Raw genomic sequence first — 72,089 nt, forward strand, 5'->3', positions numbered from 1 at the left:
AATTTCCCCACTTTTCTTGAAACCTTTTCAAAATTCAGTTTCCATCCGATTAACCTTTGACAAAATAACCCCGCAAAGCCTTTGATTTCAACTGACTTCAGTCTTCCATCAGGTTCATAAGTGGCAAACATCTTGCCAAAGGACTACGGATGAAGATTAGAGAGTGGCCTTAAGTTGGTTCAACAAGAACAATTACAATCAGATAGCGACCCTAGATAAAATATTTGATTTGTTTCCTTGTTGGAACTGACAATTTGGTACTAGTGTTTTGTACAGATTGTAGATGTAATACAATGTTATCATTACAAGCACAGTTGTCCATTGTTTGGTGAAGACCAAGTATAGCCTACTAGACTGACCGAAATATAGATTGATGAAATATTTTTGTCCAGCTTATAGGCGAGTACATTTAGGGTTTAACCCCAAAAAAATTGATACAAAAGGTTTTTTTATGGATTCTATTACTATTGGACCTGCTAAATGACATACTAAAAATCTAGTAAAATCTGACTTTGGGAAATGAGTTTTTTCACCATAGCTGCCATAGGCTTACTATAAGGGTCAAGAGACACTCCAGGTGAATAGGCCAAAAAATGTAGCTTGCCGATATCACCATGAAACTTAATCCGGTGATTACTCACATATTTGTGAGAAAAAAATGTATTGCAAGTTTTCTGAAATGTTATGTTTTAATATGATAATTGGACTATATCTAATTAAATATGCATTAAATTTCAAAATGCAAAAACTCAAAATCTGAAAAAGCCAAGCTCAAAATTACTCTTTTATTTTGTTTCTAGTAAGCCAGAAGATGTCTTCAGAAGAGATTATGGACATCTCTTTTTGTTTTGTAGTAAATCTAAAAGTCTTTGTGCAGACTCACCAGCAGACTCACCATCAAAACATAATTATTTAACATCTCTCTTAGATAAATAATTGAGTTTTATGTTTCTCAAGTTCTTCCAGACATTATTTGAGTCTGGTGGTATCATTCTTAGCATGTATCAAGGGCAAGGTCAGCTGTCCTCAAATCATAGCCTCTCCACAGAGGTGTCCTAAGGGCTGGTGCTGGGACTCCCATTTGCCATGTACACCACATCACTGGGCCATGTTATCTGTTCTCACAGCTTCTCATACTACTGTTACACCGATGAAGCACAGTTACTTTGTGCCAGATGACTCCACGGTCACACACATTTTCGCTTGCCTCTCTGAACTATCCACAAGTATGAAGGAATGCAACCTTCAGTTGAGCCTCACCCAAATGCACTGCTGGTGATCCCAGCCAAAGATTTAGGTTGCCATGATATCGAACTCAATATGGATTCTGCTACTGTTGCCTCAAATAAGGCCACAAGAAATCTAAGTGTCATTGTTGATGACCATCTATCATTCTCTGACCACATAGCCTCAGTTTCCCAGTCATGTCCTCTTTTTCATGCCCTAATTGAATACAAGGCCCTGACCCTTGCCTATGAAGCTACAACAGACCCTACTCTGACTTACCCGAAAGCTATGCTAAAGCCCTATGTCCTTTCAGGACATTGTCTGTCTCCAGTACCAACCGTTTCACCTTGCCCTCTACTTACACATGTAGTGGCTCCTGTCTATTCAGTTCAGCTGCTGAAAGACCCAAAATACCTAGTAACACCATGATTCATCACTGATGATGTGCCCTGACAAACAACACATGGATATTACCAGTAGTGTCTTTATCCACCCAAACAGCACTCCAAACAAACAGATCCTGAAAACATGTTAGTTCATGCCAATGTAATTATCATGTAGTAACCTTTATTTTAAAAAACTTTGATCTTGAAAATGACACCTTTCCCAAAGTCAGATTTTCCTAGATTTTTAGTATGTTAGTAAGGACAGCTGGATGTATTGAAATCAGTTGAAAAACCTTTTGTATCAATTTTTTTGGGGTTTGGTGCATTTTGGCCATAGATGTACTCGACTATTAAGCAATCACAGGCCAAATAAAGCTCATAATTTATACCAATGACATGTCCCTTTTGTTTTTTTCCGTACTGATTCCCAGAAGATATCTGTTGGAGACAGTAGCCTAATTAATGGATTGGACAATCAATTTCCTGAAATTTAGATCAGGGATTGCTTGCAGAGGGAATTGTTTATGTCCCTCTAATGGCTGAATGATGTTAAGTATTGATCTGGCTTGCCCGATGTCTTACAGTCTAATGAACTCACTTCTATTGTTTCTTTATTGTATTCTTTATTTTAGCTGCTTGCCACATGGTTGTAATTGATGTGACAAACTGACCTCAAATAAGACCATTAATTATCCCAAATCTCTCTCTCTCTCTCTCTCTCTCTCTCTCTCTCTCTCTCTCTCTCTCTCTCTCTCTCTCTCTCTCTCTCTCTCTCTCTCTCGCACGCACGCACGCGCGCGCGCACACACACACACACACACACACACACACACACACACACACACACACACACACACACACACACACACACTGTTTTAAATGTTTAACCCAGTAAGCCAGAGCCCTGTTATAAATGAGTTCTTACCAGAATGGCAATGACCAAGTCGAAATGTTTTACTAATTACCAAAGGCCTATGTGCACTATCGCCATTAAATCAGCAGAATAGGCCTAGTTCAGAGAACTGGGATTCTGAGAGGATTGACTGTTGGGCAAAAAAGACTACACGAAAATGATAATAAATTAGTTTACTGGATACGTACATGATGTTAAACAACCAATTATGCCCCATTCAACATCTGCCCAGCCAATGTCACGGTGACGGGTTCCCGATTTGCCTGGTCAGTGGTCACCTGACGCGACTCCTTTATTAGAGCGGGACTGGATGCGCTTGGAGCGCAGATCACTCCTGCGTCGGCTGGCGCTCACACGGCGTTGCAACAGCCTGGGAGACGGAGACAGCGAGACAACTTATTTTTCACAAATATGTCATCTTCAGTCCCTTTACGCCTCGCTTTCAGATGAATTAGTGATGAGTTTGAGTGGTGCTGCTGATGCGGACGGTTAGAGTGAGAGCACACAGAGGGAGGCGGGTATTCACATCGTGCAGCGCTTGAAAGTGAGACCCACGCTTCATCTAAGAGTAAACTATAGGTGGACCGATGACAACGGCAAATTCCACCACTCGTGACTTTCGGCAACAAGGTAAGCATGTTTTGTTTTGCAGGCTCAAACCTGGCTAAAAAAATTTTTTTTTGTATAGGGTCTATGTCTTAATGGACAGGCATCAATCTTGTTACCGAATAGTCCTTTCCCAGTCTGGAACCATCTACTGCTCCATGATGGCGAAGTAATTAAATGTCACTCAGATATACATGTTTTATGTAATGCTTCAACATTTCCCTCAGAATATATGTCAAGGAAGTATCTTGATTAAAATAGCCTATTAACACCAAACATCAATGACAAAGTGGCTCCGTCGATCGTTGCGATGTCTTCAGATGTATCATTGCACTATCGCAGGATGCGCATATATACCGGTCTACATATGATGCGTATGACGTTTGTCATAACATATTTCAACACGGTATTAATCGACTTGGAATCTCCTTGATTTCCTTCACTTTGTGGTACTGTTTTCTAAGATTTTCTCGTATGACAATAGCGCTGGGAAGGGTATAGACTATATTATGAGGGGTTTTTTTGGTTGGCTTACTGCCATTTTACATTTCACAACTTCATACACACAACAGACAGACGACAGTCTGGTGGCGTGATTGATTGAACCTGATTGTTTCCTTTACATTTAATCTCTCGTCAAGCACTCAAGTAGCCTACTTCTTACTGGATGAAAAATCTTTTCTTTTCATTTGCATACTGTGTCTTTGCAGTCAACACTACGTTTCAGTAAGAACACATTCTCTAAATATGTTGACACAGCCAAAGGCCAAAGGCATGGAAACCTTGTCCAGTTTGGGTAGAACGGACACCCCCAGCCCTCTGAAATAAAAGTGTTAAAAGCAAATGCCGGTATTATATCACCCTAGCTTTCAGGTACAGAGAGAAAAGCTCTTTGTAGGTATTGTAACAGTGCAAACACCTGGTGGCTGGGTGATATATGAGAAGCTATGGGTCATTTGTTTGTGTTGTGGTGGCGCGGCTTTGGACTCCAGTGCTTTGCCAGCAGCCTCATGACTCACCTTTAATTAAAAAAGATGCGTGCGGGTCGGGTCAGGTTGATGCAGTGGGGATTGTCTTTAGGGTACACACTGCTTTTATAGTCGTGGCAGCCAGGGAAACACTCTGCTTTTCCTCTCTCTCTCTTTTTTGTCACCTTGTAAAACCAAACACTCTTATGTTCTGGAGAGCCAGGGTTGTCCTCAATCCAATTTCGAGTCATGTATTCCCAGGGATTAGAGCAGCAGACATGAATAATGGAGATGGGGTGGTCTCTTATACGAGACTCAACTCAACACAGCTTGACACTGAGAGGATATGCTGTCATTGAATTTTCCTCAATGATCAGTGATCAATACGATCCTCTTATCCTCTTCATCAGAGGGAAGACAAAAGACACAGTTTATACACAGTTATTCCCAAATGACGTTTCATGTACGTGTATTACATAGATTGATACAATTAATGATTTGTGTAATTTTTGTCCCATGGATCGCATAGTGATTACACCATGGATAAATAATTAATGCATGTAATTATGGCTTTTTTAGTTGCATCGTCACACACCATTTCTCCCACCAAGTGCAAGAAACCAAGTGCTCTACTCAACACATGCAAAGCAGCAATAGCCTGCATTAACCAGCAGCCCATTACTGTAATTGGTGCTGGGTGTAGTGCCGTAAAACAGCACTATGTATGTATGATCCTCCTATGGAGACCTATAGGAGCTTTTCAGCCTCTGGCATAAACAGCCATGGCACAGCAGAGCACGGCACTGTGATCTCTCCACCAATGAGCACCAGTCATCTCACTAGCCAGCAACTCTTAACACGGTGCTGGAGGACATAGCCTATTACAGAACAATAAAGGTGAGGGCAGCCAAGTGTAGTGTAAAGAAAGGATACATACTCTGTGTGTGTGTGTGTGTGTGTGTGTGTGTGTGTGTGTGTGTGTGTGTGTGTGTGTGAATATCTATGTCCATGCTGGTGTATACGTGAATGTGGATGTGTGTAGTACACTGTACATGAATGTGTGGGTGTATTGGGGCTGGGGTGCTTGACACAGCTGCCCTCCTCTTACGCATACTGCAGAGTCTGGGAGGAGGGAGGAGGAAAAGTTGGAGGGGGGAAGGAGACATGGGGAAAGGTGAGAGGTTTGAAGAGGAGGAGGATAGAGTATTTAGGAGGGTATGAGACAAGGGGAAAGGTGGAAGGATGCAGGAGGAGGACGAAGAGAACAGCATGAGGGAGATGTGGGGAATGTAAGAGAACGAGGAAGAGGAGGAGGGTGGGAGAGGTGTGGAAAGGTGAGATCTAGGCAGGAGATGGAGATGCAACAGTCATAAAGGCAGCCGGCAGACAGTCAGACAAGCATGCAGGTAGACAGGTAAGCATACAGGCAGGCAGGCAGGCAAGCAGGTAGACAGGCAAGCAAGCAAGCAAGCAGTCCTACCTCATTATTTTCACACCTGAGCGACTAGCCTGAACGAATGGCTCATGGAGCCTAGACGAGCCACTCTATTTAGAGGGAGATTTGACTAGGGTGCAAAGAAGGAGGTGGGCAGGTAGAAAGTCGAAGAATTCAAGATTGTGCAACTAGTGAGAAGACCCACAACCACACACAGCAAGGCAAGAAACAAAACACCAGTCTAAAATTCTGTCAATAACTAAACGCCTGGCTGATACCTTAGCAGCAACGGCCTCATAATTTTTGAATACATTGGCAGAAAGATACGGTTAGGTACATTGTGTGAATTTTTCGACAACATTAACCAGATGCATGACTGATAGGCCTAGCATTAACAAAGTTGTTATATCTTCTTAAGCAGATGTATGTACCGTATTGTACACATATACACTGTACGTACATAGTGTACATTAAAAGAATAGTACAAAATCCATTCTGCAGTTCTACAGTGTTTGGCAGATACGTATTTGCCCATAGTTAGATGATCAAAACTGGCAGCAGTTTGTGTATTTCAAATTAGTAATGAGTTATTTAAGTATGCCTTTTGATTAAATATACTGTGCTGTGTAGATCTATAGGCTCTACATACATCTAAGAATCCTCTCTGATGTTTCTCAGATGTGACTCAGAATCAGTTGGGATTTCCCTTTAAACTAGTTTCCCATTTCATTCACAGACATTCCAGTAACAGGCAACATGGGGACAGTAGTGTGACTGTTTTCTGAGATGGTGTAAGAGGAAATGGTGGAGGAAAAGGCTAAAGAAAATAAATAGCCTAGAAAAGGGGAACGGGGAGGCCCACATTCTTTTAAATCATGTAAATATATTCAACCAATTCAAACTAAAAAAAATATTGAGATTTTCCCACTGGAGGAGGATGTGGAGTTATCATGAAAGCTCCCACACTTCCCCACGTACTGTAATGTGTGCCAGATTAAATTTTCTAGACGTTAATATTCTCCTGTTACAGCCGTGACTGAGATAGTAGCCATTAAAAATGAGCCCAAGTGTAAAAGACGCTGAGAGTCTGGAGGATTGTGATTCGTGAGATTTATTTACCAGGTGCTGAGTTGTGGTGAGGTGAGGGGGAGAGCAGCTTCAGGTGATGGTTACGAAGTTTGCTCAAATCCTCTGATCCATGAAGGTGTACTGTGTGTGCGTGCGTGCGTACGTATCATTTTCTTCATTTGTATATGCCTTCATGAGTAAACACACAATTACCTAATACCAGGAGTCAACAAGGCTTTGTTAGAAGAAAACACAGGTTATTTGAATACACTTTTCAAGCATCCAATTACTGTAATTAGATAAAGACAAGGAACACATTGACAACAGGCCAGTGCTTTATGCTTTATTTTAATATGCATATTTAAGTAAGAGTCTTCTATTGTATTGTATTGACTTGTATTACCTGCTGTGATTCAAGCGCTTGAATCCTCAGTTGACCTTTGTGATTTATGTCTGGCTGCGAGCTCCCTGATAATTAGTTACAATTTAATAAAGTCTGACCCTTCCTATAATTAAAGCTTGACCCCCTCATCTAAATTACTGTCATAGGTTATGAGTATTCAACACCAACATTAGGTCACGAATCAATTATTAATCTTGGCCCAGCGAAATCTTCTCTCCATCAGCGCCTGCAAGAACAAGTTGTACTATACTTTTGACACATCTGTGAAAAGCTTTGATGGTGGATGCGAGAAGTTGCCTTTGACATTGCAGTTTTATTCAAAGCAACTTAGGCTACATTATGTAGTTCAGGGCTATTCAAATGGCGGCCCTGGGGCCAGATGCGGCCCTTGGACACCAAGGTTCTGGCCCCCCACAAGCCCCTTGAAATACAGATTTTTTAAATTTAATTCAGAGATAAAAGTACGGGTTCCGTATCGAGCTGAAACGGGACACGGGACATTAAGATGCATGAAATTACACATAAGAAATGCAAAACCTTCTGGGGGAGGAACCCCAAACTCCCCACCTCAATAAAGTGGCCGTATATTTTTCACTGACAGTCGGCACCCATAATACATATGTGTAGTTCGGCCCCTTTACTGGGAGGAATTTTAAAAACGGGCCCTCGTTGACATTTAATTTAATACCCCTGATGTAGTTATTACATTATGCGTTTTGGGGTTACAGGCATGGCCGCTGACAGCTGTGACCGAGCAAAATCATTTGAAAAGGCACCAGTTACGTTAGGAACTAAAGTGCTTACCTGCGAGCCAGTCACATTCATACCGGCTCTGAACTTACTTTTACCTGGATGAACCTGTGACGTCCATGTTGTCATCGCGGTTCATGGAGCAAAGCCAAGTAGCCTATTTTTAGTTTCCAAACTCCGGTCGAGTTCTATTTTCCAAATGCAGCGCGGCTGCTACCGCCGACTAACGCTGTTTTGGTGTGGAAGGACAGATCTGTATTTTTGCCACCGCCGGTAAAAAACGCTTCTGTCCCACCCCGCTTCCCTGCTCTGCTCTGAAATAGGCCTAAAGGGTTCCCTAATAAGTCTGCCCCTGCAGCCTTTCTTCTCCTCCACGCTGCGCTGAAGAAGTGGGAGCTTTGAACTGATGAGTCTATGTGTGTGTGTCTGTTGTAGTCCTTCATGATTTAAAAGGCACTGATAATATAGTACGACGGCATGACAATGTGCAGATTTGCATATGAAGAGCTCTTTTCCAAAATGAGATATATCCATTTTATAGAATGTTGGGAAATTGACATTTTTGTATTGGGCATTCCATTGAAATGCATTGCAAAAGGCATTTTTATAGAGGTTTTAAAGTATGTTCTCAAAATATTTGAATGCCAAGAATTCACACATAGATGATAGGACATCTTAACAGCTAATTCCAATATTAAAATGCAAAAAGTCAAAAATGGTGTATATAGCGTTTTGGAAAAGAGCTCTTCATATGTGCACCCAAGTCCATAATTCATGAGCTGGCTGGGCTTTTCACTTCTTTTTGTTTCATTTCTTCTCTCTTCTATTCTCTTCTCTGGTCTCCGTTGACGTTCACCTTTGTAACTAAAGCTGCCTGAAGTATCACACACGTGCTCACATTCTGAAGCACAGATGCATGTACCCACACACACACACACACACACACACACACACACACTGGACAACAAACATTGCATGTTAGATGTGAAACCGTGAAAAATTGACAGAACAGAAAGAAAAGAACAGAGCAGAGCAGTCACCTGAAGGAGCTGCCTGCACGCATGTTAAACTGTGTGAGGGCCTGGGGAGAGAAAAAGAGAAAAAAACACGATACATTCTGTCACCTCTCATCTCTATCAACTCCAGCCACCCCCTATACACACACGCGCGCACACACACACGCGCGCATACACACACGCACGCGCTAACACAACTTTACCTCACCTCATCTTTCTAAGAAAACCTCCTCCAGTCCGTGTCACATCAAAGTAAAACAGGGTCTACCTGAAAGGTGTTTCTGTGTGCAAATGGACATTGTTCTGTAGACACTGGTCCTGATGAGTCATGCATGTCTTTATAGGCAAGAAGTCATGCTTTCTTTTTGACTAGGAAGTGGTGGTAGAATGTGAGAACGCTGACATCTAATTTGGGATATATGCCATGTTTCTCTCCTCATTTTTCAGCTGACATTGTAACATGCAAACCAGACAGCACAATTTCCCTGAATTACACAGGTTATTCATCATTCTGCTTGATGAGCCCAACATTATTTATAGGGGTTGTGTTGGATTTTTCACTGTGTGTGTGTGTGTGTGTGTGTGTGTGTGTGTGTGTGTGTGTGTGTGTGTGTGTGTGTGTGTGTGTGTGTGTGTGTGTGTGTGTGTGTGTGTGTGTGTGTGTGTGTGTGTGTGTGTGTGTGTATTTGTTGATATTTTGATGGATATTGTCTGTTCTCATCAGCAGTGTTCCCTTTTTATTTTTAAATGTTTTTGTACATGACATAGCTTATGTTACATTCATCATTTCCTTTGCCTGTCCAGTTTTTTTCCAATATTATTATTTAATTTTCCAATGGAACAAAAAAAGAGTGTGGTGTGAGTATATGTGAAGCAGTGGTGATTGAGTGAGGTATAGTGAATCTGTGAGAGAATGAAGGAGCAGATTAAGTAAGTAAATGAGTGAGTGAGTAGGTGTGTGAGTAAGTACAAACCCCAACTCCGATGAAGTTGGGACGTTTGGTAAACAGTGAATAAAATCAAAATGCTATCATTTTCAAAACATTCAATCTATTCATTAGATGGAGAATAGTGAAAAGACAACATATTAAGTGTTAAAACCGAGAAAAAATATTGTTTTGGGGGACATATGTACTCATTTCTAATTTGATAAATCCAACACGTCTCAAAAGAGTTGGGACAGGGACAATAAATGGCAGCAAATGTCGAGGAAGACTAAAAACAAAACAAAAGACAACACTTAACAGTTAAATACATTAACCGATGAGATGATTTTATATATAAAAAAACAGTGTTAATTCCTATCTTGGACATGATTTCACCAGCTTAAATGGTGGGTGTATTCCTTGTCATGTTTTGCAATGTTTTCCTTTCTGTAGGCCTAGTGCTTACAGTGTGACAGGTCTTGACCAAAAACCCACCATTTTATCACCTGCTGGTCCTTATGATGGAGCCAAACTGTTAAAACATAGTAGAGAATGCAATTTGACCTTACTATGTGGCAGTAATCGAAGATCTCCCTTCAAAATATAATGCATGAGTGGTTTTTCATGCTTTTTAAAACACATTTATACCATTCAGCACTGTATTTAACTCTAAAGATGAGTGAGAACATCTTAACCAATGCACTACTGCATCCGCATGCCATCATGGAGGCTGACTTTTGAAGCTAGCACTAACACAAGTTGGATGGTCCATTTTCACTGTAGCACAGGATGTGCAATGCTCTATTATTGTCAAAAAGAATGGACTTCTACAACTTCTGCTGACTTCTGTAAGCAAAGGACAGTTTCCCATGTCTTCTGGGTCTATTTCAAGTGAGCTCAGGTGCTTAGGAGAATGTTAAACCCCTGTATCATTTTCATGCATTAAGCATTCTTAATATGGTCAATTTTCAATAGCTCTAGCACTCCAGGAATTAGAGTGAGACTACAGCCAATATATATTTCATGATGTCATGAACCTATACAATGATTTTATTAACAAAAATATGTCTTATATACACTCAATCGTGGTAAATCAAAGGGAATTCAAAAATGTATGTAATAACTATGGTAATTATTCCCTTTGCATCTTTAATTCTGAGTGACTCAGCCTCTCTGTGGTGATCTTATACCTGGACACCTATATTGTCCGTCAGTACAATTCATTTTGAAATGTTCTTCTTTGTTGTTTTATCTTATTTGGATGTTTACTAAATTTCACTGATCCCCGTCCCAACTCTTTTGAGACGTGTTGGATTTATCAAATTAGAAATGAGTACATATGTCCCCCAAAACAATATTTTTTCTCGGTTTTAACACTTAATATGTTGTCTTTTCACTATTCTCCATCTAATGAATAGATTGAATGTTTTGAAAATGATAGCATTTTGATTTTATTCACTGTTTACCAAACGTCCCAACTTCATCGGAGTTGGGGTTTGTAAGTACAGTAAATGTGTAGGTTAAGTGAGTGTACTAGTGATTTTGGTCAAGGAACAGCATTTTCACGTTTAGCAACAGGGACTCGCCTTGGCCGTGGGAAAACTGCCTTCCGCAAGCCTGTCCACGTGACAAAACTGCTTTTCCACAGTGTTGTAGAGCACCAGTTAACATGCAAATTCACAACCCACGGAAGTCACTATCCTAAAATAGCACACCTTTTCATGAGGACAGTCTGAGGAGAGGGAGAGAGAAAGTCATAGAGAGTTGATCGAGTAAGTGATCGAGGAAGTGCACAAGAGATAGTGAGAGTACGTACCTATGAACGTGCCAAACTAAATTTTCACATATCCAAACCTCCTGAGTGCTGTTGACCTCCATCTGCACATACTGTAGGACTTATCTCTTGACCAAAATGACTTCACAAATGACGTTGGTGTGTCCCAGAAGGCATGGATAATCTCACACTGACATCTAAACCCATTTCACTCTTTTTTTTTAATTGTCTTTTGGTGCTCTCCCGACCCGCTAGGTTGGTGGGGGGAGTTAATCAACCAGTGCTCTCCCCTATCCTCCTCCATGACTGAGGTACCCTGAGCATGGTACCGGCCCGCCGCACTACTCTTACTACACTTACAATTTAACTTCTTTAATTTACTTACTGACAATTTTCCTTCCTCATTTTTAAGGAATCCCGCCCTTTTTCTTTCTAATGTGTCTTAATCCACAAGGTCCTGTCAGGACTGGGGATGTTGTATTTTAATTTAAATGCCCATCAATTTAATTAGTCCCCTATGCACAGGGCTCAGGATCCTTTTTTCACGCCATTATGTTTAGATAATGAGGGTATCAATTGGTTTTGACAAGGTGATAAGAAGAGAAAGAGTCAATGCATATTGCTCATCATTATGCACATCAGACAATGTCACTGTGGCACTTTGAACTTGCCATTAAATGAAGATTAGAGACTCATGATTCACCCTCGTGTTCAGCCCACGGCAAGGGAAAGGCTACTGCGCAGTCTTAACAGACCAACTGATTAAAGTGCTAGCTTTCAAATTCTTTTTGTGCTTTTGTCTGTGTTCTTCTTTGCTGTTCTGAGCAATGCTGCCTTTATCCTGAACCACCAGCTAAAGCCACCACAGATGTTGAAATCACATTATAATAAAGCAGGCTTTTGGGGGAGCGAAATAGATATCAACTTTTTTTGGTGAATAGGTTTATGGACATGGGGACAAAGCAACAGTGTTATTTCTGTCAGAGGAAGGAAAGTTTGGGTAATTAAGTGCCCAGCACAAACAGGGGTACTATGGTGACACTATCAAGATGAATGGTATATTCGAGGACAGTTTCAAAGTTTATAAGGTCTACAATATCTACAAAAAGCACTAACATGTATATTACGCTCATTGATTCAGATACGACCTACTGTAACAACATCTCCCTAACCATCCCAGGCAAGAACACCTCTCTACCCATTAGGCACAGCTACCTCAGTGTACTTTTAATATCATTGCTGTCCACCACCTGTGTTGCCCATGGTGTCTGGCAAGGGTGAGGCATTTCAGAACATATTCAACATTACACGGGCACACAAAGTTCTGGTGGTGCACCAACAAAAATATCATCAAAACTGCATGGAATTAGCAATTTTAATAAGAAAGTATGACCAACTAGAACAGTAAGTGCTGTAAAATCGACTGTGTGAATGACAGTTCTGCTGCTGCTGCTGTCCTGTCCCTGCTGCTGCGGCTGCTGCTGCTGCTGCGGCTGCTGCGGCTGCTGCGGCTGCTGCGGCTGCTGCGGCTGCTGCGGCTGCTGCGGCTGCTGCGGCTGCTGCCCTGTCCCTGCTGTGTCTGGGCTGATAAGTAACCTGGGCCTTCACCTCACACAGCCACCTCATTGCAGGGAAAATTAAACCATTACCTTCCTCAGCTACAGTTCAATATATGAAGAAATGAGTCAGTTAGTGTCCGATTAATGCTTAATACGCTCCAATATACATCAGGGCCAGTTGCTCATTCCCACATGTTAATTTCACTACCTCCTGCTGATAACGGACAACAGGGGGCCTATGCTGGAGATGAGACGTTGAGGCATTGGCAGTGAAAATGTGACAAGAAATCTGGAAGCCTGCTTTTTAAAAGAAAAGCAAGAAAGAAAAAAGAATGAGCACTGTGGTGAAGAAGACAGGCCTATTTTAGCTCATTATTTAAAAAGAAGCTCTCCTCCTTGTCTCTTGAAGCACTTTCATTACCCGCTTGCTTGTCATCCCACCGATAACGCTGCTCATTTACTTCTTGGCTCTCAATTCCAACAACCCCAGCTTAGCTCCACCCCCAACCCCCATGCCTAGCTGATATACATGGGTTCACCGCGTTTGTAAACACGATATTGTGAGGGGGGGCAAGACACTAAGGGCGTTCATGACAGCGTCTTTCCTGCGAGGTTGAAAATTTGCTAGGCAGCGAGCATGCTCAGTGTGTCCGCGTGAAGCATCATGGTTAGAATTTGCCGTTCACGACGCAGTTGAAGGGAGTGACCTCTGCGCGGCAGTCGTGTCACATGGCGTTGAACCATCGCGGGAACAAAAGTTTTGTCAAGCTGCCACGCAGTAACAAAAACCTACTGCGCTGGGCAGAAGACATCCTCCATGATGTGAGGAATCTGCCGTGATTGGTGTTCATAGCTCATGTGATTCATGTGTGTGTAGTTGAACGTGCTTCATTTTCTACATGCTGAAATGCATTTCATGCTCAAATGCAGCATACTCAGAGTGTTATCATCCATATGTATGGTCGCACAACCCACTTACAACAGTAAAAAAAGAAACAAACCACCCTGTCGTCAGATGCTCCATGTTCGCCACGTTAGGAGTGTATGCCGTAGGTTACAAAACCAGTATTATTCCTTGGGCCGCCTGCTCGACGGTTAGAGTAGTGGTTGCGCGCCTGACTTCCATTCATGAGGTCCCCGGTTCGAAACTGCACCGAAACACGGGGAGTCTTTAGTTGCTGATGGTTAATGTGGAAACAGACCCGTTGCGAGCGACTTATCTTGTCCTTTATGTATGAGAGTGCACGAAACAGAGTGGCCTTTGTGGTTGGCGCTCCATGGTAAAGCTACATATTGAACACCTTGGCGCTGTTAAGTGATTTTAAAACAGTCCTATCTGAATGACGACTTTGGTCCCAAAACACAAAATGAATAGCCTAAAGTGAGCACTAATTACCTGAATTCTTACATGGAAGTGAAGCCAAATCATCACAAATTTAACTAAGAGTTGTACCATGATTCACCGAGTGCTAATCTGTGTCTCTACCTCAAGACCATCCGATTTCTCTTCGAGAGGCAGAGAGAGTTTCGGATTTCAGAAGCATGTGCCGACATTGGTAAGGGCGTCATGGAATTAGCGCCATGATGACTTAATTCCATGAGAGGGCGCCCTGGTACACCCGCTGTCAAAAAAGGTAGATCCACCCACAGACCTATAGATCCACCTTCTTTGCCGCTGTTGAAATCTCGTCGTCCTGATGTGTCCAGCTTGGTTGCGACGCAGTTATCCCCTCCTTTTTATGACCAAGCAAATCACGTTTTGATCAAATCTTTTGCTGCGTGGTTGCAAACGAGCCTAATGGCAGCCAACCACATGAGCAAATTTTTTGACCGACAGCAGTTTCCAACAATCAGAGGTTAAGTTGTGCGCAGTTAGTTTCTCGCAGTCAGGGGGAAACAAAAATTTAGAACCCATGTATTGCTTCATCTCACCGCTCTACTTGTCTTGCCTTGCCTGTGCAGTGCAGTAGGCTACATGAGCCATGCAGGCGACACATGGTGGTGTGGGCGGGCAGAGTAGGTTTGGTGGGGGACGGATGTCCCATTCTCTTGAGCTGTGTGCGGGATTACAAAGGTTAATCGTCAATTTGGGGCTTATCATGGCTAAACGCTGGCTGAGCCGTGGCGGCTGAACCCCTAATAGATAGAATCAGACTGGTAATGAACATTCCTTCATGTCTGGCTGAATCTCAGATTCATTTCCAGCTGAATTCATTTCTGCAGCCTGCTGATTCTGTTGCTGCTGGTACTGTGGATCTACTACAGGCGCAAAGAGGCAGATACTGTCACAAACTTTGCATATTGGAATCGGGCCGCCAGAGAATCTATTACTGTAACTTGTAAACAGAGTTAGTCACAGGAGTCATTTGAAAAATTGGACAAAATTGAAATCTATTGATTAAATCAGACAAATGGTGTTCTGACTGCCTGGATGTTCTGTGTCAGCTCTTTCTTTTGTTTGTTTATTTTTTCTTTATTCTCTGGGTTATGCTGGGTGTGGGAATTTGAAATGCACAACTTGTTTATGTCTTTTGTAGAAACTTTTCTACTGTAGCTGATGAGAAAAGTAACTTACATCACACTGTGCACTGATTGGATTTTAATTGCAGTGTAATTAGTCCAACCTGATCCGTGGCTTTGTTCGGATCTGCTTCCGACACTTTTCAAGCACCCCAACTGAGGTGCTATTCTGATGAACAAATACATAAACACTTCAACTGACGTCATCTGTTAAAAAAAAACAAGCGAAGGAACCAACACATGTCTAGCTTCAGTTGAGTTGTAGAGTTGTAGAATCTCTGAAGGATTCAAATTACTTTGATATTCTGTATTACATCACCGTGAGGCTTTATTAAAAGGCGTCTACTTAACCACAACGAGATGGCACAATGTAGACCATTAACCCTCAGTAGATTATCTGTGCAATGCAGATCGTCATCCCAAGAGCAGCTTGAGCGGAGTGACACTGTTACTGAGCAAAATGACTTTTGATCGTCTGAAATGCGTTGGCTGCCTACCATCTTTGTTGTTGTAGCTGTTCTTTTGCTGATTTTCGTGCATCATTCAGCATTTTATTTATTTTTGCCCTAACGGTACATGCACACACAGACGGCACGTTTCCTTAACGTCTCTGTGAGCAGTGCGAGTCCGAGAGGTTCGCGGGCTGCCTTTCACACTGCACAGTTAACGGCCACGTTCTATCCGCGGGCAGCAGCCATTCATTTTCAATGGGAGCCGTGCATTGAACGCGGACGTCCGCACAGGAAAATAGACTCAAGTTGTATTTTCAAGGAGCAATGCGGGGACATGCACCGCGCTTCCTGTGTGCAAGGCATGATTTGTTTTCATGCATTCTAACCACTTCGGACTAATAACGGGCACGTGAAGTGGACGCACTGTGGACGTCCGCGCCGTTGGTGTGTATGCACCGTAATACTATACTTACTGTCCTTGGATTTCCACTTGGCAAATAACATGAAGTGACACCTAGCCCCACATTGCTCCAGGTTGTAAACAATACCCTTTAATAATTATGAGTCGCTTTGGATAAAAGCATCAGCCAAGTTTTATGTAATGTAATGCAATGACTCCCAATTGCTTTTTCTTAATGTGCTGGAGACTTTAGGCAGCCTGTTTTCACTATTTACATTTACATTACATTACACTTAGTTGACACTTCCTGAAAGCAACTTACGGTACAGTTATTTCGAATGCAGGGCATTGGTCACAGTCCCTGCTGCAGTGTGGGGTTAGGTGCCTAGCTCATGGGCACCTTAGCCATGGAGTCATCTGATCTAAAGCCCACCACGATGCCATGGCTCTCTTGCTTGCTTGCTTGCATCCATCTACCTCAGCTGTGGAAACCTACCAGCTATAGACTCCTGTGAACTGGACTGTGTGTGTGTGTGTGTGTGTGTGTGTGTGCGTGCGCACGTGTGCGTGTGTACGTACGTGCACGTGTGTGTGTGTGTGTGCATATGTTCTGCCAAAAGGCTTCATCCTGTCCTCTCATCCGCTAGCTCCCTGTCACTCACTAACCCTGGTGAGCCAGAAGCTCTGCTCCTCTCCTCTCCTCTCCTCTCCTGTCTTGTCCTCTCTTCTCCTGTCTTGTCCTCTCCTCTCCTCTCCTGTCCTGTACTGTACTGTCCTGCTCCTCTCCTCTCCTCTCCTCTCCTCTCCTCTCCTCTCCTCTCCTCTCCTCTCCGCACTAGAGCCACATGGGAGCGCAGATGGGAATTGAGACACTTCTCCCACAAATGCCGCTTATGAGTGCTGGCAGATTACATATGCGCACATGGCAGTTTGGCATTACATCTCGAATGTAGACATTATTAGTAGGAAAAAAACATCTTGTTCTGTTTCTATCTCTCTCCATCTATCCAACTCTCTCTGACACTGCACTTTGTTTCTTACTTTCTGGCTTTGGTTCTCATATATGAAGTAGAGTACTGATTCCTTTGCCATCCTTTGCGTAGCACAGGTAGTTTCCTTCAGACTTGACATCAGCTTCGTAGGATGATATGATGTTTAAATGATCTGTAGGCAAAGTACTGTGCTGTGTGTAGGCAAAGTTCTGATTGGGAATTGATGGAACAGATAAATGTGTAAATTCTGATTGACTAAACTGAGGAGCCACAAGTGTCACAGAAAATGTGTCTCTTTTTTAGAACCTGCGGGTAACTGCATGGAAATCTGGATTGAATCATAAGGGTCATGTAGGAGGAATATGAATATAGTAAGAATACTTATACTAGTCATATTCTTCATCTTACATAATGCATGCTAATTTCTGTAGCCTACACAGTAACGCCTCCATTAAGCCTAGTGAATCATGTTACATGATTAAATATGCAGAGGCATACAGTCGGTCCCCCTACAATGCACACCCTTTACCGAGGTAATGCCACGTCATCCACCTCGGTACGTACCGGGCCTAGCTGCAGTGTACCCAAACAACCGCCGGGTGGCACTTGGGAGCGCTTGCTATACGCTTTACCACGTGGTAGTCTCTCTCTCTCTCTCTCTCTCTCTCTCTCTCTCTCTCTCTCCTCTCTCTCTCTCTCTCTCTCTCTCTCTCTCTCTCTCTCTCTCTCTCTCTCTCTCTCACTCACACACACACACACACACACTTTCTCTTGCATACACACAATACACATTCAAGCGCAAATGGGTAGGCAACATTTATTACCATATGGAATATTTTAGACGATGTTGACGGCATATTAATTATGCTCATATTCACCCGCACGCACCGATTCAGCGGATAACAACATGCCTAATTAAATTGTGTGAGAACACCTCCAGGAAGTAGGAAGAGTCATAAAAAGAATAAATAGCCTAATGAATTTTCTTTTTTTTTAATGATGATCGGATGAATTGCCATTAATGTGCAAGCTCTGACAAAATGTGTAAGCTTAGACCTAAATTGAGTGTAGCCACAAGCCCCTATACCGATTCTCGCATCGCAAGATTTGAAACGTCTAATATTGCAACTTCAAACTTGTTTTCTGGATGTGGATACTTTTTTCGTTTGGTAAAAATGACGGAGAGTGCAATAGGCGGCCTAAACCTCACCGCAGTAACCTACAGCGCCGCGTTTAAGCGTTTAAGCGTTGGCTATTTATCTTACATCGCCAACAGCTGGGGCGATAAAACCTACACTTCCCTAATGAATTTAATGTTGTCACATTGGCAAAAATTAGCAAGCGATTGATATTGCTGTTTTCGTGCTCAAATTAAGTGACACAACAAAGAGGTTTAGGGGACACCACAGTTAAGACAAAAAAGGTTGGGAAACACTGGCCTACAGCTTACCTATTGCAGCGCTCCCGTGTGAGCTTGGACGTCCAAAATGTTTATTACCATATGGAATATTTTAGACGATGCTGACGGCATATTAATATATGCTCATATTCACCAGCACGCACCGATTCAGCGGATAACAACATGCCTATAAATTGTGTGAGAACACCTCCAGGAAGTAGGAAGAGTCATAAAAAGAATAGCCTAAATAACGTAATGAATTTTCTTTTTTTTTTTTTTTTTAAATGATGATCGGATGAATTGCCATTAATGTGCAAGCTCTGACAAAATGTAAACTGAGTGTAGCCAGAAGCCATACCGATTCTCGCATCGCAAGATTTGAAACGTCTAATATTGCAACTTCAGACTTGTTTTCTGGATGTGGATACTTTTTTCGTTTGGTAAAAATTACTGAGAGTGCAATACACCTCACCGCAGTAACCTAACAGCGCTTCGTTTGAGCGTGTAAGCGTTGGCTATTTATCTCACATCGACAACAGCTGGGGCGATAACCTAACCTACACTTCCCTAATGAATTTAATGTTGTCACATTGGCAAAAATTAGCAAGCGACTGATATTGCTGTTTTCGTGCTAAAATTAAGTGTAACCAACTGTCGGGTTATGTGTCGCAGGTGAGAAAGTGCGCATTTTTCCAGCGACACCTCTCCTTGTTACCAAATACCCTGGAGAGTATACTGTACACCACAAATACGCCAAGACACAAATATTGAGTTTTAAAATAATATTTATTAACTAACAGAAATCTAAAAGAGTCCCGGGGCACCCCAAATCTATACAAGTCCGAAATTCCAAACCCAGTCCCATGTCCATTTCCTTGGAGATCCCCCCCACAGTCATCAGTTCCGAAGGAGGCGGAGGAGCGGTGGCCAGGTGTCCATCCATTGCGAGGCTGGGGAGACAGGAAGAGCTTGGTGACAGTAGGCTTGATTCCATAGGCAGTACAAATGACACTCACTTCCATAATTAAGTAGGCTACGCAGGTAATCGCTGCACTTATTCCACGTGATTTACAACACTGCACTCGCTAGTCTAGGTTAAACATTAGGGGTGAAGTTACACAGCACTCGCACACGGCACGGCTCACTGCAAACAATGTGTGCTGCGATTCACCTGGGTAGGCCAGCGGTGTTAAAAGTGAGTCCAAGTACAACTGGGTTTGGAGAGAGAGAGAGAGGGGAAATATATGCTGGGAAATATATGCAATGTCATCTCATAATCATGGAGTTCCTCATGCGATTTCATCTGGGTCAGTCAGAAATGCATGCACCCTGCGCACCGGGAAGTGTGTTTTTTCAAACAAGAAAACTGGTTCATCATATGCATGGCTTAAACTGACTTTAATGTTTGCCAACGTGCTATAGTTTTCCTCTCATAATAGCACCTGGCGACTGTGACCACAGTTAGATAACCTCTCGCGCGTAAACCCATTAAAATATAGCCTAGCCTTCTGTGGCTATTCAGAGCAATATGAACCAATCAGGTCGGCGTTGCTATTAAGCAAAATACATCCCTGATGTCTACTTAACTAAAATAAGATGCATTTGTCTAATATTTGGAGACATCGCCTTGCTCTTTCTGCGGGGAATTAAGCGCCTCTCTCCCTCGCTCTCTCTCTCTCCCTCTCTCGCCCACACACACACACACACACACACACACACACACACACACTGTTTGGAGAGGACGCATTTAAACGGTTGCAGTTTAGGCAGTAGGGGAGAGCAGGGACTAATGAAACACGGGACGAATGAAACACTGCGATTTACTCGAAAACTTTAACATATCCGAAAGTATGAAAAGTCAAAGTTGTCAGGTTTACAGGCAAAGGGGATTTAAGTGTCAGTAGACACTGTCGGGACGAATGAAACACCCGTTTCCGAAAGTATGAGTAGTATTCCGAAGTATTCCGAAAGTATGAAAAGTCAAAGTTGTCAGGTTTACAGGCAAAGGGGATTTAAGTGTCAGTAGACACTGTCGGGACGAATGAAACACCCGTTTCATCCGTCCCTCTCGCCCATTGACTTAAAGCAGGATCAAAATAAAACAAATAAAATTCTCTCTCTCCCTCTATCGCCCACACACACACGCGATGTAGCCTGTAACGAAACTCTTTCCACTCTTCGCAAGACCTAATTCCAATTGACTCGTCTTGTTGAATAGGCCTACCAGCCAAACTCACAAGCTAGATAGCCAATAGTTTCGATTGTGCTGCTTGGAGATGAGGCATTTAAACTGTTACAATTTAGGCAGCAAAGAGAAGACTGCGGTCTTCCCGGTGTGACACCCCAGTTTTTTAATGGGAGCGAGATGACTATGTTCCAACTTGTCTTGAGCACCGTCGTAGCGCAACAAATCATTATCGTAAACATAGACTAGATAATTGGAAATTACAAAAAATAGACTACATTTTATAGATTTTGGCTATAGGCTAAGCCGACTCCTCTACCTGTTTGAATTAGTGCAGCCTTACAGAGAGGACGTTAATTTGGCATAGGTCAACTGCAAGAGACTACTAATTTGTAGCGCTGATCTAAAACCCGGAGGATCCGGTTGGAGAGCCGGATCAAGACCTCATCCGAACAGACCGGATGGCTGTCGTGCATTGATCCGCCAAAGGCGAGTCAGACGGCATTTCATTAATATGTCAACAAAATGGCAGTTACAGCGTGAGAATTTGTGAAACCGTAATATATCCTCTTTAGTTGACTATAACAGCCATTCTCTAATCTCCCTAGTATGCTGTTCAGTCACGAACACTCACTGAGTAAAACTAAACCAACTCCCGCCTCGTCATTCATCGAGCCTGTTTGATCCGTCCAGCCTGTTGTGGCCAATTGAGTCGCGGAAACGAAAACCCCTGAAGATCCAAGTAATTGTAGTCTGTCAGTATTTTAGTGTGTGCCCAGGTAGTTGAATTCCTGGCATGGCCTGGTTATCTCAATAGTGCCAAGAAGATGTTTGCCCTCAGGCTAGTCTGTTCATAAAGCGCATGTTCGGTTTGCTGTAATAGGCTACGATCAGTAAGCCTCAACTTGTCTGTCGTGTCTTTTCCTTCTTTCGATATTTTGTAAAATAGGCCAACGTTAAAGCCTAAATACGATAATAGGCCTAAATAAGGCTAATAAAGTAAGCTAAATAAGTCAGGCCTAAATAAAGTTGTTTTAGCCTATGAACTCAGGCAATGCAGAAATTTGCGGAGGGATTTTGGATATCTTGGCCTATAGGCTACCGATGGCTTTATGAACTTCATGACTGGGCTACAAGATAGTCGGGTAAACAAGGATTGACTTGTAGACCACCAACATCTGATGCTGAAGTGGGGGAGGGTGGTTTTTTCACTTCAAATGTTCCCCGACACAGACACACACACACACACACACACACAGATACGCGCTAATCGCTCTCTCTCTCCGTCTCTCCCTCTCTTTCTCATTGTTGCTATACGTGCATCTGGATAGGCATAGGCAGTGTGGTCACCCAGCACATTTTCATAGAAATGCTGTGTTTTTTTTAAATGAAATCTTTATTCAGTTATTTGTGAACAGTCTCTGCGTTTCTCTTTCGATGTTGCGTCACCGTGGACAAGTGTCTGCTCGAAAACTTAATGCAAAGCGGCTAAAATTTTCAGAACGTGTTGAACTTTTCAGAACATGAATGTTTGTCTGTGGGGGAGGGGGTGGGTTACAGCAGGGACTGCACAGCCTTTTGTGACATGTCGTGGCGCGACAGGTTATCCAGCCTCCGAAGGAGTCATAGTTCCCCAGTCATACTGTTGGTTCGCATCTCCACCGAAGCAACTGAATTTGCAGTCCTAATCACAGATGATTAGCCACACCTGGTGTAACAGATGTCTTGTCATGTGTGCATCACATCCCCAGTTAACCGGAATCCCGTCGATCGCGCACAACAGCGCATTGAAAGGATGAAATGTTCACAAGCACCAATACAAAAAAACCGTCTTCAACCTATTAGTCCGTAGGCTATCCTGAGGATATCCGTTCCTGACTTGAATAGGTAGTGCAGAAATAATTAACAGACATCACTTAGCCTATAAGTTAGGAGCGGAATTTAGACAGTGAATGCAGGACAGAATAATGAAAACAAAACACCGTCGACTGGCGGTCTTGTTTAGGGATCACGCTTGTGTTATTATCAAATACCCAATGTTACGTGCAACGCGCAATTGGCTGACTCTTTCCACTTGTAGCCTAAAACTGAGGGAGGGATCAACGTACAATGAGCTACACTGAAGCAGATTACTCTGCTTCGCAAAAAAAAAAACAGTGCACCAATAATACCCCCGTCTTCAACCTACTATTTAGGCTACCAGATACAGTTGAGGACGATATTATTAGCCCCCCTCCTGAAATTAGACATTTCTCTTGATTTCTCAGTAAGAATTACCATTATTCACCGTTTCTGTTATTCTGGAAACAAATACACTGATGGAGATAATGTTCAATGAGTTGAATTTGGATTTTCTATTGTTACGATGAGTTTAAACAAAAAAGGGCAAAAATGACAAGGACAAAATTATTAGCCCCCTGATCATTAATAGTCAATATGGCGCCGTTTATGAACCAAAACTGACAACAGGCTCTGATAAGTTGCTACCTAGGTTGGCTCGTGCCCCACTAGGGATTTTGGCTCATATCTTCACTGCAAAGTGTTCTAGCTGGTCCAAATCGCATGGATGCTGAGCATAGACATTAACCACAGACTCTCAGTGGGATTGAGGACTGGACTATGAGCGGGTGATTCCAATATCATGGTTTTAGTGTCCTTGAAGAACCTCTGAACTAATCTAAATGTATGCTTTGGGTTACACTGTTGTTGAAAGATCCAGCAATCCAGATTCAGACCCAGACTCCCTGTGTCTGAGGCTGAATAACAGACTAAACTTGATGCCCTTCCACTATGTGTTACTGTGGAAACTGCTTAGCCTCATTAGACCAAAGAAGCATTGGACACCTGCCTAGATGATTGTTATTGACCTGGCCTCACCTGGAGGCTGTCTGCCCCCCAAGAAAGACAGTTGTTAGGGCTTGTCATCATATTGGGCTTTGGGGCCATCATCACAGAAGAACCCCTTTACTAAAGGCAGTGCATATCAGAGTGTTATTGAGCTTTGCCTGTGAACATTTGAAAGTTAAAAATGAGTTTTGAACGTCTCTGCTTTCATCTGATGATATTCAATTGCACCTGCTTTGATGCATGAATTCTGCTTCTGTCAGGTGAAGAAAGGGATAGGCCTTGAATCGTTATAAGATGGTTTCCACAATTAAACATGGTGGTGGATGCATCATTCTGTGGCAGCCTCAGCCACAGGAAACCTCATTTGGGTGTACGGCACCATAAAAACTGAAAATTATGATAGAATGTGGAAAGTGACCTTGCAAGAATATGGTCATAGAGGGAGTTAAGATCTTCACTGGATCTTTCAATAAGATAATAACCCAAAACTTGCATCCAAAATAGTTCAAATGTTCAAAAAAAACCATGGTCATGGAGTGGTTCAGACCTCAATCCTTTAGATAGTATTTGAAGAGTGCTGAAAATGAATGTCCATCCTCAACATCCATGCAATTTGGACCAGGTTAACTATTTGCAATGAAAAAATGGGCCGAAATCCCTGGTAGGGCATGTGTCAACATAGTAAACAACTAATCAAAGTGTCTGGTGTCAATTTTTGTTCATAAATGGAACTGTATTGACTATTAATGATAAGGGGGCTAATAATTTTGTCCTTGCCATTTTTACACTTTTTTGTTTAAACTCATTGTGAAAATGGAAAAGTCCAAATTTAACTTATTGGATACTATCTCCATGGTGTATTCGTTTCCAGAATAACATACATGTATTAATAATGATCATTCTCAATGATCAATGAAGAGATATGTCTAATTTCAGGAGGGGGGCTAATAATATCGTCCTCAACTGTATATAGGCTAGTAATAGTGTTACGTTGTGCTACCTTGTTTTTTGTGGTAACGACAGTGTAGACCAGCAATAGGGGAAGCGGCATGCGCCAGTTTTAAAGACGGAATGTCGTCGCCAAATGTAAAATCACCTCTCTCATGCTGACATGACGGGGCACTACTTCATTAGGCTACAATGTTGTTCATGTCTGTTTGACTCACACTATACGAGTGGTTCAATTTGTGTTTGTGTGCTCATCGCACAAATGAGACAGACAGGCTTGCTTGATAGGGCTACACAAAGCAAGCGACATCGGTCCACTCAAAATGGTCCGAACTCCGCCGCTTGATTTCATGTCTCCTCAGTCTCTCCATTACGGTTTATTAGCCTACTCTGTTTTGCTATTTTCGTTATTCTTAGCCCTGGCATTAGAGATGAAGCAACTGTGATCAGTGAGGTTGTGGAAACGGTTGAATAGGCCTATGGTCCTAAATTGGAAGCGGCCGATGCCAGTTTTGAAGACAGAATGTCGTCGCCAAATTTAAAATTCGATCTCTCTCATGCTGGCGTCACGGGACACACTTAATTACAATGGTGTTCCTGTCTGATTGACTCGGTTTTAATTGTCTTTACCGGTTCAAATTGTAGTATGCAAACTCTGTATCCTGAGGATACCCGTTCCTGGCTTGAATAGTGCCGAAATAAGTTAGGGACGGATTGGGAGACGGTGAATGCAAGACAGAAAAAAAGTCGAGTTTAAATTCACATGGTGGTCTTGTTTAGGGCTCACACTTGTGTTATTATCAAATGCCCTATCAAATGCCCAATGCTAAATAAAACATGCAATTTGCTGACTGTATTTCTACTACTACTAAAACTGGGGGATGGACAATCACGGGAGCACAGACAGACGTACAAGCACAGGCAGACGCTGCTCTGCAAAAGCAGTGCTATACTGCCCCCCGCATTCCGAATGGCCACAGGGTGTAATGATCACGGTGCGCTGCCGCGGCACGGCACGGTAATGAGCAGATTGAAGTTACACCATCTGTATAACCTGCACTAAAGGCTATGTTGCTTTAAATTTGTTATATGGTCACAATAAGTGAATGGAGGGATTTTTGCCAAATCATATCCATTCTATTTTTTATGGCTACATAAATTTGTGTGTAAAAATGTCTATGGTCTTTATTATTACAACTTGTACTTTTCACAGAGGTATTTAATGGGCGTGTCTGAAGTTTATTGAGATAGGGCAGGGTGGACAGGAAGGGAGAGAGCTATAGGATAAATGATGGGGAAATGAGGTATAGATACAGCATTGGTGATTGGGGGAAAATGGGAAAAGAGTTAAGGCCATGTCCACATCAATGTCCACGTGCCGTATGCAATGAAGGCCATGTCTGTTCAATTGCTTTACATGCAGTCAACCTATTCAACTCAACCCATCAACCTGTATATAAATCATTGACTCAACTAGTGTATTTCAACAGCCATCAGCAGAGATTCTACTAGAGCCCTTCAATACTTTAAACGTTTCAGTTATCATGCCTTCCTTCACCTTGACATCTCAGCCAGCTGAACATCCACTCCATCCCCTAGAGAGCGCTTATAAGTTGACAAACAATTCGAAGACGCTGGTTTGTTTAAGGAGGGAGAGAAGTTAAAAAAAAAGAACATGAGGAAAAGAAAAGAAGGAAAGAAAAAGAACAGATAGAGAGGAATAGAGAGACTTTCAGAGAGGTTTGGTCTATCTCTGACCACTGCAGACAACTTGTACTGGTTTCCCCTGCAGATCTTAATCATGTACTGTGCTGGTACACCAGCTGAGACAACTTGACCTTTCTGTGATACAGAACTAAATAGCAACATTTGCTAATGAAGCGACTGTTTATAAAAGGGCAAGAATTGTATGATGAGGCTACATAGCTTTCTTCAGAGTTTAAAAGTGTTTTTTTCTGCAGAGACTGAAGCTAGCCTGGCTGTGCTTCCAAGTTCATGAACCTAACTTTTTCAATATTCCCATTTGCAGAAAGTTTTCAGAAGTGGCATCAAGGGGCATAAGTCAGATGCAATAATCCTTTCGAATCTCCTCTCAGTTTTAGACATCGTTGTTATAATTTTGTTTTGTAACAGTTATTGAAAAACTGCTGGGCAAAACCAATCCTCTTGTTATTTACTACCTCAGGGGGAAACACACACACACACACACACACACACACACACACACACACACACACACACACACACACACACACACACACACACACACACACACACACACACACATGTTGTGTTGTGTTGTGTTGTGGTGCATGCTAACTCCTTGCAGCCTGTGATGGGGATAGATTGACAGGCTCTTGTTGCATCACTGACTTCAAACTGTGATGTAGGCTACTGAACTCTCACTCTGCTCTCAAGCAATAGATTAGGCCCTCTGATTCTCTATTCGATGCACAGGCCTCCTCATATGCACACTGTTGTTTTCCTCAGAGTATTTATGTGTTGCTCAGGCTGTTTTTTTCTGGAATAGGCTGTCTGATAGTCTTCTCTTTTCTAAAAAATAAAGAAACAGCAAGTAGTTTTTGTCTCTGGCTTAGAAGTAGAATTGGAATTTGCAGGCAACTCACAAGGTGAGGGTCCATCCAGCAAACTTACTTAGTGCGATAGTAGCCTATGGTGACTGAGTGAATTCAGAAGCGCAGCGCCTTCTATGAACAAGTTGATGAGCAGTCAAAATCATTTTGGAGACATTACTTTAAAGTTGAAAAACTATTCAGTGTTGCTTGATAAGATGACCTCGTTGCCCTTGGTGTTACAATAAGAAGCATAAAAGTAGGAATATTAAATGGGTAGTGATAATAATAGTTTTGCTAATTTGTGTTTGTTATAGATTAATAATTATGGCATTAGGATTTCAAATACTGCAATTAAGGACATGATTACTTTCTCCCTCAAGCAAAGAAAATGATTAATTAAGACCTGGATGCTTGGCGCTGCAGTGGGGAATATAAGACTGTCATTTTCAAAGAGGCTCTTTAAAAACTACTAGCCTAATTAAAAGTTGAACTACAGTAGTTGTAAATGCTTTAGCTAGGTTCACTTCTTTTAATGCAATATGGAAAAATCCACAATTTGGGACCTTAGCCAAAACAAAAGCTCCTTGTTTAGAGGGTAACACTTTACTTGACGTCGGCGTCAAATGGATGACATAACAGTGTCATAATGGTGTCAAAACAGTGTCATGGCACAGTCATGAGCGAGTCATAAACATGGTGTCAGTATCATAAATGTTTTATGGTCATGAAAAGTTGACATTGTTCGGGCTGTCTTTCCCATAACTGAATGTCACCTAATGATCAAGTCATAACATGTTTGTGACATAAACATAATGTTAATGAAACCTGCATGACTGCATTATGACACTGCTATGACATTGTTATGTCATGCGTATGACGCCTGCGTCAAGTAAAGTGTTACCGTTTAGATTAACAGGCTGATTACCATCATATACTATCGCTTTTGGATGATTTTGCCTTGTTTGGTGAATCCAGTGGATGGACATTACGAATGATTCTCTCACACAATTCATGAAAACAAACATCAGGTTTTTGTGTAAATAATGATTCTTCAAAAAAAGTTTCCTCAAAAAAAGTGGCATGGAAATATGTGACAAAACATGATTCACGTGACATTCCTGAATGAAAACAGTCAAACACATGGTCCACCTACCATATGCACATCATAATCGTTTATGGACAGGTTTTTTGTAGTAATTAGTGCGGCATCCATCTGTTTATGCCAATTTGTGATATACGATTAGACATGAAGACACCTTAAATAGGTTATTATCTTAAAAAAACAAACAAAAAAACAATACCATCACAATCGGCCGTGATGAAAAGGAGCTCTCAGAGCAGTTGCCCTCCAGACGACCCCTCTCACATTCCCTTAAACACTTCCTGTACTTTATGGAGGCTGGGGCGAGAGAGGCTCGTCCACTGATCCCGCTTCAGGATGGCAAACTGAGGCGAAGAAAAGCGAAGACAAGCCAATGTGATTAATTCATGAGCTCAAGTGTGTGTGTGTGTGTGTGTGTGTGTGTGTGTGTGTGTGTGTGTGTGTGTGTGTGTGTGTGTGTGTGTGTGTGTGTGTGTGTATGTGTGCGCACATGCGTGTGTGTGCGCTAAGCTCTCAGATATGAGACTGCAGAATCTTTAAAGTTTGCTTTTGTGAAATGCTGCTGTTGCTTGTGTGTGCGCGCTTGTGTGTGTTTGTGGGAGATAGAGAGAGGGCGGGGGGGAGAGAGAGAGAGAGAGAGAGGAAAGGCCACAGATGGGGGAGAATTTGTCCTGATAAATGTGACATGTCCTCACTGATGTCCTCCTGATAAGGCTTCTCTTACACTTTTGAAGCTATTTACAATGACGCCCCCGTTAACACACACACGCACACACACTCTCTCACTCACACACACACACACACACACACACACACACACACACACACACACACACACACACACACACACACACACACACACACACACACACACACACTGTAGACTCAGCTATGTTTTGAGGAAGAGGCTGCTTTGCATGCCTTTTGGCCGAGTACCATTCTTTCAAGTCACGGTTATTAAGATGAGCGTTTCTTTTCTTAACACTCTCATAAAACCACCACTCTGTACCCCCACATCAAAGAAACTAGGCTTTCAAACGACATACTTGACATTGACTTTGCCATGTCTTCACTCACAGTCTTTTATTTATGGTCCAGCTATTGTAGTTTATGACTGCTATATTTTTCTACATTGGATGCTCATGGGAGACTCATATAATTACTTGAGCATTTTGAGTCGCGCGGTCCTCAAAGAATAACATACATCTGAAGAGCTTGGGCTCTCTGTAATGTCTTGGAAATGGACACTTCAGACATAATATAGCACAATTGACCTTGAATTGCTTGAAGGGTGTACAGTTTGAAGCCGTATAGACCACTCATGTGTGTCGTGTGTGTGCAAGCTGTGAGGGCCAGAAGGAGAGGTGTGTGTGTGTGTGTGTGTGTGTGTGTGTGTGTGTGTGTGTGTGTGTGTGTGTGTGTGTGTGTGTGTGTGTGTGTGTGTGTGTGTGTGTGTGTGTGTGTGTGTGTGTGTGTGTGTGTCAGGGGTGGAACTTAAGTTTTTTCCCCACCAGTCAGGGTGGCAGGTGGATTTCAAAATCTACCAGTCACTCACTGTTTTTACCAGTCAAAGACCAGACTGGTGGGTTGAAAAATGTACCAGTCACCACTGAAATTAACCCGTCATTGGCAGGTGGACAGGTGTGTGTGTGTGTGTGTGTATGTATGTGTGTGTGTGTATGTGTGTGTGTGTGTGCGTGTGTAGCACGTTTCAGTAGTGCACTGGATAATCGCCTCTCTTACCCTTAATCAGGCATGAAAATCCCTCACCTTTCGGCGAAATTCGCCGTTTTGAAATCAAAATGGGTCATTTCCGTGAATCGAGGAGAACATTTTAGGGGGGGGGGCTCGAGCCGGGAGAAAAGTGTAGCGCCAACTTACTGTGTCATTGTGTAGCGCTCTACCGCAGAAAACTTCATACAATTTAAGGAGAGATTCCACAACTGACAGTGACGTTTGACAAATCACAGCATTTGTTGCTGTCGGCACAGCCAATAACGTCAACGAGCTCAATCTAAGTCCCGCCCTTCATACTTATCTTTGAAAGCGTTTTAAACAGGTGAAGCTTTGGTCTGCGGGTCTGGCGTGGTTGTATCAAATATCTTTCTTTTTAGTTCTAGAACATCTCTGATTATAAGAAAATGTCCAAACGATCTGTCACAGATAGTCTACACGTTTCCCAGAGAGGTAGCTATTTGAGATCATGATTCTTGTTATGAGAACATCAAGACGCAAGCATTTCGATGAGAAGTGAGTGGATGTAGTTAGCCACAGAAGTTAAGCTGTTTTCCTAATAATTTGAAACCGCATTTGCCCTGCCCACGTGAAAAAGTATTTATTCTCAAAAGAGCTCCGTTAATGAAAGCTTGGGTAGGCTTACGGCACGTTCTCCTGACGGCTATTTTAACGGGTCTGTGCGCTACGAAATGGCGAAATAGTATGCGCTACGGCCGGGGAAGAAGCGCATATCTACGCGAGGCATCCAACATCATGCTTCGAATGCTGCGGCTTCTTATAGCACGCACGAGAGAGAGGGAGAGCGAAAAAGAGCGTCTAACTTAGTCAATCGTTTGACACGGGACAAATTGTTTTAGGAATCATGCCAAGTTTTTTGTAATCCCTTGGTAGCCTACATCTAAATGACATTAAAAATCTAGTGGAACACGGTCAAACAGTTTTTTTTTCACGGTCAAAGTTTGAGCTTTCCTATTATTTTTTTATAGGGAAACAGATATACTAGGTGAATGGACTAAAATTTCAGTAGTTTATCCAAACTGTGTCAAAGATTTTTTGTATTACAAGTTGTCTGAAATATGATGATTAACTGTTCAAACGAGATCACAACCAGGCAAGCGTTGAGGGGACATTGGATAGTGTTGAGAGGAGGGGGTGCTTAGTTGCCATTGGGGGGCATTAGTCTGCATTGGCAGGGTTTTGATGAGGTCAAGGGGGAATTTATTTTTTTAAAAGGCTGAGAACCAAAACCCATTCTATCTATCTATCTATCTATCTATCTATCTATCTGTCTGTCTGTCTGTCTGTCTGTCTGTCTGTCTGTCTGTCTGTCTGTCTGTCTGTCTGTCTGTCTGTCTGTCTGTCTGTCTGTCTATCTATCTGCCTATCTGCCTATCTGCCCCCCTCATCAGACATGACAGCATGACAATCATGAAGTAACGAAGATGGTTGGCAGTTCTTCTTATGTTCACTGTCCCTGGGTCGCTACAGTATGCTCAAAATTCATCATTTAAAGGCGGTTTTAGCTAAATTTTCTCCCATGGGAGACCATGCCCCCAGACCCCCCTAGTATGACTCTTATACAACACTATCCCCCCAAAACGCCACTGCACACCACACATGCGCGCGCACCGCTGCAGCACACGCGCCTCTCCGTGCCACCGCGCCACGCCGCACCTTTCTCACCTTTTTCACCCCTGACCCGTTTTCATGCCTGTTAATAAAAAGGGAGGGAAAAACGGAAGCATGGCGTGTTCTGGTGTTGCTGAAACATGGTTTCCTGTAGCTGGCTATGATGTGTTGCCCTGAGGGGGCCAGTGCAGTGCGCTGCTAAAAACAGGTTTTGGGAGTGAAATTGGGTCTGGCAGTTATCTCCCTGCATTCATGTAAATGCATAACAGGCGAGGTGTCACACATTGGCAGGCAGCTGGCGGGAAGGGCGTCCAAGCGGGCAGGCAGAGAGGATGTGTGTATGTGTGTGTGTGTGTGTGTGTGTGTGTGTGTGTGTGTGTGTGTGTGTGTGTGTGTGTGTGTGTGTGTGTGTGTGTGTGTGTGTGTGTGTGTGTGTGTGTGTGTGTGTGTGTGTGCGCGCGCGCGTGTGTGTTTCAGTAGAGGTTGTGATGGGTGGGTGGGTTGTTCGCAGTACTTACAGCACACAGTAATTTAGTGATGACACAGACTGGAGGTAACACCATTAAAATGAACTAGCTCCAGTGTGTTGCCCTGCACATCACAGATGACTAGCGCGCGCACAAACTCTCACACACACACACACACACACACACAAATGAATTTCCCCATGGCGGGATAATAAAGGGCATACTATACTATACACACACACACACACACACGCAGGTTTACTCTGCACTCATTTTTACCCACCCTAGCTCAACCCTCCTCCCTGCACCTTCTTTCTTTGTTTGCCCACCTCTCTCTCTCTCTCTCTCTCTCTCTCTCTCTCTCTCTCTCTCTCTCTCTCTCTCTCTCTCTCTCTCTCTCTCTCTCTCTCTCCTCAGTCCACCCCTCCTCACCTCCTCTCCTGCCATTGTGGTTACCATAGCTTGTGTGGACCATATGAAAAGCAGATTGTCATTATAGATAAGCAGCTCCCTGCGATCTGTTTAGGGGGAAAGCGTGAAATTACACAAGTGCCACTGCCGTCTCACCACAGCCCCAGCGCTCTGTGTTTACCCTTCTGGAACAAGCACTTTTGAGGTAATGGAGCAACTGGTAGTGTGTGTGTGTGTGTGTGTGTGTGTGTGTGTGTGTGTGCGTGCGTGCGTGCGTGCGTGCGTGCGTGCGTGCGTGCGTGCGTGCGTGCGTGCGTGCGTGCGTGCGTGCGTGTGCGTGTGTATGTGTGCGCACATGCGTGTGTGTGCGCTAAGCTCTCAGATATGAGACTGCAGAATCTTTAAAGTTTGCTTTTGTGAAATGCTGCTGTTGCTTCCTGATAGCCTTGGCAAAGCTCTGCAGGCCTCATGCATGGCCTCAATCTCAGCTCTCAAAATCTGTGTGTAGAAGACACAGGGGAACTGACATTTGGAGATGTTTGTCTCATTTTGGGCTTCCTGCCATCACACTGCAACATACTATGCATTTAGGTCAATGGTTCCCGAACTGGTGAACATATGCCCCTTTGATCTCATCATAAGCTTGTCAAGGGCCCCTTGACCTACCAATGTATCAACTTTTCAAGACCATAATGTTTATGGCATTGACATTATGCTTATGACTCATGCATGACTGTGTCATGACACTGTTTTGACATTGCTTTGTCATACATATGACGCCAGTGTCAAGTAAAGTGTAACCGATAATTATGAGGGCATGCTTTTTGCACACACAAAAATGGCAATGTTAATAGCTTAAAGGTGGTGGTTTAGGTGGTGGTGCGTGTGTGTGTGTGTTTTAAGAATGCATATTGTGGCGTCGATGGCTGGATTGTGGTTGTTAGTCCCCATATGGATCGGTCCCTGTGCAGGCTCCCATTACTTGGCAGGATACGTGGCAGCACAGAAGGGACCTTGTACTGTACTGTAAGCTATTTCTACATCACACATTTGCAGACCATTTGTGTTTACCATTGTGGTTCTCTAGCCAGACCATAGATCCACAGATCTGGGCTTGGGTAGAGGCCAAGCGAGCAATTTGGTTTGGTTTGGCTTTGGATGCCATTTTGTTTATGGATGAGTTTCCAACTCGTAAGGCCCAGGTAAATCCCTAGCTGTGAACACATTATGACGACGTGCGCTCTCTCCTCTGATGTTGTTGTGATGGATGCCATTTTGTTGACGGATTATGTCTGACTCGTGAGGCCCAGGTAAATCCCAAGCTGTGGAAACCTCATGTGCGAAAAAAGCTGACTTTGCGGAATCTGCTCTGATGAGACTTTGCAATTGCTGGTGAAAAAAAAACATGAAAATGAAAAGTGCTAATTCAGGAAGTCCTGTGCCCACTCCTACATCCTGCGGAGAGGCGTTTGTCTTTTTTCTATCCCTTTAACATGTAATAGGCTACTTGTACAATATACCACCAGCCAGCTCCCAAACTCTTCATGTTAAACCATGAAGACAAAGCGTTATAAACTTGCTGTTAGCAGAATGGCAATGACCAAGTCGTAGTGCATTACCAAAGGTCGTGTGCTATGTTATAGTATTGTAGTACTATGATAGTTCACTTTTCAATGGCTATTACAGCATGCCACTGGAGGTACAGCTTGCATTCATGGGCTAAGGCCTTCTAAATCCTTAATCATAAGAGATGTTAATATTTACAGTAAATAATTCCAAGACTTCATTATCTCCTTGTACTATGTCTTTGGAAATTACTGTGCATCCACAATTCCCATGTGAGTTGAAATTAGGCTTCGAACTTGTCACCAAATACATTACAGCAGCGGCAATTCGCCTTTGGCTAAGCCCCGCCCTCTTTAGTTACAGTTGCTAGGTCGGACAGATAGCCTAAACTTTCAATGCTGAGATATCGACGTGATTTATGCAGTGACTGCAAATCGCAGCAGTTATTCACTCATAATAAATAAAAAACGCATTCATAGTATTGTGAATATAAGTATTTATTTTCTGAACGGTCATGCGATGCATCACAGCTGTTATGGGCTCTTCTATGGGTATCGACAGGCATTGTAACCAGCACCATGGTAAGCTGAGCTCGCATCTTTTAAGCCCTGACTCAAACTTGCTAGACGAAAACGAACACACAACTTAATGGCTGTAGTCATCTTCAAAGCTACCACAGCAATGTGTAACATTAACGTTTGGCCTTTATATCTTCAGTAGCTTAACAAAGTCACGTCCATCAGCTGCTAGTCAAAACACTCCTGCCGTGACCGATAGTTAACTTTGCTAGCGGTGTTTCTTCATTAATTAGGTCAGAAATCCAAAATCCTACTCTGAAACAGGTTCGTGGTTTGCTTACAACCTTACTGAAAAGGGACATGAATGAGATGGTGTCATGATCAGAGCACACAAAGTATATTTTTGATCCGTGTGCTTTCTAGTCGACTGTGAGGCTGCCGAGACCCTTCAAGGCAGACTATCAATATTAGTCCGGTTTTAGGTAAAGAGGAAAGTGATTACCACCTGTTACATCGCGGGGAAACTTGCACATTTGTCACAAATACCCCAGGCACAATTTCCAATCATATTTTAATAATAATACGACCGTATCTCGCTAACTACTTGAAAACATGCGATTTCAGCATTGAGCTCAGTGGAGCGCTGTCAAAACTGTCCGAGGTTTGTCCGAGGTCGTCCTTTTGCTGCGCTGTCATTGGTCAAAAATCACTTTAGGGCGGGCCTTAGCCAAAGGTGAATTGTGCAGAGGTAACAGCATTTAATTTGACCAGTCGCATGTTGTTTTACGGCTCTTGTTCGGTTTTATTTCCCACTCAATCTGTGCCCCTACTAATCGACCACCCAGCCCAATTAGACGGTCCCCTGGGGTAGAGACACACACACACACACACTTCACCCCTACACACACACACACACACGCACACACACACACACACACACACACACACACACACACACACACACACACACACACGGCCGTGCTGCTAATGTCCTTCCCTTGCAATTACGATTTCACCTTGAGTGCTATTTCAATAGTGTTACCTCTTGTGTCTGCCAACAAGACACACACTTGCACACTTGCACATACGCATGCACACAAACACACACATTGCACACATGTCATGCACGTATGCACACGAGCGCACACACACACACACACACACACACACACACACACACACACACACACACACACACACACACACACACACACACACACACACACACACACACAATCCCAACTTGGTGAGTAATGAATGGATGGCTGAGCACCAATCTTTGTGTACAATCACTCTCTCATTTCACTGTCTGATGGCTCTCATCAAACATTTAACACCGGCCCATTGCTCACTGCAAGGACCAAAGTACTATGTTTGACAAAGCAGTTAATCTATAATGCATGCATGTTGTGGACTGTCAGTGACAAGGTGTGTGTGTGCATGCGTGCATGCATGTGGGTGGTCCTGGATGTGCATAGGTGTAGAGATATAGAGGTAGAGGTATAGACACAGGAAACAAAAACAGAAGATAAACTATTTCGGAGGGAAAAGTGTCGTGAAGACTCTTGAGGATGGGGGGGGAGAGAGAGAGAGAGAGAGAGAGAGAGAGAGAGAGAGAGAGAGAGAGAGAGAGAGAGAGAGAGAGAGAGAGAGAGAGAGAGAGAGAGAGAGAGAGAGAGAGAGAGAGAACCAAAACCAGTAAACCTAGGGCTAGATAGACAGCAAAGTAATATGGAGGAGAGGACAGACAGAAAGTGCATTTGTGTTAATTATGGGGGAGAGAAGAGACGTCTGCCAATGGCTTTGCTGGCCTTCTGTTGAAGAAAAAAACCTAATTACTGCCTGCCAGCGATGACTGCGAGGCGACCTGCCGAAAAGTCATATTGTTTACTTTCACACAAGTCTAACCATCATCACGGCTACAAGTAGCATACAAACTATCACTAATTACACTTCTGAATCCGCTTAGTCACTAAGGCAAGTGCACACAATATCGCAAAATCTGTTTATGCCGAGTTGTGTTGTTGTCAGATTATCTGTCTTATTCTCGAATAAAACTCATCAAACTGATGAAATCCTTCCGATTTCACACCACCACACATCTGATGTATTTCCCAGGGAAAATAATGTGTAATTTGTGTGTGTGTGTGTGTGTGTGTGTGTGTGTGTGTGTGTGTGTGTGTGTGTGTGTGTGTGTGTGTGTGTGTGTGTGTGTGTGTGTGTGTGTGTGATCCTCAATGTGTCAATCATTTTTCTTTTCTCATCAACACATTCTAAGTCTAATCTTCTTTGTCCCTGGAGGTAATTGTAACAAATAAGTGACACTCGAGTTTGTGTGTGTACTTCCCATTTGGGGGCATTCGTCTATTTTGTATTTCAATACTAAGGTGGGCATTGGCAGACTTATGATGAGGTCAAGGGGGCGTTTGATCATAAAAGATTGAGAAACACTGGTGTACGTGGGTATATGTAGGAGTGAGAGAGGGAGGGATGGATAGAGAGAGAGAAAGAGAGAGAGAGAGAGCGAGAGAGAGAGAGAGAGAGAGTGTGTGTGCCTGCGTACATGTGTGTCTTCTCTCGTGGGCATCTGTCATGTGTGATGATTGGTCGTCCCATGGTGAACCCCAATCTGTGTCCCCCACAGCCATGTTTCTAAGTCGGGAGTCCGTGGCCCACTTTGTGTGTGTGTGTGTGTGTGTGTGTGTGTGTGTGTGTGTGTGTGTGTGTGTGTGTGTGTGTGTGTGTGTGTGTGTGTGTGTGTGTGTGTGTGTGTGTGCGCGCGCGTGTGCATGTGTGTGATGGAGGCGATTTTGGTCAAATTTGACAGACGGCTCCCCTCATTCCTCTGTCTCTTGTAGTTCACTTTACACACAAAGTGTTTGGTTGGAGGAGAGCAGAGAAGAGTGTTAATGGGGTGTTACACTGCTGGCTCCAGCTGTGTTATAGAAGATGTAGAATTTCAAATAATATTTTATCTATATTATTGAAATAATGAGTAGTATTAAGAAATAGGGTGCCGTGATAGACTAACATGAGGCACAGGTGGTGACAATTGTGTTGTTATACAAACAAGACCAAATCCTTTGTGAAAGAGATGGCCAGTGAGGGTTGTCATAAGATGGTTGTGATGATAAACCTGGCTAAGTTAACCTAGAGGACGTGGTAAAGCTACTAATAGCTGGCTTGCAGGTGATGTTAGGTTACGAAAATGAGGACTCCAGGTAAATCTATTACATGATTTACCACTAGCTCAAAGTTAACTTCACCTGGTTTACTGCTGAGCCAGCTTCTTGCAATACTCCCACTGTAACAATGATGAAAGGACCTTCTCTGCTTTGGTCGTGTGCTCTGCCTATCATGCCCACACACAGCACGAAAAGGGGGATTTGTGACAATGAACTCGTCCCTAATTGTCCACGGACTTGCCTAACTTTCGTCTGATTTTGAGCGCTTGAGAGAATCAAAATTAACAGTTTTGGTGACACTCAACTCGCCCGGAAGCGAATCGCGAGCCGCGGGCAGGTCTCACAGCAGGGTGTTAATGGCCCAACGATTAGCTATTACCACATGAAAGGCAATGACAGCCAGCCCAGAACGCGGACTAGCCTTTCTCTTATTGGACGAAAAAGACACGTGGCTCAAAGTAAAAGAGCTGCGCTATTGGTTAGCAGGGTCGGCAGCTACGACCTTCTATTGGCCACGTTGGATTAATTTATGCAGACCGTATACAGTAGGTCCGTATAATTATGCAAAAATTATTATTACTAATATGCCTAGGTTTATTTTACTTAGTATATTCACATCATTATATTCACATCATTATAGGCTGCACTGTGATGGGGCTTTAGCATGCATGCATGATGTGAATTTATTGATAAAATGAAAATGAATGAAATGAAAATTATTATTTTTTAACGCTTTTAATATCACACCAAAACAATGTACACACACTTTGACAAGAACCATGCAACTACACACATACCCTGCAAACAATATACTCTATATGCAGTGATGTACACAGCACTCAGGTCACAAATGTACAACTAGGAAACATTTCATTACCGACAGATTAGGTTTGGGCAGGCTGTCATCATGCTTTAGCGTACGTATCGCACGCTAGTGCATTCAGCGTGTTGGTGCGACGCATTTTGAATTTAAAGCGTGCTCCTCAACGCACCGGTAAAGCGCTTTCATGCACTTTTGACACGTGACGAGGTTTGCGCAGTTTTCCCGCCGTGTCGGCGATTTTGTTTTGTCACAGCGCATTTCTGTTACTAAACGCAAATATGCTTTGCTGTGCCCTAACCAAACCCACCCCTAAACCTAACCTGTCAGTGAAGTAATGTTTCTGCTGCTTTACTTTTGCCAAGAACAGCGAGATTAGGCGAATTTCTACCTAAATTGTGCCTAAACCAAAACCATCCCTAAACCGAACCTGTCACAGGGCGTTGTGGAGCACGACTTAACTTGAAAATGCGATAGTGGGTTCAAATCAGCGTGTCATAGATACGCCTAGCTTATGCATGATGTTTGGGAAGGGCACAATTCATAAAACTCAGAAACATACAATGCTTTTTCAAAAAAGGGTTCTATGTTCCCCACTGCATCCAAGTAGACTGCTGCCACATTGCTAAGAGCAGGTTGTTGTTACACCTCTGACAGGTTAGGTTTAAGGATAGTTTTAGTCAGGGCACATACAAAAATGGATTTGAGTAAAAGTTGTCAATTCATAGTAAATACGTGGTAAATATGAAAGTGAGAGGAAAAAATAGTACAGGTACTGCCTTTTAATACAGGTATGTACAACATTATAAACATTGCTGTTGATTTCATGTTCTTCAGCCGCCAATCATGCCATCAGGGTCTACTGAAGGTCTCTGGTCACTGTGTCCTCGTCATACTGCAACAGGCACTCAGTCTCACTTCTGGGAGCTGTAGAAACAACAAATAAATTAATACTTCACCATGCACCTCATATTGACATAGCAAATATATCAATAAGCAAGTCATATTGAGCCCAACAGGGATAATCTTACACTATTTTTGTCTTCTATGGTCTCATGCACTATGTCTCCCTGCCAGGATATGTAGGATGTAAGAAAATAAATCAAAACATAGCAATGCACAGCATTGACAACTTATCTATAAAGTAGCACAAGTCATATTGCCAATGTAGGCCAGGGGTGGGGAACTATGTCTTGAGGGCCGTTTGCGACCCTTGAGGCCGTTTTATCTGGTCCCCGATATAATTTTAATGTTATTCAGCTTATAAGTTATATTCAGGGAAGCTGAAGAAGGTGGTGTTTGTTTAAATGTGGCTGCCTTCAATATAGGTCTAAAGTGAAGGGGGAAATCCTGGTTTGTGTTCATAGTACGGCCCTTGGAGGACTTTTACGGCCCCTCGGATGAATTTGAATTGGCCCTTCGAATGAGAAAGGTTCCCCACCACTGACGTAGGCTATAGGTTAAGCTTACCCTCTTTCACTCCTCTGTGGAGAGACTGTGCTTATTTCAGGTTGGCTTCCAGACGCGTCTGTAGCACAGCACACAGGATTGCAGGACACAGCATCCTGCAGGACACTACAAAAAACAAGGGGAATGAATAAATGACCTGCCCAGTTATTAAACAAATGAAAATTGATGTGCCAGAGCTGTGGTAAAAGTAACCTTGGGTCCAAATCATCTAGGCCTAGGGTGTGTGTGTGTGTGTGTGTGGTAAATCCAGTGTTCACATTATTCAGATATGAGAATTAATTCATTCATTCATTTTAACTGACATCAGTACATACCCATATCAGTGCCATTTCACCCTGCCAAGACACTGGACCTGGGTCTATTGGAGCTCTCTGCTCAGGGTGTCCTCGTCATACTGCAGCAGGCACTCTGTTGTTTCTATAGTTCCTAGAAGCGAGACAAATAAATAAATAAATACTTAGACATGCATCTCATATTGACATAGCAAATATGTCAATAAGCAAGACCTATTGAGCCCAACAGGGATAATCTTACACTATATCAGTTTTCTTTGGTCTCTTGTAAGATTGGCCCATCACCATTCTGCAGGACACTACCGTCTCCCTGCCAGGATCTGCAGGATGTAAGAAAATGAATCAAAACATAGCAATGCACAGCATTGACAACTTATCTGTAAAGTAGCACAAGTCATATTGACAATGTAGGCCAGGGGTGGGGAACCTATGTCTCTAGGGCCGTTTGCGACCCTTGAGGCAGTTTTATCTGGCCCCCCGATATAATTTTAATGCTATTCAGCTTCACATGAAATATGAATCTTAGAAAATACATTTGCAAAACAATTAAGTTATATTCAGGGAACCTGAAGATGGTGGTGTTTGTTTAAATGTGGCTGCCTTCAATATAGGCCTAAAGTGAAAGGGAAAATCCTGGTTTGTGTTCATAGTACGGCCCTTGGAGGACTTTTACGGCCCTCGGATGAATTTGAAGTGGCCCTTCGAATAAGAAAGGTTCCCCGACCCTGACGTAGGCTATAGGTTAAGCTTACCCTCTTTCACTCTTCTGTGGTGAGACTGTGCCCATTTTGGGTTGACCTCCACACGCGTCTGTAGCACAGCACACAGGATTGCAGGACACAGCATCCTGCAGGACACTTCAAAAAACAAGGGGAACGAATAAATGACCTGTCCAGTTCTATAAAAAAGAATACCCTGAAAAAGAACACCCTGTTGTTTCTACAGCTCCTAGAAGCGAGACAAATAAATTAAATACTTCACAATGCACCTCATATTGACATAGCAAATGTATCAATGAGCAAGTCATATTGGTCACAAAGAAGTTAATCTTACATTCTTTCAGTCTTCTATGGCGAGTTAGGCCTTCAGGTGACTCGTCTTCGCCATATTGAGACAGCAGCCTGTGAAAACATGGCAAATAGAATAACCCATTAACCTTGGGTCCTAATATACAGCTCCAGGCCTTTTTATTAGAATACCATGAAAAAGTTGATTTATTTCCATAATTTCATCAATAATGTTAAACTGTCATGGATTGTAGATTCATGGCCCAGTTTTTTAACTATTCCAATCATTAATTTTTTTCTTTTTATATACGTTGGCCTTCCAGCTCCAAAAACCCATGAATTGGGGAATTCGCATTATTAGAATATTGTTATAAAATCAAATTTTTCTTCATCAAAATTCGGGTCACATTAAATCAGTTGAAATTTGGTACTTTCTACATAACATGCAATGGTCAATACTTGGTTAGGACATTCTCTGTCTTCAAAATGGCCATGATGCGTTTAACATTGAAGTCAATGGCAAAAACAGTGCATGGGAGTTATGGAAGCCCAGATATCCTTGATGCTTTGCTGTCAGCTGTTCTTGTTTGTTGACCTGGTACCCCACACTTCACTCTTCAATATACCCTGTAGATTTCCATGCCACGTTTTGGCGCTAACTCACCAGTTTAATTCTAAATAACCAGAAATGAAACCCCATTGAAAATGAATGGGGTTTTATTTCTGATGAGTTAGAATTAAACTGGTGAGTTAACACCAAAACGTGGCATGGAAATCTACAGGGTATATTGAAGAGTGAAGTGTGGGGCACCAGGTCAACAAATAAGAACAGCTGACAGCAAAGCATCAAGGATATCTGGGCTTCCATAACTCCCATGCACTGTTTTTGCCATTGACTTCAATGTTAAACGCATCATGGCCATTATGAAAATGATCGAATGCTCAACAACCTATTTATGAGTGTAATATAGATCATTATTCATTTTTGATGTGTAATTTGAATATATGGGTCCATTACTACAATTGGACCATTTCTCCATTCACTTCAATGCATTTTTTACGAGATCATAATTTCAACATTTTGCATTGCATTTTCAAAATTGCAAGTAAAACCTGTTTCTTAAGGCAATATCTTTGTCTTGAAGTAAAACAACTTGTGTGTTTTGTTAAACGATCGTCGTGGTATGCTTTGTAAGTTTCCCTATGGAGCAAATGCATTGATGGCTGACTTCCTGCCACCGCCGGATGGTGCTTATATGTCTCATCAGTTTTAGCACGATCTCTCTGCAACACGGTGTAAAAATATAAACTCTTCCTTGCTTGATTGCACAAAGCAAGTGTTCAAATTAAAGGATGTAGAGTTATATTTCGGAAATTTGTACACAAACCTTATGCAATTTGACGAAATCTCAGCGTCGGTCAGGGAAACCGCTTCTACCCCATTTTCCTGTTTTTCGCCGAGCTGTGGTCAACTTGTTGTCGACCGCTGCTCTCTTGTGGCGGTTTCCGTGTACTGCAGGACGTTTGGAAATGACACGCAGGATGTTTTTCAGATCGATTTTTTTGTGTGTCAGCGTGGAGAGGGCTTTGAATTTGATGAGACATATATGATGCATCCGGCGCGATAGGGTTAAATGTTTATAGCACAGATCGAATTGTTTGATCAACTTAATTTCTGAGCTTATAGTATCATAATAAAATGTACTGACAGCAAAGCTGTGGCTAGTAGAAAGGTTTAATGCAGGGGTGGGGAACCTTTTTAATTCGAGGGGCCACTTCAAATTCCTACCATGGTCATAAAATCAGGATTTCCCCATAAAATTTAGGCCTATATAGACACCTTTAGGCCTATATAGACATATAGACATCTTTAAAGGTAGACACCTTTAAAACAGTCCCCACCTTTTCTAGGTCCCCTGAATATAACTTAATTGTATTGGAAATGTAATTTCTAAGATTCCTTTAGGCCTGCAAAATATGTCATAGGCCTATTTCATGTGAAGTTGCAAAACATTATAATGATATCAGGGGCCAGATAAAACGGCCTCAAGGGCCCTCGAGACATAGGTTCCCTACCCCTGGTTTAATGGTTAGTGATTCTGAAAAACACCACTGGGCAGCGTGAAAAAACATACACACAGACACACGCACACACACACACACACACACACACACACACACACACACACACACACACACACACACACACACACACACAACACACACACACACACACACATTTTAGTAAAAGGCCAAAAAATGCCCTAGGGCCCCCAACAATCCTGTTGCCTAGGGACCCCAAAATCCTAGAAACAGGCCTGCCGGCCCCCCACTCCCTCCCACCCACCTGAGCTCACCCCACCCCACCCCACTTGAAATTGACTGGGGCAGCTCCCGACCTGATCACTGGCATTTACATATTAAAGGCTCTTCTAAGAAGGGGATGGGAGGGGGGCATGGGGGAGCCGCAAATGCTGTGGCTTGAGGTATGAGGCAATTTAAGGTGCAAAACTCATCCACAAATTCCTCTTTTCATGCAGTGTCAGGCCTCTCTCCCTCTCTCTCTCTTTCTCTCTCTCTCTCTCTCTCTCTCTCTCTCTCTCTCTCTCTCTCTCTCTCTCTCTCTCTCTCTCTCTCTCCTACACAGTCTCACCCCAACTAGTCAATTTTTGACTACTCAATTTTTGACACCCCAAGACTGCAATTTTTGACGTCTTGGGTATTCCTTCCACGTCACATTTTGACTATGTCCTCAAAGGCGCCCCCTTGTGGCAGCATAACGTCATTGAGGTTAGGTTTAGGAATAGGTTTAGGGTTAGGCCACATAGTCAAAATGTGACGTGGAAGGAATACCCAAGACGTCAAAAATTGCCGTCTGGTCCAAGGTAGTCAGAAATTGACTACTTGGGGTGAGACTGCGTTTCTCTCTCTCTCTCTCTCCTTTTTATCTATTGTAGGGACCTACTGTTGACATCAGGTGCACTGCTTCTTATAGACACTTACGCTATCTGATGTAGGCCTATCTTTTGTTACTTCCGCTCTCTCTTTCTCTTTCTCATCATCTCATTTTGCTTCAATCTCTCCCTCATAACCCCATGAAATCATTTAGTCCCCATCCGCACATTCACGCTCTCTTCTTGGTTTCAGTGCTATCTCGTCTTGGGATCTTTGCTCCAGTAAAGGGGATATTAAAAGCCCTTGCTCTCTCAGTGTATGTCTGTCTGTCTGTCTGTCTGTCTGTCTGTCTGTCTGTCTGTCTGTCTGTCTGTCTGTCGGTCTGTCGGTCAGTCTCCACCATCTTTCAGTTTCCATTTCTCTTTATCTCTTATTCCCTTTTCCCTCTCTTTCCCCTTCACCATTCTGTTTCACTCACATTTTCTTTCTTCTCTCTCTCTCTCTCTCTCTTCTCTCTCTCTCTCTCTCTCTCTCTCTCTCTGCTCCCCTCTTCTTCAGCTTAATGAAGGGGCTCTGCTGACATGTGGGTGTAGATTATGTTATCATGTTACTCCCTTGGATCCAGAAATAGCCGTCTTACATCCTCTTTCCCTAACGCCTGTGACCACTGACTATTCAAGCGCAATTTTCAATTGAAATCAGCAAGGGCACGCTCTGTCAGCTGTCAACAACATGCGGCTATTACAGTAAGCCCTCTCTGTCTGAATGCTATAGTCAGAATAGGAAATGGCCTGCTAGGTAAATAAATGGGAAAATAAAGAAAATGTTATTGGAAATGTTATTTTCTCTAGTCTTTTAGATTTTCTGATCATCTTTCTGTTTTTTTTTTTTGCTTGATTGTGCTGACAGTGGATGCTGTAAGCCTTAGCCTTGTAGGTAATTCTGATATGAGAGAGAGAGAGAGAGAGAGAGAGAGAGAGAGAGAGAGAGAGAGAGAGAGAGAGAGAGAGAGAGAGAGAGAGAGAGAGAGAGAGAGAGAGAGAGAGAGAGAGAGAGAGAGAGAGAGAGAGAGATGGTATACTAGCAGTGGTATACCTGCAGTGTGCAGGCCATGTAAGGACATTTTTGTTCAGGAGAATAAAATGAAAAACTGCAGTTCCTAAAAGTTCCTTTTTTGCCGTGTATTGGCATTTAAATGAGCCACCAGGGTGCACTTCACTTCAGGTATGGATAATTCACTTATCTGGGAAAGTGGTGCAATGTTATCCACCCTCTCACTCTTCTTCATGTTTAATCTCTTCCAATACACAGACACACACACATACAGAAACACACACGCACACACTTAGGGCAGTCATGGGTGAGCGGTTAGGGCGTCAGACTTACATCCCAGAGGTTGCCGGTTCGACTCCCGACCCGCCAGGTTGGTGGGGGGAGTAATCAACCAGTGCTCTCCCCCATCCTCCTCCATGACTGAGGTACCCTGAGCATGGTACCGTCCCACCGCACTGCTCCCCATGGGGCGCCACTGAGGGCTGCCCCCTTGCATGGGTGAGGCATAAATGCAATTTCGTTGTGTGCAGTGTGCAGTGTTCACTTGTGTGCTGTGGAGTGCTGTGTCACGATGACAATGGGAGTTGGAGTTTCCCAATGGGCTTTCACTTTACACACACACACCACCAACCTCATGATGCCAAATGTATATTTATCAGACGCCAAATAATCCCCTTTTGAGGCCGATGAAGTGACCTAAACTGTAGCATAAACTTGACCATCACAGAAACAGTGGGGGCAGTATGTGATGCAGTGAAAAGAGGGCAAACATTCATCTTCATCAAACATGCCATTTTATCACACACACACACACACACACACACACACACACACACACACACACACACACACACACACACACACACACACACACACACACACACACACACACACACACACACACACACAATGTGCACTTCAGCAGGGAAACTGAACCTGAGGAAGCAAGGCACCAGAGGGCAATATTTCTCAGATTCCATTGCAATAGCGTTGGCTTGGGAAACTAAGCAAAGGTTATACGAATGAATTCTTTTTTTCAATTGCACAGAATCTTGTTACACCCTTCAACCTTCAAAGTTCCCTGTGCTGTGCAGTAAAATAAAATCGTCCGAGGGAGAGAAAGAAAAAGAAAAGGAAAGAGCAGGAGAAGTATGATACCAAATTTTAAAGGTGAAGAAAGGTAAGAGGGTATCATTTTCTTAGTGGCTGACTGATTTCAAATGCACTGGAGGCGAAAAAGAAAAAAAGACTGAACTCCTCGTCTCTTTTCCGAAAGGGTCAAAATCGGTTTAATCATTTGATGCGTAAATTACTTCTTGAGGGTGAAATTGCGATTTTTGAGGCGGAAATATTGCAAATACTCGCCCTATTTTACGATTAATACAGGATTGTAGGAGTGAACGGCACACACTTGTGTTGCCCATGGCTGAGCACCTCTCAGTGGTGTTGAGAGAGCCGGGGAGTGAGTGAGTGAGGGAGTGGTTGTCAAGGTGACCCCTCAGGATACCTGCATCACTTTTACAGCCTTCACAAAATTTGAACATAATCAGTAAGATCTCAGCTGTATGTAGATCAAAGTTCAGGAACAAACACTTTCTATACTATCTATGCCCAAAATATCCTAATGGCCAGAACACAGCGTCATCATTATACAACTCATAATAGTTTACCGACCATAGGTGTCAGAGAGGACAAAGACTATCCCGGGTCAGGTAAAGTTTTGGGAGTCACTGGAGAACAGCCAGGCCTTTATCCTCTTCATCCTCCACCCCGAAAGACAGTGCTGACGCCAACAGGCATCCTTAGCTGCTCTCTCAGCACTGTAGCCTGATCCCAAGGTCCTTACTCAATACAGTGTTTTTATGACGTAAACTTTGGACGTTTAGACCTTTTCTAGTACCCTTTAATTTTCAAAGGGGGTAGAGAGGGAGAAATTACAGTACAATTGAAGCACACACAAAGAATATTACCATCTAGAACTGAAAGTAAATAATTTCCAATTAGGCAAAAGTAAGCGTTTACAATAATGGTGTCACCAATGATCGATTCTGCGATCCAATCCAATGCGGGACATGGACGATCCAGGATCGATGCGGAAGGTTCCAGGATCGATGCGGCAACTTTTTTAAGTTTCAATTACTTCTGTGGATATTTCAAAACATTGTAAGACTGATACAGACTGATACAGACTGATACAGAAAACAGCCAATAAATTGTTGCTCAGTATCTGACTACTTGTATTGCCTCATCATGAATGATGAAACATTTGCTTTGCTTTCAGTAGAAATGTAATGCATTGCAATGCATTGTAGAATTGAATCGGATCGGATCGCATAGAATCGAATCGAATCGGATCGCTACCTCCCAAATCGTGATCGAATCGGATAGTGAGGGCAGTGCCAATCCACACCACTAGTTTACAATGTGGATGACTCAGCACAACAGTACCACCAATGCTTCCAGCTGAACTCGGCAGTGCTGTACAGGAAAACAGGACTGGCATTGGTATATGACAGGGCCATTAACACATTAACTACCAGGCGTTTTTTGAAATGTTATCCCTAGACTCCCAGCCAGTTTCATCAATTTTTGACATTTTTTGAACAGCCACCAAATATTTTGTCTTAGACCTACAGACACATGTTAGGGCTTGTTCGAAAGCCGAGAATCCCAGCTTTCTACAGGCATGCCTCTCTCTTCTTCCATTCTAAAGTTATTCAACTATCAGCGAGTGTTAATTTAGCTGAAAAGCTGATTCAGAATCCACTAAAAAACCTCAAAAACGGGTTATCCCATTTTGTGAGCCAATGCATGGGAAGTAAAAACAAGTTTTCCCGTGATTTGGTAGTCAATGTGTTGATGGGGGAGAGAGAGAGAGAGAGAGAGAGAGAGAGAGAGAGAGAGAGAGAGAGAGAGAGAGAGAGATGAGGAGAGAGAGAGAGAGAGGGAGAGAGAGAGAGAGAAGAGAGAGAGAGAGAGAGAGAGAGAGAGAGAGAGAGAGAGAGAGAGAGAGAGAGAGTTTTTGCGGGCCAGGTTGAGGGGAATTGGACGAGGCATAGTCTTGTTCACCACGTCTGACCCCATTGGCATCCGAAATGGCAGGTTTTCCCAGCCTGACAGACAAGCTAGAGACTGGCCTGTCACCAAACGTTTCCAAGGCCCATCGATTCTCTCCCCCTCCCCTCCTCTCCCCTGCCCTCTTGTTGTACACACTCTTGCCGGCACCAGATAGCACAACAGACATCGTGCCTCGGGACAGGTGTCACTCACAAATCTCGTGGGCCAGGAAGTGTGTGAAACCCTGTCAAGAAAGGTCGCAGGGGCGCAGAGAGAGAGAGAGAGAGAGAGAGAGAGAGAGAGAGAGAGAGAGAGACAGAGAGAGAGAGAGAGAGACATGGACAAGTTGAGTACGTACACTGCGAAGCCTAGGAGCATTGTAAATGAGTACAGAGGTTGCGCCCTGAAGAAGGCCATAAGGGCCGAAATCAGTAGGCATTTTAGCCAAACAAAAAGTACAAAATTGTAACCTGAAGTGCCTCCAATTTTCTCTACCTGGAATGGAATACAGATGTTGGTTGGACATGACTCTCTCTCTCGCTCTCTCTCTCTCTCTCTCTCTCTCTCTCTCTCTCTCTCTCTCTCTCTCTCTCTCTCTCTCTCTCTCTCTCTCTAGTATTCAGTATACTGGCATATCATTGGTTTTCCTTTTTCTCTATGAACACACAAACATGGGAATTATACAATATTCTCTCTTCCATGTCATCTGATGGGCTCTGTACTCTTCTGATTACTCTTGGTAAATCCTTTCTTTTCGTATTATTATTAAGCTTAGTTTGCAGATCACTTTCTATGCAGTATGTGGATCTTGTAAAAAAGAGTCTGACCAGTTCCACACCTGGCTCCAAATAAACTGGAGACCTTGTCAGGAAAGCACAGACGTGTCAAAATGTCACCGTGCTGGCACTTCGCACTGGGCACTGAGCACTGTCAACGTTTCGCTTGGAGCTGTGTGGAAGAGCTGTGATTTTTATACCATGTCAAGACGTTGACACAGACCCAAACACCGGCACAGCAAGTATGTTTGTTGTGACAGTGCTGGCACTGAGCACTGTGCATCATGGCACTGCCTTTGCCTGGAGCAGTGTGACACTTCAGAGCTGTCTTCTGAATGTGAGATACAGTAGATCAGGCGTGTGGTGGGGTCAAAGTGTCCCAGTTTGAGACTGGGGAAATCTTGTCACCCTACCTCAACATAACCTTAGCTGCACCATACAGACTTTGTGAACATTAATATGTATTTTCTTTCACTACAGCTTGTTTATGTGTCATTTACAAATCTTGTGCAAAAGAAACAAAAAAGAAACAAAATGAAACGTTTAGTTTTTTGTTTAGTGCTAATGGCTCATACAGCAGGTATGGCTGATTATTTAGACCAGTCCTGGCACGTGCTTCTGCTCCGAGTGTTTTTCTCTGCCATCGAAGGCAGAAAGTACTTTTTGATGGCCAGTTTTTTGACAGTAGTGTTCACACTGCTGCTAACAACCCCACTGTTTTGATTTGCCAGACCATTTCTGGAACCATTAAACTGAGGCTAGTCTGTGTGTGGGTAGGTGGTGGGTGAGTGTTTTGTGGATGTCACTTGTTTTATGTGGCTTGGGGGATGTTGAAAGATGTTTGTCTCTAATCAGCCCAAGAAAAGTGTATGTGTGTGTGTGTGTGTGTGTGTGTGTGTGTGTGTGTGTGTGTGTGTGTGTGTGTGTGTGTGTGAGGGACAGACAGACCAAGACAGTCCCATGGAAAGAAAAATCTTTTTCCGCCCTCTCTGTGTTTACTAAAGTATTTGTATAGGCTGGCTTGGAGAAAGTGGCTGGTACACTTCAGTTTAAGGGCTGGAGGAGACATAAACGGACTCGGAATGACATCGTCTGAGGAATTGCTGAAAATTGTTTTGAACCAGTTTCTGAGAAATCGATTCATGGGGACTCGAGACTTAAATGCTCTCGTCTTTTTCTCCTGCCAGGTTCTTTTTCCCTCTTCTTGATAACTCAGGGTCTTTGTTAGCTGAAAAGGGAAATACTGCTTATTTGTGCTAAAGCAAAGTAGAGAAAGAAACAACCCTTTCTGAACAGTGATTTCTAAAAAAAACTTTCTGTTATATCTAAAGGCCATTGATTTTAGGATTCATTTTGACCTTTTTGCAAAGTTGTGGACCAACCTGCTGATCTTAATCATAGAATGCCACAATGCCATCCATATCTACTAGGTAATTTCACATATTTTAATATTTGCATTGTCTGGGTCAATACAGGTGGAATCACTTATTCCTTCAGAGCAGTAATCAGTGATATTGAAGTGTTGCGAATAAACAGAGCAGGCAATAGATAGGGTTCGTCTGTCTGGCAGCGCAGAGTTGAATGTCTACCTACTCCTCCATCCAGTTGGTTTAGGAAGATGTGTGGCATGTGCAATGTAGGTTTAAAACCTCCAGTGGCACGCTGTAATATTACATTACATTTCATTTAGCTGATGCTTTTATTCAGAGCGACTTACATTTACTATTTTTCAAGGGATTGGTTACAGTCCCTGGAGCAATGTGGGGTTAGGTACCTTGCTCAAGGCACTTCAGCCATGGATGCAGGTGTAGGGAGAGGTCAGGTGGGATTCGAAACTACAACCCCCAGATTGAAAGACCAACTCCCTAACCGTTAGGCCACGGCTGCCCCTAGTCATTGAAAAGCTAAATACCATAGTACTACAACACTATGACATAACACAGGGCTTTTAGTAGTGCACTACGACTTGGTCATTGCCATTGTGGTAACTGTAAATTTACAAGGCCATGTTTTAACAGATTAACAAAAGTTGATCATTGTTACATTCGGCAGACATGCACATTTTGCTACATTGGACATACACATACACCTTTCAGACAAACACACATACCTTCAACTGCATGCACAGTTTGTTAAATTATTTTCATTTTTGAGCACAGCAGCTACTAGTGGAATCCACCCATTTTGGTATGTAAATCTGTCATGAATATACAGTAAAATTACTGGATGTCATTGTGTGTCACATTTTATGTCCATTGCAGAATAGAAATTCAAATTTAAAAACAGAACAAAACAAGCCCCTGTGCATCCATGCAAATGCATCCCATGTAAATGATACAATGGCTAGGCAGCTCATTTCTTGGACGACAGCCTACTCTGCCTAACTCACTGTCTGTCTGTCTGTGTTTGTTTGTTGCTGTCTTCGCAGGCTTCCTGTGGGCCGATGGACATCTGTCTCCCACTTCCTCCTCCTCATCCACCTCCTCTTTCTCATCCGATTCCCTCTCCATGGCTCCAATGGCTGCCAGGGACAACACATCTGAGCTCCCTGCCTGACTGCCAGCTCTGATTCCTGTAAAGACTCTTGAGCTCAGCATCTGATACACTCCACTCAGCAGCACAGCCAGCTCTCTACCCTCCAACTCTTAGTTGCCCTCCTCACATCTCCTGCCATTGTTGTCAGCCTTCTCCCTGTACCACTGAGTTGCCTGGCTTTGGTCCTACTCCACTACTACTGCTGCTGCTGTCATATGTCACCCTCCCCTGTGCCACCACCACTACCCTCCACTCAGCCTCCCCCACCCCCATTACAACAACCCAACCACTACCACCATCATCACATCCCAGCTGGTTCCTCCATGGCTGGGCTATTCACCTCACTGTTCCTTCTGGTGCTCCAGACCTTAGCCGCCCCTCCGGAATTTGTCCCGGTGACACCCGATCCGGACCTAACAGACCCTCTTTGGGGCAACGGGACTGTGGCTCCCTCCATGGTGCCCCCTCCAGGCACCAGCCAGCAGATGCCCCACAGCATCATCATTGGCGTGCGTAAAGGGGGCACGCGGGCGCTGCTGGAGATGCTGGACATCCACCCTTCTGTTGCGGCAGCGGCCACCGAGGTGCACTTCTTCGACTGGGATGAGAACTACGCGCGGGGCTTCGACTGGTACCGCGGTCAAATGCCCTGGTCCTACCCTTACCAGACCACTGTAGAGAAGACGCCAGGTTACTTCACCTCCCTGCTGGCACCAGAGCGCATCCGCGCCATGAACGCTTCTATCAAGCTGCTGCTGATCCTCCGCGACCCAACTGAACGGGTCATCTCGGATTACACACAGGTTTACTTCAATCGCCTGGAGGCCCGGAAGCCAGTACGGCCCATCGAGGACCTCTTGATGCGTGGTGGGTCTTTGAACACGCGCTACAAGGCCATCCAGCGCAGCCTGTACCACCTGTACATGCACAACTGGCTGCGACACTTTCCACTAGAACAGATCCACTTGGTGGATGGGGATGCGCTGGTGAGGGACCCGCTGCCCGAGTTGAGGCGTGTGGAGCACTTCCTCAATCTGCCAGCACGCATCGACTCCTCCAACTTCTACTTCAACCAGACTAAGGGGTTTTATTGTATCCGTAGTGATGGGCAAGAACGATGCCTGCATGAGTCCAAGGGTCGGCTGCATCCACCTGTCAATGGCACTGTGCTGAGACAACTTCGGGCGTATTTCCGCCCCCACAATCGCAGCTTCTACAAGCTGGTGGGACACTCGTTCCACTGGCAATGAGACTAGTAGGTGGGCACTGGTCAGTGGGTGAAACTGTTTTAAAAACGACCCCCTTGTTCATCTTGACCAAACGTGGTGGACAAAACAGATGGGTCTTGATTGATCGTGTTCAATCGCCCCCAGACAGTCCCTCCCCCACCATCCCTTCATAACCTCTCAACTTGTTCCTTTTTCGGTTATCAGGCTTTGTCCCTAAATCTAGCCAATCACAAGAGCTGCGAAGCCTGACATGTGGATGGACCATAAGGAAGACAGGAAACTTGAAGCACTTTAGAAACCATGTCTACTACAGCTGTCTTACCTCTTAAATGCCTTTTGACACAGAACACTTGTTACATGAAAGAGAACAAACAATTGAAATGGAAACTTTGCAACTTAAAACTCTCGAGAAAACAAAAAGAATATGCTGTTGCATAAACTCCTGTTTTACAATTGACTTCAGGCAACTACTTTCTTCTCTGTGAAATATATGACATGTTTTTCTATTATCTTATTTATTTTTCTGCTGTTGTTTGTTATACTTGTACTTGATAATAAATGGTTTGGCTTTAAAAAAAAGTGAAGCAAGGCATTGAACATCTGTTCCATATCATCTATTCTTGACATCCAGTTCTTTTCGTCTATATTTATATTTATGTGTAGATCTGTCTATTTTGCATATGCAATAGCTTCAGGCTACAAACATTGCAAGGTACAGAGATGGGTAAGAGAGAGATGAGTGGGAGACAATTGGAATGTAATGAAGAGGGAATGTGCTTTACTTTGAATAAACACTCTACTGAGCACTGACATTTGTAAACCTTTAGACAACAGCTCAGCAAAGTCTGGGAAAAATAACACTAGTATTGTAGCAGCGGAGTTAGAAATGGGCCAGCATCCTCAGGAGCTCACCACCTTTCAACCTAAAATACGCTGGGCCAGATTTCAGCCCTCTCTCCTCCAGTTTTTGTAGCAATACAGTAGAGAGAGATACAGTACATTACTGAGCATTACACCATAGTAAAAGAAGGGCTCCCTTTTCCCACAAAAGTTAATGCCAGTAAGGAGGAGTTTACCCAAATGTACAGTACTACTAAGTGTTCACACTGTGAACATATTTGTGAAAGGATTATCGAGGGTGTTTTCCTTCTATATTTCTCTTGGGAGCTAAATGCCATACAGTACTATTTTAATTGTCAATACCATTAATTAATAAGTAAGTACAATTGGCAACAAGTGTATTCAAGACAAAAACACGAACACCAGCTTACTTTTGGCTGACAAAGCACACAAGGTAAATGAATGTAGGGTATACATTTTTAAAAGAGGCCCAAGTCATTACAGGTATTGCAATGACCCATAACCACACACACACACGCACAGACACACAGACACACACAGACACACAGACACACACAGACACACAGACAGACACACACACACAGACACACACACACACACACACATACACACACACACACACACACACACACACACACACACACACACACACACACACACACACACACACACACACACACACACACACACACACACACACACACACACACACACACACACAGTTTCACCATCTGCAGGCTGTGCTAGCACCTCTTACACCATTGTGTGCTCTCCTCTGCTCTTCTATCCTCCTGACTGTGCTGAGTGCTTTGAGGGCGTGAGGGGAACAGGAGAACAGTAACAGCTCACGGTCGGGTTGGGCATGGGGCCGGCCTGGAGGGGTTTGACTGCAAATCTTACTCAGTGCTCAGTCAGTGTTACGTCATGATATTCAACCCTCCTGTTCTGACGCATACACCCCACAGACCCATGCATGCATACAGATATACGTACAGTACACGTACTGTACAGGGCTGGTGACAGCTTTGGCTTCGCCCTGGGAAAAAGTTGGTTAAAAGGGCCCCCAGCCAATACATGCAATGTATTATGAGGACTCAATTCTGGGCCCCCACTCTCGCTGGGCCCGGGACAACTGACCAATTTGTCCAGACACACACACACACACACACACACACACACACACACACACACACACACACACACACACACACACACACACACACACACACACACACACACACACAAACAACAACAACCACAACAACAACAACAACAACATACTGTACTCATACATGAATTTACATGGCACATTCACTCACAACACAGTCACACGTGCAAAAATGCCTTTTCTGCAAATTCAACATACTGGTTCTTGTTTAATCATGCATCAATTAAAATTTGTGAATGTGGACACATGTACTGTAAAGTTAACATGAAATTGAAATGATGCATCTTTTGTTCACCATTGTTTTCCAGGTTACTTTGGCGTCCCTTTCAATTGAAGCTCTCTTGTCTGTGTGATAATGAAACTGTTTCAGGCGTTCAAGCATTTCAGTAACCACTTAATCTGCACCATCAAGTTTGTTTTTGATTGATAGAGAGAGAGATAGAGTGAGAAAGAAAGAGAGAGAGAGAGACTCATGCATGGTTGTGCGCGTATGATAGGGGACCGATCACCGATCATCAGGGCCCAAGCTGCTGCTCCCAGGGGCCCGGTTGTTCTGATTTACCCGGTACGCTACGGGAACACAAGGGCGGGACCCACAGTGGGAGCAGCTGAGCACGGGTGAGCGCCCTGATTGCAGCGGTAATTACACCGGGATGAAACAAAGTGTTCAGGGGAAAGGGGAATATCAGCACTGAACTGCTCTACTGGTGGCATAGCTGTATGTGTGTGTGTGTGTGTGTGCATGTGTATGCGTGCGTGCGTGCGTGGATGCATGCATGCGTGCGTGTGTGCATGAGTGTGTGCGAATCAAAAGCAGTGTGCCCTGATGCAGGAAACATACACATAAGGCACATGCATGCACACACACACAGGCATACAGTACGTATACAAACACTTATATTACATTTATAAAGATAAGCACACATATGAATAGTTAGAGCCTATACTATGCTTGCTTAAGTCTTGAGTCAGTAGCGTACAAGTGTGAGTCACATCACAAGTCATTTGAAATATTGCAAAGTCAAGTCTCAAGTCAAGTCATTTGTGATTCATGTCTGACTCAAAAGTCAAAAGTCCACATCTGTGAAATCATGTACTTGCATACAAATGCGCACACACGCACATACACAGAGTGGCAGGAGATTCTATGCAATTAGAGCCAGGCGGTAACTCAAAAGCCTCTTTACTTCACTTCTCACAATCAAGTAAAACAACACTTACTCACAGAATAATACTATATCACTCTTCAACAACTGCACAGATGCAGCAGCCATAATGGTGAAACTGATTTTTACTAATCACAGCAACCACACCCAGAAATATTCAGTTTGATTGCCTTTGAAGAAAATGCAATTACATGTGACAAGAAAAACACTTTCACTTATTCCGCTATCACGTTTAGCTCTGAACCCTTGTGATTGCTGGAACAGAGCAATGGAGAAATCAGCCAGCCAACTGGAGAGAGAGAGAGAGTACCAAGGGAAACTGAACATGCTCCCTGGCTCTGACTTTTAATTGACCCTGTGCTCATCCTCTGGGGTGTGTCTCTGTGTGTGTGTGTGTGTGTGTGTGTGTGTGTGTGTGTGTGTGTGTGTGTGTGTGTGTGTGTGTGTGTGTGTGTGTGTGTGTGTGTGTGTGTGTGTGTGTGTGTGCGCGCGTGTGCGCATGCATGTGCATGCATGTATGCGTGCGTGCGTGCGTGCGTGCATGCGTCGACGTGTGTGTGTCGACGTGAGTGTGTGCAGCGGTAAGGTGACCCATGTGGTGTCAGAAGGGAACCCAGCCGGGGAGCTGTGGGGCTGGCTGCGTGCCCAGACTGTGGCCCTGGCCGGCGCTGCGGAGGTGCTGGACATCAGCTGGTTCACTGAGAGCATGAGGGCGGGCAAGCCAGTGGCCGTAGAGAGCAGACATCGCATTCAGGTGAGACTGACCGTATTGATGAGACACACACTGAATACTACTCAGTCAGATGTTTTACTGAAGGCTGCCATATGCATGGCCATGGAGGGCAGAGATCGCATTCAGGTGAGACTGACCGTATTGATGAGGCACTATACACACTGGGTACTGCTCTGTCAGAATGTTTACTGAAGGGTGCCTTATATAGTACATGGGCGTGGAAGACAAGACTAAACATATTGACAATACAGACACACAGACAGTGCTGCTCAGACAGACTGTTTACGGAATACTGCCTCTAGTACATAATGGCCTTAAAACATCACACTGCCAGCTGGTGTTGAAAGGTATTTCACATCCTCTATGAATTCTCTAACCGGAGATGACTGTCTGCGGTGACAGGACACATGGGGCTTTATTCTAGCTAACCAACCAGGTGACACACACCTCACCTGGGTTGAAGAACTGTTGCATGGAAGGATGGCACCCTGTGTGGTGGGTTCACAACACAGCTGACACTAGGGAGTGATGCAGGCCTATTGGGACTATAGTGTCAGCATGTAAGAATAATTATGATATGTAGTTAAGACTTCTTTCTCCTTTCTGTATGTTTCTGGTTAAACTCTATGAGCAAGCACAAATGTCTACAAAGGTGTAAAAATTAGTTCTAAATTCATGGCGTAAGTACAACACTATCACAGGTATAACATAGACCTAGCTGTTACACCAGTTATTCCATCGTACATAATGGGGTAGATAGACTGTTATTACTGAAAAACACTAAACACATCAATCAAAAACAACAAAAAAACCCACCTCAACCAGCACAGAATCAACTGATCATAAGACAAGTACACTGGTCTGATTACTCAGTGGCGTTACCTGTATTGGAAGGAAGGGTTTTTTTTCTAGTTTCACTCATAATATCTCTTTGTGTCTACTAAAGATGCGCTTTTAGTCAGCTACTGTTTCCTTTTCTTCCCTTTCTTCCTTGTTTTGGACTAAGTTTCCAAAGAGCCTCACTCCACCAACAAATAAAAAAAGTTGCACTTTGGAGAGTTTACAGAAAACTTTGTGTGGAGAAAGTGATCAGTACCTTTTGTCTTTGTGCTGTTTTTGCTTTCATTATCATGAAGGTGAGAAATGTTAGTTGGCTTGAAATGAAATGCCCTTCCCTGTTAAATACAAGTTTTCATTCGCTATTCTCGTCACGATATGCACCGCCAATTCCAAAGGTAATTTCCACAGCCAAAGTGATCCTTTCAGACTCATAATTACCCCTGTGTGTACTAATATTACACGTGTAATCCTTTTCAAGGCATGACAAATTGACCACAGGCGATGTCTCTTTAGAAAGGAAATTGCAGTATGTCAGGGGGAAATATTCTCCACATTGTGATGTATTTCTCCACTCATTATCCAGGGCTACTTGCTTGCCTGAGTTCTGCTTAGAATGTTAGGAAACCTCCATCCAAAGAGCCTCAAACAGTATCGGTAGTGCTGAGCTATCGATCTGGCCTTTTAGCTCTGCGGCAATTGTGCGGTGCATCCCATGCCCAAACCGGAGCATTGAGTTGTAGGTCACGGCCTGGGTTTGGTAGGAGTGGCAAACTAGCACAGATGACCTCAGTTACACAGGGTGGGTGCATGGTTTCTGAGACAATTTTGCCCACATGCTGCAGACATGGCTAAAGAAGTAGGCTGCTTAAGACCACTTCATACCCTAAAAGATCTTGATTCACTTGTTACAGGAGCAGGCCTAGTATAGTCTGTGCGTGTGGGTAATGTATTCATGGGGTTTTGCCTGTGCGTGTGGAGAGGTGACAGTGTTCGGAGTTGGAGTTTGGTGCTGGATTTTTTCCCATGATGTCTTGCTGCCTTCGTCAGCAGCTGCAAGCACAGAGAGTCTGAGCTCAGACAAGGTTCAGAAATAGCAGCACTAACTGAACTGCACTCACAACCCGACTGCTAAGTGATACATTGGGAGTAGCTGTCTCAGGGCATTTGTGAGATGGACGCGGTGGTTTTAATACATGCTCAATATATAATAATGTGTGTGCCACTGCCATGGGCTGCTTCTGTCAGATGCGTCTCTCCTGTCTCCTGTGGGTTCACAGAGTGCCGTGTCTCAGTACGCGTGTCAGCGGAGGACAACCCTGGACAATCCCAACAACATCTTGATGGCAAAACCTAAAGAGGACTGTGATAAACCATGAGGCTACAAACGTAAAATATATGTTCATACAGTTTGATAGTTGAAATCTATCAAATGGCTCCTGCTGTATATGCTGAAATAAAATCTGTTATCAATATAAAAGAGACATTGGGGCACATTTATTTCTTCATGTCTGCCAGCCTGCCTGCCTGCCTTCCTGCCTTCCTTTCTGTCTGTCTGTCTGTCTGTCTGTCTGTTTGCCTATCTGCCTGCCTGCCTGCCTGTCTATCTGTCTGTCTGTCTGTCTGTCTTTCTGTGTATTCAACTTCTTAGACAGTCTCACTTGTTTTTTCCCAGTGATGCACACACTGCTTCTCTTTCTTACATTCACATATTGTAGACACACACAAACCCTCTCAAACAAGATTCCAGACACCCCCTCCCCACCCAAGCACACATTCCCACACCCAGCAACCCCCAACAACACAAATGCCCACATCTGCTCTGAATCAGCCACATTAACCCACAGACGAGTAGCATCTGCAGGTAGGCCGGCGTCCAGTGGGGAGCAGCATGAGGGCAGTGATGGAGGCTGGCACACAGGTGGGGTGGCAACACGGGGGCACAAGCATGCCAGTCATCCAGACTCCCAGCCAGCTTGTCAGCCGGCAACCAAGCCACTCTCTCTCTCTCTCTCTCTCTCTCTCTCTCTCTCGCGCTCTCTCTCTCTCTCTCTCTTCACATACACAAATACATGATATACACTCTCTCTCTCTCTCTCTCTCTCTCTCTCTTTTCACACACACAAACACATACTCTCTCTCTCTCTCTCTCTCTCACACACACAAACACATACTGTATACACCCGCCTCCACAACCTCCACAATTTGTGTGTGTGCTCGCCAAGCTGAGTTGATGTGGGCACTTGTAGTCCGCGGGCACAGACACGACACAGCTCCTATCAGCACACCCAGCTGTGGCCCAGCTGGAACCATCAGTAAGTAGGCAGGCAGGCAGGCAGGAGGGTAGGCAGGCAGGCAAGCAGGCAGGCAGGCAGGCAGGCAGGCAGGCAGGCAGGCAGGCCGGACATCCAGGGCCTCTCTGAGAAGCCCCTGCTCGCCAGGCATCGAGTAAGAGGGGTAGACGAGGGGTTAGGCCGTGCTGTGCTGTCCTGGGTAATGGGTCATCTCCGTCATGCCAGCAGGAGGAAGGGGAAAGGAGAAGGGGTAGAGGATGGGAAAGAGTGTGAGGCAGGGGAGATGAGTGGTGAAGAGGAAGTGAGTGGAGGGGTGGGAAGGGAAGGAGGAGGGAAAAGTGGAAGAGGATGATAAGGGGTAGGCGAGGGGTGCCGGAGGAGGTTATGGGTAGTTGGAGTAGAGGAGGCATTCAGCCATGATGTGCAGGGTAATGGACTCTGCCTCCATCATGCCAGCAGGAGGAAGAAGATGAGAATGAAGGAGAGGGAAAGAGGAAGGGGAAGAGGAAAGAGGAGAAGAATGATGAATAGGAAGGGGGTGGGAATGGGAAGGGAAGGAGCAGGGAGAAGGGGAAAAGAATGAGGTGATGAGGGTTATGTGTGGGCCAGTGACGGTTCTACCCATTTTGGGGTCCCTAGGCGAAACACTGGGCCCTTTGAATGTACCACTGTAGTACATGTTATTGCATCATAGTCACAATATGTATTTTGTGTATCTACATACCAAAGGTGCCTCCGGTCCAGAACTACTAGACTCATCAACAGCTGCCTCCACCAGGCCATCAGGATGCTGATCTCCCTCCCCTCCCTCCCAGCACAGACTGCTCCAGCCACCAGGCAGACAGCTCAGCCCTTTGCCTCTTGGAAGAATTCATCATGTTGGCAAAGTATTATAAAACCACTTCATAGTACATTATGGCCATTATTGTCATTATGGTAAGTAGATACATAAAATATGTGAGGTAATAACATGTAGGTACCACAGTTGTTCATGTAAAAATAAAGTGTTACCGGAATTTAAAAGAAAGAGGTGGAGGACAGGGAAAATGTGATGTGGCATCTCCGTCATACCAGCAGGAGGAAGATGAAGAGGAAGGAGGTGGAGTCAGAGGAAAGTGGAAGAAAAGAGAAGAGAGGGTGGGGGCGGTCCGTGTAACGTTTTGCAGTGCTTTGATCCATTTTCCGAATTTACATGAAACAGATGAAAAATGAGTTCGAATTTTCAATTTTCATTTTTCCAGACAACTCAGAAAACAGATAATTGATGTTTTTTCATTTTATTGTAATTTGTCGTTGGCTTTTGAAAGACGAAATAGGCGAATTTGAAACCCAAGTAAAATTCCAATTTTCAATTTCTGCGTCGTGGTTGGACTGAACCATGCACGCGGGGGGCGGGGGATGTCTTGGCTCCAGATGTGTTCGCCGAATTGCGTGCCTTCTCCAGGCATGTATTTAAATGACCAACATCATATCCTTAATTGACGAAGCGCTCGTAGACTATTTTGGCCTGAGTTTCAAACTCATCATCTGTGCTGCAAATTATGCGGACGCGCAAGAACCGAGGTAGCCTAAACTTTATTTTCATAGATGGCGGATGGCTACTTGTGCGTTAAGAGGCTATAATAGTCTCTGTCATATTGCGATAAACCGACGTCTGCAGCACAGATGACGAATTTGACACTCAGGCCAAAACAGTCTACGAGTGCTTCTTCAATGGGATATGATGCTGGTAGCCTAATTAGTGCATGCCTGAAGACAAGCAATTCAGTGCGTTGGAGAAACAGGTGCGCAACAAAGAGTAACCACGACAGGCAACGGTTAGTCTAATAGGCTAGGCCTACACTTTCACTTTAACCTAATTAAATAACCTATGCTACTCTACCGGCCGTTTAACAAAATGTAGGCTATTTGTGCCCAAATAGCCTATGTGGCATGGGCAACACCCAGCATCACAGTTTAAGCTGATTGATAGTGCGAAGGGTGAAACATATGACAATTAAATCATGCCCGAAACTCAATAGGGTACTGTAGCCTATTGGAAAGTTTGCGGGTTAACCTACAGCTGAGCCAGTCGCTTTGTCAGATCTGTAGGCTACGTCTCAAACTGACTTGCCATCCATTTAATTTGAAGGCCTATCTCATACGAAACACTTCTGGCGCTAGCCTACTTGAGCTAAGACATCCCCCGTCCCTCGCATGGATGGTTCAGTCCTACCACGAAAAATTGAAAATTGGAATATGAACTCATTTTACTTTGGTTTCAAATTCACCTATTTTCTCTTTCAAAAGCCACCGACAAATTACAATGAAATGATAAAAGAACACCAATGATCTGTTTTCTGAGTTGTCTGGAAAATTGAAAATTTAAGTTTTGAACCCATTTTTCATCTTTTTCATATGAATTCGGAAAATGGATCAAAGTTCTGCAAGGCGTTACACGGACCGAGGGCAGAGGAAGGGCATGTGAAGAAGAGGAAGAGGAAAGGGAAGAGGAATTTTACAGTGTAGTGAGACGAGTAAAGACGGCAAGTAAAAATAGGCTTTTTAAGTATTAAGTTGTATCCATTTATTTATTAGGGATCTATTCATTTGATACCTTGCTAGTTAGCAGTGACAAGAACACATTGATGTTTCTCCTTTTTTTAAGTGCTCAGTCTAAGGGTTTCCCTGTTGTGATTCAATCTGTATTGTCAGAACAAGATGTAAACTGGAGAGAGAGAGAGAGAGAGAGAGAGAGAGAGAGAGAGAGAGAGAGAGAGAGAGAGAGAGAGAGAGAGAGAGAGAGAGAGAGAGAGAGAGGAAACTGTGTTAAAAAGAAGAGGGGTCAGAAGGAGAGGGATGAGTGGGGGTGCCAGAGGGAATTCGATAACAGGATGGAGGAGAGGAGAGGAGAGAGGGGTGCAGTGAGGTGGGATGGGGTGAAATCAGATGAGAGAAAAAGACGAGAGGAAGGGAACACAGAGGTCCAGTAGGTATAGCAGTAACACACACACGCACACGCACACGCACACACACACACACCGCCTTTTCTTGATCCATGTTACAGGGAGCTGTCTATCAGCCTTCTCCCTGGGCTACCCCTATCACTGATCCACTCATTCTCCATTCTGTTTCTAGCCACATCCCCTGTGTGTGTGTGTGCGTGAGAGAAAAAGAGAGAGAGGGAGAGAAAGAGAGAGAGATTGGGAGGGAGAAAGAGAGAGATTGTCGGTGTGTGTATGTCAGTGAAAGTGGTGGGTCGTTCACACTGTTTACGTGCCTGTAAATCTCTCCACTAGCTGCCAATTCAAGCTGGATGACTTCAAAGTTCTTCCACTCACTTACAAGGCCTTACACAATCTAGCACCAGCCAATATCAGTGAGCTCCTCAAATCCTATGTACCAGCACAGTCACTGTGTTCTGGAAATACAGGTCTTCTTACTGTCAGTAACAAAGAATGCAGCAGGGCAGAGAGCATTTACTTCTCATGACCGTTGAGGATTGCAGCATTGTGGCCTCCTTCAGGATGTAAGGCCCGTGGTACGCTTGCTGCGAGCTGTAAATTATGCGCGTCACCGCGAGCAATCGACTGCACATGCTTGCTTTAAAAGCAGTTGACCAAGACGCAAGATACTGGCGGTATCATCCAGGGGGAAGAAATCAGCATTGCGATGCGGAAGTTGGGAACACAAACGGCAAGGAAAAAAAAAAAAAGAGGTGCTCCCTGGGCAAGGAAACAATACTTCTACTGCTCCTATATTTCCACGCTCCTTTTTCAAAGTGCAATAAGGAAGTATGATCGCAAATGTTTGTAATTTCGGACAAACTCAATGATAAGCTCTTAAAAGTTTCTGCCATTGTCGTTTTCATCAGAAGCACACGCGTGGAACTGTGCTGTCTTTCTTACGATCGCCCCCAGTGAGTTTTAAGATATTGCACCTGACGCACGCATTTGGCTGCCATGTCCAATGCGCGCGAAATTAACATTAAAGGATAGCTCCGGCGTAAAAGGAAAGTTTCACCATCGATTTCCCATGCCCCAAAATGTATCTAATGATGAGCCACTCCGAGAAATGCAGCGCCGTTGTGGGGTCAGACTAGAGAGTTGCAACAGTGAGACACCTCTGAAAACACTGGCCAGTGAAAGACTGTGTGGTCCGATGATCTTCTCTGTGCCTCGGTTTGATTGACGAGACCTTTGTGATGAAATGTTTTTGAGGTTGTTTATAGCGTGGAAACAGCAGAAAATAATATTTACAAATTGCCCCCGCCGTGATGCATTGGCTGGGTTATTCCCCAAAAAGCTTAAAATAAGCTAACTCCATAACAGCGCTGCATTTCTCGGAATGGCCCATCATTAGATACATTTTGGGGCATGGGAAATCGATGGTGAAACTTTCATTTTACGCTGGAGCTATCCTTTAAATATGCATGTTAACGCGTTCATGAACGAATCGTACACGCACTCGCGTATCCTACAGCAAGCATGCCGAGAGCCATTCAGATGGGCTCAGTCAAAATTTTTAGGTTGTATTTTTATTTCCAATTTGAAACTGTATCCAATTATTATGCAACTTTGATTTTTTTATTTTAATCTTTATTTGTTTTTACTATTATTTTATATTTAGTCCACATTTTATGTATTCCTAGTCTTGAAATTGCGCTTTGAGACCATGGCTATGGTCCACACTTGAATTTGAAATTGAATTCAATTCAATTCAATGACATTTAGGCTATGTAATGTATGATGTGTGTGTGCATGTCTGTGTGTGGATGGTTAACCCTTTCAGAGCCTATGTTCTAAACTTATTGACACCAAAATAAAGTAATGACTCTGTCTTAGTCTGTTACTTAAGACTCTTGGCAAAGTCGTAGCACTGTTATAATACAGTTGAGCTTTTTCAGCGATAGTGAATAGGATCACTGGCGATCCCAACTGCATTAAAGGGCTACGAATTAACAGGGGGTTGCCATCACCCTCTAATTGGAAACACAACACACACGCTGCAAACATACCCAATTCCTGCCTCAGAAGGCTACTAAACATCTGGTGGAAAGACAAAGTGAGCAATGTGGACCTTTGGAAAAGAGCAAATCAAGATCCCAATAGATCTACACAATACAAAGAAGAAAATAGAAGAGTTGGGTTGGACAAAGAGTTGGATTGGACACCCTCAGAAAATCTGCCACAGACATCACCCGTCAAGCCCTGAAGTGGAACCCCTGAGGGAAAAGGAAACGAGGTGGCCCCAGGAACAGTTTGAGAAGAATCTTAGAGGCAGAAATGTCTCAGGGTGGGCTGAACTGGAGAGCTTGAACAAAAGGCTGTGAACAGTGCCAAATGGAGGTTGTTCGTCAACGGCCTATGCGCCTAAGAGGAGCAAAGGGTGCAAGTCAAGTCCAGTTGGAGACTGTGGCTGTGTGGGTGAGAGACCTTCTTTCTCCCATACTGTCGTCTCACCCTTGCTGCTCTTCTCTTCCTCGCTCCTCTTCTCTCCCTTGCACCTCTTCTCCCTCTTGCTCCTCTTCTCTCCACAGCTTACTTCTCTCCTTTGTTTCACTTTCTCCCTTACTCCCACTATCTTCCTGTGTTGTTTACCTCCATCGTGCAGGCTCGGGGGAAGTCTCCCCGGGTCTCTGACAGAGCCCCTCCCCGGATGGGGCTTATGCCTGCTTGACTGATCAGCCACTTTGTCCAATCGATCGCCATAACAATCATGTGAAAGAGCAAGTGTGTGTGTGTATGTGTGCATGCGTGCGTGCGTTCATTGCCTACATGCTCATAGAATAAGAGGGTTTGTCCCCCGATGAACAAATACAAATCATGTAATAATAAAAATCTGTGGATTTCTCCAAAGCTTTGCCTACTTTTTTGAAATGATTTACACAAGGATATCAAATAAAAACAGGGAAAGAAAATAGGGGGCAATAATTGTTTGCTTCACTGACTCATTTTGAGAAGGCACATGGGATCGGCAACAAATGCCCAAATGCTGTTTATGTGACTTTAACAAGTTTCTGCCAACTTGTTGTGATACCTCTGAGGACTTCATCTCTCATCTTTGCCTGGGCCAGGGCTGGCTTGGGATCGCAGAACGGTCCGGGCAAAGATCAGCCAAGACCAGCGACTTACTTTTCTAAAAAAAAAATATGATTACCTCAGTCCACTGTCTATAAAGATATACCAATGGGCCGGATCTAAATTGAGGGCTGGGGTCCGTTTCTCGAAAGCGTCTTTGCTATCGTCGTTAGCAAAGTCCTTCGTAAGAGCGACTCAACTCTCTCTCAACAGCGACACTCACCACTAAATCCAAGGGAACGGTAAGACGGTCTTAAGACGGTTAGCAACGACAAGACTCGAGAAATGGACCCCTGGTTTCTTGGAAAAAAGAAACAATAAACAAAAGCCTCGACCCAGGACTGTCGGCACACCGTGAAAATGCCCTGTATGCCAGATTACCAGTCCAGCCCTGGCCTGGCCTGTGAGCAATGGCCAGTGTTAGCGCTGTTTGTGTCTGCAGAAGCCACAGGATTTTGGGGGCTTTAAAATGACAAGCAGGCTGGACAGGGCAGTCTGTTCAATTTACCCATCTTATCTTGTTCCATCTATTGTGATTGCAGCATTTGATCCTTTCTCATGCACACTGCCAGCTATTACCCCCAAAAAGGGGGTTATTGTGTGTTGAGGACATAATGTTGTGCATATTGACTTTATGTAATATCCTTGCTTATAAACACTGTCTACACTACCACACACTCAACAAAATGTTTGTGTGTATTGAAAACATAGGCTCATGCTGAGCGCAGTGACTTTATTGCTTTCTGTGGATACGATATTGCAAACACAAGCCGGCTGTTGTTGGTAAAATGCTTTTAACACCCACACTGATTTGTGAGTGAGACGTTATTCTGTGGTGAGAAATTCACAGCCATGCGCCTTCAAGAAAATGAAAAAGTTGACTTGAAGGATGATCAGTTGGATGAACGTTCATGCACCCCCACCCCCCTGTTTAGGTTTGATGTTGTACAGTTTTCAAGACATTTACCACAAACTTTTCCCACAGATAAAATAAGCATTCTCTTTGAAACAAGATGCTTTTATCAGCCAAAATGAGGGATTTTCCTCGACAGCCAGTTACAAAGACACAGTGTGTTACAGATCTCTCTCTCTCTCTCTCTCTCACTGTTTCCATGCCCTCTCATCCCCGTCTCCATCTCTTTCCCTCATTCTCTCCCTTTATCACACTGTCCTTCATCTCTGTCTTTCTCTGTTTGTCACTCTCTCTCTCCATCTCGCTCTCTCTCTCTCTCTCCATCTCATCTCCCTGTCTTCTTCTGATTGGGATTCTGCCACGAGAGCAGCATCAGTACCAACACCAGCAGCAGCAGCAACAGTTATGTCGGTGTGGGTGAATCATTATCTTCCAGATGTGACGGCTGCCTTGATCTTGGTGTGGGCGAGCAGATGGCTTTGGAGTATTCAGCGTCTTCCACAGCCATGTCCGAGTGTAGCCCAGCATGTGTGTTGCCAGATGGGGTGGTTTTCCGCCCAATTGGGATGCTTAGGATGACTGTCTAGGAGTAGAAGAGAGTAAAAAGAGCATTTGGGTGACTGTTTCTGCAGATTCATAGTCATATTCTATGACCATAATAGGATATAGTGGTTGAAATGAATAGGATTTAGTTCAAATTGGGAGGGACTTAGTGCTTCCAGGTCTCTTTGAGCATTTTTGGGGCTGGACATCATCATTCTCATCTGGCAACCCTGCCCAGCATTCAAATCACACAGCCTGGCGTAGTACGCAGCACACAGCCTTTGCAGCGCACAGCCGGCCCTCCCAGCGCTGCAGGATTCTGGCCTCTCAACCTAACCATTAAACAGCCGATTTCATTCATTACACACCACTGGGGCTGAAAGCGGGAGTTGGAGTGTGTGTGTGTGTGTGTGCGTGCGTGCATGTGTGTTTTCTTTATGTAAACTCATTAGTGAGTATAGGAGGAGTGGTCCTTTGATAGTGCACAGCATGTAGTTTATTATAAAAAAAATTCTGCTCAGTTTGCCATAAAGCATCTCTTTGAGAATTGTGTGTGTGTGTGTGTGTGTGTGTGCATGTGTGGGTGAGAGAGAGAGTATGTTAAGCTGATTTTTGCTGATGAGGTGCCTTTTTTACCCTCTTGGCCCATTTCTGCTACCCTCCAAACGCAGACTACGGATCACTGGGTGCTGTGAGGCTGGGTGTTCCTCTGGGGAAGTCTCATTTGATCCTGGGGAGATCTTATTGGATCCCCAGTTCCCAAGGTGCCATGATCTCTTACCTGAGTCAGTGTCCCAGCTCTGGGCCAGAAGAGATGGACCTTCACTGGATGTTGTAGCGAGCTGTCCTACTGAGCTTAATGTGGTGTAATTCGACCACACAGTCAAGGTTGCTCACATGTGCGTTACTAATCATGGCTAGCAGAGCATGTCGTGGAACGTAGGTGAATCCCCTTTTCCGATTCGTCACACAGATGCGTTATATTGCCTGGTGATATTACACTGAAGCTCACTTGGTAGTGCTGCCATAACTGAGTATGTTGGACAAGTGTGAGTTCAGAACTGGGGCTGAAATGCGCAGTTATTTGATTGATTGATTGATTGATTGATTGATTGATTGATTGATTGATTGATTTGACTGTGTCACCCACAGCAGTTTGAGGTATGGAATTGCGATCAATCACACACACACACACACACACACACACACACACACACACACACACACACACACACACACACACACACACACACACACACATCCAGAGAGAGAAAGAGACCATGTGTGAAATCTTGCATATTTTTAACTACTGTTTGGAGACAGCAGCAGTATGCAAAACAGCCAATGCAACATCCATGCAAAACATCCAGTTACTTTTAGAAGCCCCGTCAGACTCTGGACTTGAGACTCAGGACCTGAACTCCTGAATGTCCTCCAACCTTTAGTTAACTTTGGGGAAAGTTCTTCCTGACTTTTTGCAGAGTTTATTTTTCTCCTGCAACTCATGCAGATTCCTTTAGCTAAATATACTACTGTGTTGTATTTTTGCAGCCCCCATTTAGGCTAATAGACAATCTGTGATTAGACTACCGTTGTTCAATATCTCTATCCCCCCCCTTCATATCACCAGTAATTTGGTAGTGATTGTCTGTGTTTCTGTGTGTTGTCTAAGAACGTTGAAAACTTCATCATAACGTGCATTTAACATGTTCCATCCACTATGTTCTCAGGAAATAGGTTCTTTCGACGAGAGGAGAGCAGTGGGAACATGCTGACATGATGGTAGCATACTGAACTGTACATGTGTGGGCCTGGAGGCAAAGTCAGACTGTTATTAGACCACAGACAAGGATGTAAAGATACAAGGGTATTTATTTGTCATATACTGTACATAGAGACACTTTTGTGTCACTTGTACTGACTTGCATAGCGACAAGGCATATGTACACACGCATGCACGCACGTGCGTACGCACACACACTCACAAGTTGTATTGGGAAGGTGGATAATTGTTCCCTTTGTTGATATCATAGTCTCTCTCTCTCTCTTTCTTTCTCTCTCTCTTTCTCTCCCTCTCTCTCTCCTCACAAACCCACAATGTTTCTACCCTCCCGAGAGCTAAGCCCCAGGATACATGACTGGATCCTGACCCTGTGGACTTGAAATGAATAAAGACAGGCAGAGTGATAGAGTAAGAAAGAAAGACAGAGAAAAGATAGCCTAGATAATGTCTTAGTGCATACTTTTAGATTGCTGCACATGAGAGTCTTTTTGATGATGGGTGTGTGAGTTGGTGTGTGTGTGTGTGTGTGTGTGTGTGTGTGTGTGTGTGTGTGTGTGTGTGTGTGTGTGTGTGTGTGTGTGTGTGCTAGGAAACACAATGGAGTAGCTTTAGTGTCTATAGACTTCAGTCTCAGTTCGCTCTTTTTAGCCACTAAATCACATAAATCACAGAAAGCGCAATGAAGGATGCAGAAGATACTGTATATCGACAGAAAAAAGATAGATTTAGATGAAGGTGGAGATCAGGTGATGGAGAGAGAGAGAGAGGGAGTGAAGGAGGACTTGCCTTAGATGGAGATTGAGATACAGATAGAAAGATAGATAGATAGAAAGATAGATAGATAGACAGAGGTAGATAGATAGATAGATGGCCATAGATAATTTAGTGAGTGAGAAAACTCACACGCAATTCAATCATGCAAATGAGAGAGCCTTAAATACAGGCTGGGGATAAGCAAGATGGGCGATTACTGCTGTACGAGGCTGTAAGATGATTCATGCCATATGATGATTGCGCCTTTAACACCGGCGCCGTCTGTTCTTCCGAGAAATCACTGAAGTAACACGATGACGGAAATGAAAAGAGAAAGACACTAATGTGAAGTTATGAGTCATGAAAAAAACACTGCAACGCAAAAGCAGAGAGAAGTTGTAAAGCAAATGGGAAGGGAGGGATTGATGGATGAATGCATTGCTAGATGGACAGATGGATTGAGGGAAGAATAATTGAGCTGCATGTATAGATGGGTGCATGAATAGAACGATGGATGGATGAATGAATGGAAGGATGAGGAGGAAATAGACATTTCCTTCTTACATAATTTCTTGACAGTGAGTTGCAGTTCAATAACAAGGACTGCAAACTTACCTCCACTATGCCTGTTGCCGGTGGGCCCACTCGTGGAATGGGATTTCTTTTTAGCTGTACTCTTACTCGTTGCACCCTGTTCTCCTTGACAATCCTATGAAATCGTCCTTATCGAAATGTCAACTACACACACGATAGCGCTTTTTCTTCAGCATCTCAACCGGCGTCGTGATGTCCATATTCAGAACAACCATCCACTGCTGTAAAAGTTCCTGGTCGTTGTGTCTATATGGCAGCTCATGGAAACTCTCTTTATGGAACGGTTTGTGTTTTAGTCCGCAGCAGGGATAAATACAAGAGTGTGGCATCGTGTCCTATCTTTTCACCTCGAGCTGTAGCAAAGAAAGTGGATCTAGCCTTCGACTGTAGCAGCTAGTCTTCTTCATCTTCCGCTGTACGTAGTAGTGGAGTTTGACTGATCCTCTTCCTCGCGTGTACACAGTCGTTTCCGTCAACAAAGTTCCAGACGAGAGTATTATTTTCTCTGAACAGTGATAAAGACTTATAATGCCAAGTAACACTTAAATATATATATTCAAATATTACCTATCAACTATTTTAGTTGTCAATAATGAGGCTGAATTCATTTTTCATTGGGCATACTACGTATGAGTTTCGAGAAGGACTTTTACGGACTTGTCCCAGATTGAGGAAGTGATGTCGATGCATAGCAGCAGAGAAGCTAATCGGGTTGTATTGATAATAATAAACTCCTGGGGCCTCATTTATCATCAGTTCGTAGAATGTCTTCTAAATTGTGTCTTACGAGTGAAATTGAGAATGTTCGCAAGTACAGAAAAATCGGGATTTATCAAACGTGCGTTGGCTGCTCCTACGCACACGTCTGCATGATAAATCCCACACCTTCCAAATCACTGTGCACGCGCGCATTCGGGGTAATTTGCATCCCGAAACGCCTCCAAGTAACCATATATGGTATTAAAATATATTCTAATGCCATGTTAATTCGAAGGCGCCACCCTGTTTGGACACACATGAACACACGCGGACACACGCGCCAGTCGAAGCGCTGGCGGGAAGTGCGGAGATAGAAACATTTCCGCGGCAGAAGTGGAGGTGCTTTCGACATGAGTAGGACAGTGTTTCAAAATAAGTAAAAGAAGGAGACACGCATGGACGAAAACACTGTAAAATAGCACAATGTCATACTCCATTGTCATTCAAAGCAAACTGTACCTTGCACGGTCAATATTATTTGCAATTTCGCGTTTCTTCCACTGGCACGGATGGTCTGAGGTGTGCG

The 72,089-nt window shown here is 43.7% G+C and overlaps 1 protein-coding gene and 2 long non-coding RNA genes across 3 annotated transcripts; 1 reads left to right on the forward strand and 2 right to left on the reverse strand.

Moving 5' to 3' along the window:
- Nucleotides 1-2,829: 2,829 nt before the first annotated feature.
- LOC134440871 (heparan sulfate glucosamine 3-O-sulfotransferase 1-like) lies at nt 2,830-53,684 on the forward strand. The gene is made up of 2 exons (XM_063191025.1): nt 2,830-3,156; nt 51,765-53,684. The coding sequence occupies exon 2, from the start codon at nt 52,087-52,089 to the stop codon at nt 53,119-53,121; it is 1,035 nt and encodes a 344-aa protein (XP_063047095.1). The 5' UTR covers nt 2,830-3,156; nt 51,765-52,086; the 3' UTR covers nt 53,122-53,684.
- On the reverse strand, nt 39,623-40,676 carry LOC134441249 (uncharacterized). Its single transcript, XR_010033122.1, has 3 exons — nt 40,570-40,676; nt 40,256-40,360; nt 39,623-39,712 (listed from the first exon to the last, which is right to left on the reverse strand). It is a non-coding gene; the product is annotated as an uncharacterized LOC134441249 (long non-coding RNA).
- LOC134441250 (uncharacterized) lies at nt 40,789-41,662 on the reverse strand. Its single transcript, XR_010033123.1, has 3 exons — nt 41,602-41,662; nt 41,301-41,405; nt 40,789-40,868 (listed from the first exon to the last, which is right to left on the reverse strand). It is a non-coding gene; the product is annotated as an uncharacterized LOC134441250 (long non-coding RNA).
- Nucleotides 53,685-72,089: the final 18,405 nt, after the last annotated feature.

Source organism: Engraulis encrasicolus, chromosome 24, assembly GCF_034702125.1.
Source record: "Engraulis encrasicolus isolate BLACKSEA-1 chromosome 24, IST_EnEncr_1.0, whole genome shotgun sequence".
NCBI classification, from domain to species: Eukaryota; Metazoa; Chordata; class Actinopteri; order Clupeiformes; family Engraulidae; genus Engraulis; species Engraulis encrasicolus.

Excerpts from the sequence above, each read along its gene's own strand:
- LOC134440871 (XM_063191025.1), top strand. The coding sequence starts at position 52,087 with ATGTCACCCTCCCCTGTGCCACCACCACTACCCTCCACTCAGCCTCCC.